The sequence below is a fragment of the Lissotriton helveticus genome, chromosome 1_1 (assembly GCF_964261635.1).
Source record: "Lissotriton helveticus chromosome 1_1, aLisHel1.1, whole genome shotgun sequence".
Taxonomy (NCBI): domain Eukaryota; kingdom Metazoa; phylum Chordata; class Amphibia; order Caudata; family Salamandridae; genus Lissotriton; species Lissotriton helveticus.
The window spans coordinates 226,311,779-226,383,867 of record NC_136057.1 but is presented as its reverse complement, the minus strand read 5'-3'; positions in this window follow the sequence as shown (position 1 = coordinate 226,383,867).

The following is a 72,089-nucleotide window of genomic DNA, read 5'->3' as shown; positions in this document are numbered from 1 at the left end:
CTAAACCCCTGCTAGAAAAACTCCACTGGCTATCTGTCCGCCAAAGAGTTAAGTTCAAGATATGTTGTGTAGTACACAAGGGACTACATGACTTAGGACCCTCTTATCTGGCAGAGAAATTTGTTCCATATGTCCCCACACGCACCCTAAGGTCAAGTAATCAGCTCCTTTTGAGGGTGCCCATGATTAAAAGGGCCAGACAGGGAGGTAAAGCACTGTCAGTGGTGGGCCCAATATTATGGAACAAACTTCCTCTTCTGCTTAGACAGTGCTCGGACCACTTTGCCCTTAGAAAAAAACTGAAAACCCTCTTGTTTCAGGCCTAACCGGCTAGGCCGAGATTTATCAAATATGAATCTTTGTTTAGAATTAACTGCCCCTCTTTTGCCACTGGTTTTTCTGGAGCGCGGAGATACTCCTTCGGGAGTTTATTCAAGCGTGTTATAAACCTGCAAATAAATAAATAAATTAAGGGGATGGTGCAGCTCTTGGTGTAATAGCAGCAATAAGCTAGGAGAGTTTGGACATCCTGTAGATATAGCCCTGTCAGTGACAATAATTAGTCCTCATCACACTCTTGAGCATTGAAACATTCCAACAGAGTATCCCATTCCAACACTCTATGGGCCTTATTTATGAAGGCCTTGCGCCGCCGGTGCGTCACTTATAACTTTTAAAAAGTGACGCACCGGTGGCGCAAGGCTTTCATAAATGAGGCCCTAAGTCTCTTCCGCAAGCACCTATACTCCATACGCAAGGCATCACTTTCCCCAGTGCGCCACCTCTGATTGCCACTGGAAGACCATGGGCTTCAGTGAAGACTTTCAGAACCGTATCAATACCAATTTTTCCAAATAAAGTGCTAGAGCTGCAAAGTGTGCCAGTGCGCTGGCACCATTTGATCTTGGATATAAGCCTAGGATACTCTGTTTTACTATTTGCCAGTGATCTCGGTCAGCTAGTTTTGATAACGTAACATGGATGTCTGTCCAGTAAGAGGATAGTGAGGGAATGAGGGCTCCTGGGGATGGCATTTATAGAATTACCTCCCCCGGGCCGCTTTGGGTGGTAGCACAGTCCAGGACAGTTAGGTTGTCCTGATTAGCTGGCTACCAGCACGAGCCGCGCTGTGTGCGGAAATTGCAGGTGCGCAGTTAGCTGAGCCAGCAGCGAGGTAGGACCCATTTCTCATGGCTCTTTTTATACTCTGAGGTGCTTTCCGTAAATTCGAGGCCAGCAAATAGCACATAGGCACAATGGCGGAAGCGGCGGCTTCAGTATTGGAAGCCTTGCATATTTTATGGGAAGCCGGGAGGGAAGATTTAATCTTCGGTGGGCTTGGAAAAGCAAAAGAGAACTGCGGCAAGCAGTGTGAACTTTGCCGTTGCTGCATGCGTGTCAAGTGAGGGCTCACCAGTTGAAGGCAGGAAAGCTTTCAAGGAATTCATTGTACATGACGACATTTCTAACAGGCAGGCACCTCATTCCTCTGCCACACCAGGGCTCTTCTCTTTCACAAAGAGAAGGAGGGGCAGTGCTCGCACAACCCAGTGCAGAGCTCCACTCTCTGTGAGAAAAGGCTCCTTAATGGGGCATTGCTATTTAAAAAAATAAATAGCACAAATGCTCCATCTAGTGTCAATTTAGAGCATTTTGAATACTTATCTGGCAGGCAGTGATCCAGCGGCCTATAGAAAATATATCATAAACAACGCTACCCAACTTCATAACCTATAAACAAAATTCTATACTAAATATGGACCCATTAATAAACCTGACATAATTTGGGCCTACTGAATCAGGTGGTCAGGTTGAATCTATATACACATTATCTACAAACTATATACATTTTTATACATCTGCGAAAAGAATATTGTCATTAGAATAAAACTTATCCATTTAAATGACCACTATTGGCGACGTGATCTAGCTAATAGTAACCTACACTCCTGAATAACCAAGACCAGCTTGTTTGTCAAAAGTAAGATTTTATTTACTAAATTATGGTATATAAGTTGATAGTTTTATAAATGAATTTTATTTGCAATAAAGCAAGCATGATTGTAAGAGATATGAGAAAAATACAATTTAAGCAAGTAAATCAAAATCAAAGTGAATATTTAAAGTTTAGCATTTCTAAAACCTAATTCCTTAACTGAGCTAAATAGATAGAAATTAAAGAAAAGTTCTTTGAGGATTCTTACGTGCTCCACGCAAAGTCCGACAGCACATCACCCTCATCGGAAAGTCAGAAAGCAGCAGCCAACCCATCCCTAGGGGCATGACTTTTTATACCTTTCTATGCTAACTAAACTACGCAAAAGAAAGTTTTCAGAAATCTTCGACGTCCCATTGGCTGAGAGTGACAAGTGACATGTCACCCACTTTTCAAAAGTTCCATTAGATCATGTTTCATAAAGACCATTGTCTCTTCCACGTGAAACCAGGAGCTTCCTGAGTTTGCAACAAATGTTCAAATTTGTTCTCACTACGTCCAAGCAACTTCCGCGGATGCCAAGTTAAGGCTGACAAAATGTTCACTTTCGACCTTGGCCATGTCCGACAGAATGATGACAGCACATCAGTTTTTGGTTTGTGAATGCAGCTTTGATAAACGCTTTAATTCAGAATGGGCGTCTCGTGACTCTTGCAGAATTACAAGTCAGCTCTTTTCTGCGACTCAAGTGACTAGGCCCAAAAGCAGGCAATTTAAGCTTTCTAGTATAAAACAAACACAAGAAAAGTATTAATGTAAGAAATAATGTAGATTCTGTATCCACCCCAAGATTTACTAATTAATTAACCCACCCGATTAATCAAAATGTTATCTAGCCATTGCAAACAAATAAAGCAGCGTTTATATCTACCAGTCTCCGTTATTCCATGAGACTTATATGCACCTAGAATAGTAGAAATGACATCACACAGACAAGGAAAAGCAAAACAAGCACATGCTTCTTTTAAGTTTGCCGCAGTTAGTAATGACAAAAACGAAAACAATAAATTATTTTATTATTTTGCACGAACAAAAAGATGCAACAATTATGCACGTTTATGAGCACACATGTTAGTCCCCCCATGTGTAAAGTTTAATCTAAGTTGTATTAACACGACATATCACAAATCATTAATATTATTATTCATGTTATGGAAATGTGACTTCACGAGATTAAACAAAATTTTGTTTTCTATCTCGCTCCATCAACTCCCTCATCTGGTGATTAACAAATCACCACACCAGCACTCAAAATGTTGATAATTTAAATTTCTAAGAAATCGATTCAAATTCATTTGTATCAGTAAACCGAAAAGTCTGTTTCTGCATAATCTTTGGAATTAACATAACGCTCTCTATGTAACTCCTGTAATTCGATCTCTCTTTCTTCTTCTTTTCTGAGTTTATAGATTCTTTTCTTTTCTTTCAACTGTTTCTTTCTTTTATGTAACAAACAACCTATTTTGGTCAAAATAAAAATGAATACTATTATAATCAAAGGTGCCAGAATCTTGCCAAGAATTGAACTTCCAATATCATGAAACCAGTTTTTAATTGCTTGAAACCTTTTTGAAAGTTTCCCTGTAAAATCATCTTCTTCTAAAGGAATTATCTCTGAATGCATTTGTGTAATGTTCTTAATATACATTTCAATATTCTTACTTTCATCAGGTATATATGTACAACAATGTTGTACATGTAAAATGCCACAGACTCCTCCCTCTTTTGCTAGGAGTATGTCTAAAGCAAGGCGGTCTTGTATTACCATAGATCTAATTGCAATAACTTCAACATTCACTAATTGAAATCCATCAGCTGTGTCAGTTGATAATCTATCAACTATAGTGGACAGTTTTCTGATTCTCCCTGCATTTAGGGTTATACCAACAAAAGGTATTACAGCTTGAAAAATATCTCCCAGAACTTCAGTAAAAGTTTCTCTTTTAACTCTATTTACATAATTATGAATTTTAAACAATCCTTCTGAATCTCTGTCAACATGAAACACTTTAGGAAAAACAATCCCCACATAACAAGTTCCATACCAGTGGTCTGGAAGGTTGTAGTAGGCTTTGTCACCACAAACAAAATAAATCCCAGGAAAGATAGGATCTTTTCCACCTTTAAATCCCCAACCTCCCAAAATCTGATAAGTATCTTCACAGTTACTTGCACCTACAAAGTAATTATCAAAAAGTGTATTATCTCTTCTAATGCAAAGTTTTCCACTAACTGGTTTGTCTATGTGAATTGCAATATTTTCAAGCATTTTGCCATTTAATTTCTCATCCTCTTTCTGCCAGAAACTTGACTTAGTCTGCTTGACTAATTCCTTCCTCTTATAAATTGCTCTTCTCTCCTCAACCATGTTCAAAAATGTCTTTCCTTCAGCACTTAATTTACATGTTAGATTATTCTTGTAAGCATACTCGTAAGTGAGTTCGTTAGTAACAAGGAAAAATTCTCTTATTTGTTTTGCTTTCTTATGCTTATTTAAAGCATTATCAATTTTAATATTTGCAAAAATTTCATCATAATTTGAATAGTAATATTCTAAACGTCCAGTTTGATAAAATAAACTAGTTAATACACTACATGTTACAGCATAAGTGAGAGGAAGCATATTATATGTTACTCCCTCAGAAACAGAAGCAGGTAACTTAACGCAGACGTAGCAGTCTTTTGCATCCATTACCTTAACATATTCACTCAATAGCTTTGTGAATGTATTACTTGAGAAATCACCAATTGATTTATCTTGATGAATGTTAGGCTGATGATCAATAACTTTTGTAGACGCACTATGTTTAGTTTGGCTAACCAGAGCTTTACTTGTTATGTTAACTTTGTGTAATTCTCTATTCATTTCCAAAGGGATAATCACAGCTAGAACCAACCAGAGCAGAACTAAAATGAGCAGACACACCAGAGTCATCTTACAGCATCTTTTAAAAACAGAACACTTTGAAGTGCTCTCCTTAACATAAGGCATTCTTGGTTAATTTTAGCCTCAAAAAATTAAAAATAAATTTTAAAATTCTAAATTTATATTTACACCCCCCCTTTAAAATATATATATATATATATTTTTTTTTTTTAAAACCCTAAACAAGATTTCTTCGACCTTATGTCATACATAAGTTTTCTTCAACTAAACAGTTTTTCTTCGACCTTATGTCAACTAACAAATTTTCTTCAGCCTTTTGCCAATTTAATATTTCTGTACTTCAATCATTGTCACTAATTTCTTGGATTTCGTTTTCTTCTTCACTACTATCATATATGTCAATAACAGGTGGAATTACTAAGTAAGTCCACTCAGGAGACTTGTATTTTTGGTTTGGTCTTATTATTCTCTTCCCTTTTCTCGATATCACTTCAATTTTTCTTCCAACTCCAACTTCTTTTCCAGGACTCTTTTGACTACTGATTTCCTCAACTTGTTCTTTTGGCTTTTTGATCAATCTGACTCTCAATCTTCCACCTGGCCAGTAGTCTGCTTTTCTCACGTACTTCTTCTTTGGTTCAGAATTATTTGATTCTGACTTCCAAGTCCTTTTCTTTCTGTTTTCACTTTCACCTTCCACGTCACTTTCTTCAGTTTCGTAGTCTGAAATTTCAATTGACTCAGGAACTTCTCTATTCGGCAATTTCACTCCTTCAGGAACTTCACTTTGTCTTCCATCACTGGTACTTGGTAATTCGTTTTCCTCCTCTTCCTCAATTACTTCCAACTTCCCAGATTTCGGATTTTTGTTCCTTACTTCAGAGTTTATTCTCTGCCTTTCGATACTCTCCTGGTCTGAAACTTCTTTTTGTTCTGCTTCTTTGTCTTCAATGGAGACAACCGAATCCTCAGTTATCTTTCCTTTTAACAGATTCTCTTCACCTTCAGAATCTATTTCAATTATTTCCAAGTCTTTTCTTGTCAAATTTCCATTCACTGGCACAGTTTCCAGATGTCGACTTTCTTGTCGATCTTCAGAATCTGGAATTATTTCACCTTTTGTTTCGCCTTCTGCTTCAGAATCAGAATCGTCTGTAGTATCACTTTCAACATCAGAACTCTCAGGAGTTGGTACTGGAATAGTATGACTAGGATGAATCCAACGTTTCAATCCTCTGCACTTTACAGCATTAGTAGTGATTAAAATTATCTGCCTAGGTTTCTGCCATCTAGGAGCTAGACAATTCCTTCTCCGATGTACTTTCGTTCTGACCCAATCGCCAGGTCTCAGATCATGTGTCAAAACCTTTTCATCTGATTGAGCTTCAGTTCCCACCTGATTAGACACAGAAGTTACCATATCAGATAACCTTTTACAGTAATCCAAAATAGCACTGTCATTTATGCTCAACAGTTTACCTACAGGTACAAAAGCTTGTCTCATAACTCTTCCCATTAAAATTTCATGAGGACTCAAACCTGTCTTTTTATCTGGTGTACTTCTTAATGACATCAAAACAAGTGGAAGAGCATCAGTCCATTTTATACCTGTTTCAAGACACAATTTTCCAATTCTGTTTTTAATTGTTCCATTTATTTGTTCAACTACTCCTGATGCCTCTGGTCTGTATGCACAGTGTATTTTCTGCTCAATGCTCAAAGCTTCGCAAATTAACTTCATCAGTTTGTTATCAAAATGGCTTCCCCCATCACTCTCAATAGTGACTGGAAAACCGTACCTTGGGATGATTTCTCTGAGCATTAGTTTTGCCACTGTAATTGAATCACAATGTCGTGTAGGGAAAGCCTCTACCCATCTTGAAAATAAGCATACAATTACAAGCACATATTTCAAACAATTGTGTAAGGGCATTTCAATGAAATCCATTTGTAACCTGGTAAAGGGACCACCTTCTCGACCAATTATTCCTGTCCCCACCACTGATTTTCTGTTTGGATTCATTTGTTGGCATGACAAACACCTTTGACAAAAGGATTCTGCAATAGTTCTAAACTTGGTATTGAACCATGTTTCTCTGAAAAGTCTAACCATAGAATCTCTTCCTAGATGTGCTGGACCATGATATAATCTGGCCATGTCAGCAATCAAACAATTTGGTAAGACTACTCTGCCATCTTTGTAAACCCACACTCCATCTTCTTCACGTGGTCTACAGTCTGATCTTAACCATAAGTCTTTTTCTTCATCTTCTGCTTCATTTTGTAAATCTCTAATCTCATGCCATGTTTCTACAACAGTTGTTAGCATTAATGAATTTGAATCAGTTTCTTTACTCCTCTCCCGATTGTATGAATAATTTTTCCTTGCGCAGTATTTAGCTGTTTCATCTGCGAAGGCATTTCCCTTGGAAATATAATCAGTTCCTCTAGTGTGCGCTGCACACTTAACAATGGCGATTTCTTTTGGCAATTGTATTGCTTCAATTAATCTCCTAATGAAAACTGCATTTTTAATTGGTGATCCTGCTGATGTCATGTATCCTCTCTGTGACCAGAGTTGTCCATAATCATGCACAACTCCGTACCCATACTGACTATCAGTAATGATGGTAACTCTTATATCCTTTGATATTTCACATGCACGAATTAAAGCAATCAATTCAGCCACCTGTGCTGAACGAACTCCTTCAAGACATGATGCTTCTTCAACATCTACGACTGTACAAACTGAATATGAAGCTTTTAAGACACCTCCTTCGGATCTTAAACATGACCCATCTACAAAGTAGACAAAATCCGATTCAGACAAAGGTCTGTCTTTGATGTCTTTTCTTGGTTTAGTGCAGAATTCCATGACATCTAAACATTCATGTTCTGTTTCAATGTCATCAACAATTTCAGAATCAGGCAGTAATGTAGAAGGATTCAGATTTAAACATCTTGAAATCGAAACGTTATCTGCTCCTAATATGATTTTCTCATACTTTGTCAATCTACTACTTGTTAGATGTTGAGTCTTACCTCTTGTCAGTAATATTTCAACTGAATGAGGCACAAAAACTTTCACAGGAAATCCCATAATGATCCCCTCACTTTGTTCGAGGCTGATACTTGTAGCTGCAACTGCTTTCAAACAACCTGGTAATGCTTTAGCAATTGGATCAAGAACTGCAGAGAAGTATGCAATAGGTTTCTTTAAATTTCCGTGTCTCTGAATTAACACAGATAATGCACATCCTTCTCTCTCACTGCAATACAGTTCAAAATCTTTCTCATAATTTGGCATGCCTAAAGCAGGAGCTTGGCATAAACTCTTTTTCAGGTTCTCAAAAGAGTCCATCTCAGCATCATTGAGAATAATTGTATCTTTTACATCTGACTTTGTCAGTCTTTGTAGTGGTTTTGCAATTACTGAAAATCCACTTATCCATTGTCGACAGTAACCAACCATTCCCAAGAACATTCTGACCTGTCTTTGTGTTCTTGGTGGTAACATTGCTTGAATCATTTTTATTCTTTCTATTGTTACTTGTCTTTTTCCCTTTGCAATTCTGTGACCAAGATATTTTACTTCTTGTTTGCAAAACTGTAGTTTTGCTGGGGACACTTTATGTCCTTCTTCTGCAAGGCGATTTAACAGAATTATTGTGTCTGTTACACAATTTTCTCTTGTTTTTGCAGCTATTAACAAATCATCAATATACTGTACTAGTGTAGACCTACCAGGTAAGTCTAGATCTTCTAATGATCTTTTTAACAGTTCGTTAAAAATTGAAGGACTTTCTGTATAGCCCTGAGGGATTCTTGACCATCCGAGGGTCTTACCTTGGAATCTGAAAGCAAAGATTTCATAACTGTCTGGATGTAAGGGAACAGTAAAGAATGCATTGCAAAGGTCAATGACTGTATACCATTCAGCATCATGTGGAATCTGAAATAGAATTACTGCTGGATTTGGAACCACAGGACAACATGGAACGACAATTTGATTAACCTTTCTCAAATCTTGTACGATTCTAAATGTTCCGTTAGACTTTTTAACTCCCATAATTGGTGAATTACAAGAGCTACTCTCCATTTCTTTTAATACACCTTGCTTGATTAATTTTTCAATTATAGGTGTAATACCTTCAATTGTTTCTGTTTTCATTTTATATTGTGGAGTGTTTGGAAATTCTATTCCCTGTTTCAATGTAATTTTTACTGGATCTACGTTTTTCATTAGACCCATCTCATTTCCAGTAAAATCCCATATTTCAGATTTCACTGTTTCTTTGAGTTCTTCAGGTAAATCTTTTTCTTCAAATGCAGGAAACAATTTTGTTTCTTCTGCTTCCATCATCATCATTGTCATTCTGTATAAACCATCTTCCTCCATTGTTTGTAACTCAACTCCATCAGGAGAACAATATATTCTACAATTCATTTTACATAGGATGTCTCTGCCCAATAGATTTACTGGACTACTATTACAAACCACAAATCTGTGTTTATCTTTGTAGTTTCCAATTTCAACTGGTACTGGATCAGTTAAGTCAGTTTTAATTTGTTGATTACTTACTCCGACAACTTGGATGGTATCCCCAGAGAGAGGTAGGTTTTCAATTTCCACTGATCTAACAGTAGAACGGGTAGCACCAGTGTCCACTAGAAAAGTGATGTCTACATCATTAACTTTCCCGTTTACAAAAGGACCAGACTGGTCAACCTCAAGAGTGGCTCCAACAACACACTCTTCCTCCTCTCTCGGGCACCGTCAACAATAATCATCAGAATCGCTATCTTGACTTTCTGCTAATAAAAATTGTTGTGAAGCATTTTGCATTTGAACCCTTTGCTGCTTTTGCTGTTTTTGTGGTTTTATTACCTGTTCACTTCCCTGAAATCCCACGTTTGGATTATATTTTTGAACTCCCCCACAATTCGGAAAAGGTGGTTGTGGCAATTGGTCTTGACGATTATTCACCTGTTGTTGTTGCTGTTGCTGTAACTGTCGTTGAATATTTAATTCGTTTAACCCCTGTTGCATCTGTAGCTGTCGCTGCAGGTCAACACCATTCTGCATCTGTGGATTCAATAAGGGATTCTTTAAGTTTTTAGGAGGATGAGGACACTCGTCTCTCCAATGTCCAATTTCGCCACAATTAAAACAAGGTAATCTTTGTTTCAACTCCTCAATCTTTGGGCTAAATTTCTTTGGGAAATTATTACTTTTAAACTTTCCTTGTATCTGGTTTGTATTTCCAGTTTGAACAAAATTAGTGTTCTTATTTCCCATGCTGGCAATCTGTTGCTCAGCCACCTTTACCTGAGCCCACATGGCTTTCTCCTACAGCTTCTTCTGTTTTACTTCTATTTCATCACTGCAATACTTAGCCTTTCTTAGAATATCATCTACAGATAGTGATTGCCATCCGACAATACTATTTCTGATCATTTCTCCAATTTCAGGTTTTAGTCCATAAACAAATCTATAGACAAAATGGCTCATGTCTTTTTCATCTAATTTTTCATAACCACTGTATTGTTTAAAAATTAACAGTAGTCTTTCATAAAAAGAATGAACTGATTCTTTTGTTTCCTGTTCTGTTCTTTCTATTTTAACCCAATCGACTTCTTTGGGTGGAATTTTGTTTTTCATCCAAACAATTACTTTTTCATAAAAATCCATAACAAGTGGATTTGGAGCACCTGTTTCTTTGATTCGCTCAGGTTCTGTTTTTGGCCAACTAATCGATATCTTGCATTCTGTCCAAAGATCTGATGGAACGACAATATCAAAAAATCCATCTAAATCAATCCACAGAACTTTTGATACTTTGATAAATCTATCGACTTGCCTGTACCACTCAACTGGTTTCTCCCTCAATTTTGGAAAGTCATTTGTAAATAACAGAATGTCCTGTCTCGACCAAGGGACATGAACATATCCTCCACCTGCAATTTCTCTCATTGGAAATTGTTTTGACAATTTTTCCAATCTTTCATCTTCCTTCTTTTTCGTCCATTTTACTCTCCATTTGTTCAGTTCTCCTAGCTTTTTGATATAGACAATCAAATCTTTAATATGAACTATTCTTCCCATTGAGTTTAAACTCTCAATGTCACTTTCTGAAAAGTCTAATCTGTAATGTTTCGCAAAATTCTTTTGTTTACTCACATCGATTTCAAGTTCTGCTGCTAGATCCTCTAGTTGATCATATTTGTTTTTCGTTTTCCACTGTATGCTTTTACAAATGAACAGTAGTTCATCATCTCGATAGTAATTTAAACTATCTGGACCAATTGTTCCAATTATTAATTCTTCGATATTCGCTTTTAATTTGGCCACATCTAGTTTTGGTGTGGTTACCCTGACTTCAGGACTCCCTATATCTGATATAGCACCCATTGGTGTTTTTGGAGATAAATCCTCATTAAAGGTTAAATCAGGCATTCTCGATTTAGAAGAGTTTATTTCAGATAAGTCTGAATAAAATTTTTCAGCAGCCTTTTGAATTTCTGTATTTAAAGGAATAGTTAATCCAGTTTTGTTTGTTTCCTTTTGATCAAATACGGGTTGAACAGGACCAATTGTTACTGGAACTGTCACAGCTTCCATGCCTTTTGTCATTCTTTTTATTAATTCTTCTTTAGATCTTAAATATTCATTATAATCAACATCTTCAATATTTCTTGTCTCTCTTGTATAATCTTTTGGAGGTTCTCTTGCTCTTGGAGCCATTGTAAAATGTCTACCTTCATTTCGAGCATTCTCGAATTCTGGTCTTCTAGGAGTTTCAATGATTTCACAATTATTTGGATAAAGTTTAGGAGCTTCATTAATTGGAGGTGCACTCGGTGAAGTTTCAGTAGAAACCACCGGAGTAGACCATGATCTAGGAGGTCTCAAAGGCTGATTCTTTCTAGCAGTTGTATATATTTCTTCCATAACTGCATCCTCAGATTCACTTTCCATAGATTTCCCTGTAGGAGTACCCATTACCATTTCATGAATTAAATACAATCCTTCACTCATGTTTCCCTGTCTCCACATTCGCAATCTATCTTCATGAGTTTCTCTTCTCCAAGGTGGATTTTTAGAAGGTCTTTTAATTCCACTAGCTTCTCTTTGTAACTGATACATTTCGTCTTCCCACTCAACTAAAGCTTCAAATTGAGTTGGTCTCGGTTTCGGAACAAGAGCATTCATTTTCTCTCGTAAATTTCTTAAGACTTTTACATTAAATGAACCATCATCAGGCCAAGTTAAAACACCGTCGTTCTTAGTATAGCGTTTCCAACTATCGAACCATAAGACAGTATGATATCCATATTCACCTTCCATATACGCTGCAGGTGTTTTATACTTATGAAGTAGTTTACCACCTCGCGTTTCGATTTTCTTGTCAGGTGAAAATAAATTCTTAAACTTCTGAAATAATGTTGGCTTTTTCTCAACATGTTTAAAATGATAACTCATTTTTAGGAGTTAAATCTAATTCACAAAATCGTTCGTAAAATATTTCCGGGATGTTCCGAAAAACAACCAATCCGTGCGCGAAACACACCAACAAGCCAATGACAGTTGAGCTACGTCACTTTTCTGCTCAACTAATAAATTTGGAGTTTTTCCGAAGGACCAATCAGCTCACAGGCCGTCAGAGACTCAAGAGCCAATCAGAATATAGCTTGTGACGTAGGTCACCCAATCCCAGCGCGGCTCTGTGACGTACACAGCAGCTGCGGTTTCTCGTTTCTCACTACTGGCGCTTACCCCTCCTTCACAAAATCTTTTCACAGCGCCATTTTAAGAACACTTTTCAGTGTAAATTAATTTTTAACAATGACTATAAAGACAACATCTGTTCGTTTCACTATTTAGGATAGTTTACATACATTCAAGTATCCACACTTCGGAATAGACGGCGCTATTCACACTAAGGATAATATTCAATTGTTAGTAGAGTAACCTTACCCCACCCTTCTAACACGTATAATTATGAACTCGCTTTGCTCTGAACTCACCGCGAAGTGAAAGTTCTAAGAGTTCCACTTGAATCATAAAATACAATTCAAACTCGCACTTTCACACTGAAATTTCCCTAATTTCAAACACACATGAAATCCGTACAGGACTCTCACCTGTTTATAGAAATCATGCACCGTTAGCAAAATAACGACGTTATCCGTACAGGGCTCTCACCTGTTTATAGATATGAAACATGTACCCGTACAGGACTCTAACCTGTTTATAGATAATCATGCACCGACGCTAATTTACCCTTCACTCAAGCTCGGATATAACTAATACTCTCATCACAGTGAGTTTTATGGAAGGCGCTTTGTCCCTATTCTCATGCTGCTTTAATTTCTTAGAAAACCCTCACTATACAAGATTCAGACCTAGCCCTAAAACTGTGTTGCTCGGCGACAACATTATGGTACACGGCGATACCTCTTGTGATACTCGGCGATATCACTACAAACAGAACAGATGGCTTGCGTGACTAATTTCTCGCCACACAATCTATACCGGTATAGCTTACAGATAGCACGAAAAACGAACTCAACATGTGTTAAAACATCGATCCTATTTCCATACCATAATACTTTAGTAACCCTTAGCAACCACCATATTACCTTGGTTACTCTTAGCAACCATCCTCTGCTACCAGAGAATTGATCCAGCGGCCTATAGAAAATATATCATAAACAACGCTACCCAACTTCATAACCTATAAACAAAATTCTATACTAAATATGGACCCATTAATAAACCTGACATAATTTGGGCCTACTGAATCAGGTGGTCAGGTTGAATCTATATACACATTATCTACAAACTATATACATTTTTATACATCTGCGAAAAGAATATTGTCATTAGAATAAAACTTATCCATTTAAATGACCACTATTGGCGACGTGATCTAGCTAATAGTAACCTACACTCCTGAATAACCAAGACCAGCTTGTTTGTCAAAAGTAAGATTTTATTTACTAAATTATGGTATATAAGTTGATAGTTTTATAAATGAATTTTATTTGCAATAAAGCAAGCATGATTGTAAGAGATATGAGAAAAATACAATTTAAGCAAGTAAATCAAAATCAAAGTGAATATTTAAAGTTTAGCATTTCTAAAACCTAATTCCTTAACTGAGCTAAATAGATAGAAATTAAAGAAAAGTTCTTTGAGGATTCTTACGTGCTCCACGCAAAGTCCGACAGCACATCACCCTCATCGGAAAGTCAGAAAACAGCAGCCAACCCATCCCTAGGGGCATGACTTTTTATACCTTTCTATGCTAACTAAACTACGCAAAAGAAAGTTTTCAGAAATCTTCGACGTCCCATTGGCTGAGAGTGACAAGTGACATGTCACCCACTTTTCAAAAGTTCCATTAGATCATGTTTCATAAAGACCATTGTCTCTTCCACGTGAAACCAGGAGCTTCCTGAGTTTGCAACAAATGTTCAAATTTGTTCTCACTACGTCCAAGCAACTTCCGCGGATGCCAAGTTAAGGCTGACAAAATGTTCACTTTCGACCTTGGCCATGTCCGACAGAATGATGACAGCACATCAGTTTTTGCTTTGTGAATGCAGCTTTGATAAACGCTTTAATTCAGAATGGGCGTCTCGTGACTCTTGCAGAATTACAAGTCAGCTCTTTTCTGCGACTCAAGTGACTAGGCCCAAAAGCAGGCAATTTAAGCTTTCTAGTATAAAACAAACACAAGAAAAGTATTAATGTAAGAAATAATGTAGATTCTGTATCCACCCCAAGATTTACTAATTAATTAACCCACCCGATTAATCAAAATGTTATCTAGCCATTGCAAACAAATAAAGCAGCGTTTATATCTACCAGTCTCCGTTATTCCATGAGACTTATATGCACCTAGAATAGTAGAAATGACATCACACAGACAAGGAAAAGCAAAACAAGCACATGCTTCTTTTAAGTTTGCCGCAGTTAGTAATGACAAAAACGAAAACAATAAATTATTTTATTATTTTGCACGAACAAAAAGATGCAACAATTATGCACGTTTATGAGCACACATGTTAGTCCCCCCATGTGTAAAGTTTAATCTAAGTTGTATTAACACGACATATCACAAATCATTAATATTATTATTCATGTTATGGAAATGTGACTTCACGAGATTAAACAAAATTTTGTTTTCTATCTCGCTCCATCAGCAGTTAACGAGAAAGCTGAAATGAAGAAAGACATAAATATTTATGACAGAAAACATCATAATACAGGTAATATGAATATGTCTTTTTCAGCAGAAAGGAGTCTGTCGCCAATACTTTCTAGTGAAACTGGTGACACACTATTGAAGCCAGTACTTATGCCTAATAAATAAGCAAAACCTGGATTAATTACAAAAAAAAGGATTTTACTCCAGCTAGAGGTTTGGAGCATGGAGATTGTGATATAGACAAAGAAGTTTCAGGCAAGAAAGCCACAAATAAAAGTGCAGTTATTGATCATTCGGAAAGCGAGCCAGAATTGGAGGGTAATTGGAACTGGGTCCATAATGAAATTAATAATGAGGGCAGATTATCTAAATTGACGAACAGAAGAGTTCCTGAGATTGTAGGCTCAAGCAGCTCACAGTACTTTAGGGGAGAAATACTGCCAAACAAAAAAAGGGCAGTAAAGAAGTTTTTGACAAGTCTCCAGCATCCTGCAACAAAACCAACAAAGAGGGGAAGAATTTTCAAGCGAATGGTTCCACACCGATGGAGTCAAAGAGAGCGGCATACTATGCTAGAGCGATACATTGGATGGTATATGATGGGTGGATTGGGGAATGTTCGGGAGGCAGTCCGAAGGGTAAGAAAGGGCAGAGTAAAGGGGTGGTAGGAAATGAGTGGGATGATGACGAATTTGAGTCGTTGGCAGAGGGCAAGATTGATGATGATTGGGAAAATGTTATACTGGCAACAAAACCAATTTGGGTTCAGTGAGGGATATTAAAAATTTCTCCAGAGACTATTTTTCACAGGATAAAGAAAATGAAAGGTTCATGAGCAAGGAAAATGCAAAGTATAGTCGTCAGGATGATAGGAAGAAGAAAAGAACAGCATTTGAAGAAAACACTTGTTTAAGAACAGGTGAGGTTCACAAAAGGGGGTTTAATAAAAAGTTATGTGTTGACAAAAACGTGGGGACTGAAGAGAAATCTTAAAATGAGCATTCGTCGAAGGATGCATCAAATCAGGTGGATACAGTAAGTGTGGCTAATGACTGTAAGATTAATGTTGAAGAAAGCAATGAAAAGATTTACAAAATTGAATGTGAGAACACAAATTCATTGAGTGTAAGACGTTTACCTTATATGGGGTTATCAGTGCCATTAGACTCTCATTTAAACAAAAGAAAACATTTGGTAAGGGAAATTTGTAGATGTTTTCAAATTACTTCATAGAGAAATTCAGTCAAAAGTAGGGTTGAGAGGAGAAGCTTGGGAGTTAGCCAAGAGACCAAGGGTACCTACTAATATTGATTCATGGGCATCCGCCTTTCTCATTGTTGCTAGCATACACTGTGAAAAGTTAGTTCCCTGATAGATCTGTGGCAATATTTAAATATTTAGACACAATAAGAAAAGCTTATACATAATTTAGAGGTTACGCTTGGCTCCATTACGATGAGAAGTTCTGAGCTTGATTAGTACTAATTCCAGATAAACCATGAGGAGAAGTAGACTGTGTTTAGTGGATGTACCCACAGAGGCCTCCACCTTCTATGCATATTGCAAGTGGTCTGGCTGTGGTTCATCTGCCTTTTCAAAGCAGGGTGTTGGGTAACTGGAACAAACCTCAATCATTCATGTCAGGTGACTGCTGGAAGTTTAACAGGGGCTACTGCCAGAAGACCCCTTCCAAATAATAAACATGAATGCTCCAGGTGTGGCGGAAGGCATGCAATATTGCAATGCTTTGGCAATCAGTCCAGCCGGGGAGGTTTTAGCCAGAACAGAGGGGGAGGATATGCATTTCAACCTGGGAACAAGGGCTTTACACCAATTAACTTGGAGGTTTTGTACTTTTGGTTAAAATGTTACCCTGAGATAAGTGAGGCAACAATTCTATAATGGGGGTTCAAAGAAGTATTTACGTTAGGTTATCAAGGGCCTAGATGCTGCAGGTTTCACAGAAACTTAAAATCTGTAATCAAATTCCCTCAGCTGGTGAGAAAGAAATTAATGGTGGAAGTGAGGGAAGGGAGGATGGTAGGCCCGTGTGATTCATGGCCATTACAAGACCTCATTGTTTCTCCCCTAGGTGTAATTCCTAAAAAACCGAAGGGAATTCAGAATGATACAGCATTTATCCTGGCCTCAAGGTATCTTTGTGAAAGATTCCATTGCTAAGGAAGATACCATGGTCTAAGCATGGGCGGAATTTGCGGATTTGCAATCCGCGAATTTGCGTATTTGCGTATTGCAAAAATTCGCAAAATCCGCGAATTCTCGCGGATTTGCGTATTTTTTGGGGGGGGGGGTGTTCGCACGGGTTTCTGCAAGTTCGGGAGGGTTTTGTACAATTTCGCAAATTGCAAACTTACTTGTCGGGTCGCCAGTTTTGCAAACTTGTTGTTTCTACGTGCCCAGCCTGTTTGCAAGGCTTTCTTCATCACTGCCACCCTCTGTCACCACTGGCACTCTCTTTGGTCACCCATGCCACCCTCTGGCTCACCCATGTCACCCTCTGTGTCATCACAGCACCCTCTGGTTCACCAGTGTACATTATTGGGGCAAAGCAAAGCACTGCCATCCTCTGTCAACACTGGCACTCTGGTTCACCCATGCCACCCTCTGGCTGGCACACCCATGCCACCCTCGGTGTCATCACAGCACCCTCTGATTGACTAGTGAGTGTACATTATTGTGGCAAAGCCAAGCACACCTGCACTAAGTTTTGCAAACAACAACACCTGCCCTGCCCCAACTAACATTAATGAAGGCTGGCACCTGCTTGTCTGCTCCCTTTCCTTTTTGTTGCAATAACAGGATGCAATGGCATACTTGTAACTATTCTGTGACTGTCAGAGCAGGGTCACACAATAGTTGCAAGTAGGCAACCGGATTCTGGAGGGCCCCTTCAGGAAGCACTACAGGTAAATGGTTACAAATGATGAGCTCGAACTTTTGCACCTGCTTGTTGGTTTTGCTTTTGCAAAACTCGTTTTTCGGTAATTTCGCCCTATTCGCGAGGCGCGGCGTCGTGCGAACTCGACCGTGGAAGCCGCGAACTCGTGCGAGTTACCCCAAGGTTGAGTATGGGCGCCGCCATTTTGTTTGCGTGACGTATTTCCGTTTCCGCCCACTATGTGTAATCTCGCACAATGAGCGCCTTGCGAATGCAAGTTCGCACGAGTTCGCGAGAGAAATCGCATGCGAACTTACTTACGCGCACGTGATCGGGCCGCCATCTTGTTTTTCATTCATTCCTATGTGTCTGGGTATGGTGTTTCTATCCTCTGTATATCTCTGCCATCCTTTGCTTGTTTTAATATTTTTTTGATCTATTTAACTTATTTTCTATCCCTCTATTTTTCTAGATCTATATTTTTGTGTTTTAGGCTACTTTTGTTTACTTTTCAACTACTTTTTTAAACTTTTATTTCCTTCTTCCCTACTCTTATTCTTTTTCATTTTGTCTCTTCTTTACTGCTAACACCTGCCCAGAACATGGTCAAGACAGCTGTCAAGCTGCCCAAGACGGGCACCGCAGCCCGTGCCCGGCTCCCGTGTGGTCGCTTGAGGGCGGAAATGGTGGTGCCCCGGGAGATCTTCAGCCCTGAGGAGGTGGGCGCACTTGTTTTTTATGTGCAGCGCCGTCTCCCCAGGACCATCGCGGCAGGCGGCAGGATCGCTGCTGGTTACACCAACAGCCAGGAGCGACGGAAGCGGTGGGGGCAGGTGTGCCGGGCCCTTTTTAAGATCACGGGGGTCCAGCGCACCTACAATCAAGTCACCCACCGCTGGACCGATATCCTGGACCGAGAGCGTGACCTGCTAGACGTGCTGGGAGTGGAGGTCCCCGGGCTTGGTGAGTAGTAGTAGCAATTTTTTCATCACTCACTACTCTGTTTTTTCTCCTGCTCTGTGTGACTGTGTTATATTGCAAATGTTTGCTTTAATTTTTTTACAAAGAGCAATAATGCTGCTGATTACATTGATAAGAGAGGTAAATTAATATTTCAAAATCTTCTGTGCATTTCAGGTGCACTGTTCTCCTTCTCTGTGGCGGTGCCACTGCTTATTTGTTTTCTATTTTGTGTTCATTTAATTGGGCTGAGTAATGTATGAGTGTATTTTACAGAACTGCGTAATGCTAGACACAAAGGGGCAGATTTACAAGCCCCTTGTTCCACGTTTACGCTGCCTTACCTGACGCACAGCGACGTAAACGTGGCGCATCCCTGCGAGTCATGTACAACGTGATCCATCTAAGGAGATGCGCCACGTTAAGGCCTGGGCCTGCGCCACAATGGGTGCGTTCCCACGCAAGGGGGGGCATGGGGGGGTGGCGGTCAGGCAGCTGTGCGCCTCACAAAAGTGCCTGCGTGAAATCTACAAGATTTAACGCAGGCACTTCCGCGACGCTGCTATGTCAATTCTTTATGCCTGCTTGCTTGAAGCAGGCGTAAGGACTGATGCGGTATGTTGAGTATTGGGCAGCCCTGAGCATTGCTATAGTTGCATCGCGCCCGCGACGCGACTCTAGAGATGCGCCCCTCTTTCATCACGAGATGCGTCACGCATCTGCCTACCCTTGCGCCAGGGTTTGCCGCATTGTAATAGCGGCGCATCTGCCGTGACGCAAGGTTAGTTTTGCGTTATGCATTTGTTCTGGTGCACATCTGGAGGTGTCCAGCTCAGAACTCGTAAGTATGCCCCTAAGTGTCAGATTAGCAATTACCTGCGCATCCCTGCAAAGTGTGTGGCACGCCGGCACCACCCATGGTGCGCCGTATTTACAATGCGGCACACCATTGTCCCAAAACGTCACCGAAGCGTTACGCATCGGTGCCGTAAAGGCGGCTCATTGATGGAGTTGCGTTGCAACGATGGCGCAGCTCCAGCAATGCTGCGTCAAGCCGTAAGTCTGCTTCATGCAGGCGCAGGGTTTCAGTGACGCATCATTGTCCTAAATGACTGATTGAAATTTTATATATTCCCCATAGCCACTTTTAGCATGCGTTCCTGCGCAGGAACGCCCTCCCTTGCGCTGGAACGCTCCCTAATGGCGCAGGGCTTTAGAATGGGATGCATCTCCCATATGCGTCACGTTGTTAATATACGCCACACCATGGCGCCTCTCTTGTTGTGGCGCTGCGTCACAAAATTGACGCAAGAATGGAGCAAAAGAGCTGCAAGGGGCTTGTAAATCTGCCCCTAGAGTAGAGGCTCAGGTGCAGTCCTTCCTTTGTAGCCCTCATTTTGGATGAAATAGTTGGTTCTTGTTCTTTCTAAATGTTTGATTTGGTTGACAAGGACATCAGCAAGCAGCAATCATCAATGTTTTCTGTTCATTCTTTCATGTTGTACGTCAGGTCCGCCCAGGGGCAAGCGGACCGAAAAATCGGATGCAGTGGCTCCAAAGGAGGAGGATGCAGGCCAGGGCGGCGAGTGCTCCTTTGCTGGCCCCAGTAAGTTTTCATTTAAATATAGAGGACCTATTGTTGTCCAAGCGTTCCTAATTTAATTGTTTCGAAATAGTGTTTAGATAGGAGCAAAATCAATAATCCTACTGTTGCAGGGACAATTCTCCACAAACCGAATTATGGACACCAAAGACCAGAGTAATAATATTTCAGAGTGGCGTGTTTGGCACACTGTATAAACCTGGTAGTGTCAGCGGCACGGACTCATCCTTGCAAAAATTGCAAAACTTTTCGCTCAGTCACTCTAGTCTGGAGGATCAAAAACCACAGAGTCTATTCAAGTTTAAAAGCTTTATTAAAAGTTTAAGTAAACACATATATTAAAATAAAGTTAGTTGGAAATGGAAAAGTGCTTGGTGCTGAGTTGATGAGTAATGGAACACATTTCTTGTGGTCGAGCCGAGCTTTCACCTGGTTTGAAGTTGATGTTGCTCTTGTCCTTAGAAGTCCAGTTTCTGTCTGTTCAGAGAAAAATGGTGTGTGTTAAAATTAAGCAAGCATTCAACAATTGTGACAAAAAAGTGAAGCAAGACAACAGCCTTCCCTGGAAGGAGGGACATTTTTACTTTAGACTAGAGTAGACAGTCAATTAATTTTTCTGTTGTTTTCACATTTTTTCATTCATAGACCAAATACTAGTGAGTGGTGTAATCTAACATTCTTAAATCTACTTTGTAGGTGGAACATCTGGTGGCCGGGCCAGCTCGGATGTGGTGGTGATCATTGACTCTGAGTCCGAGGATCAATCTGGGGAGGAGGCGGCGCTAGAGGAGTCGGACCAAGAAGTACAGACTGTGAGGAAGGAGACAGTGGCGGTGGCGAGTACAGGTAAGCTGGATCATGGTACTATCTGACTCTTAGATAGGATATGATGTGTATCCAGTGGTGGCCCAGTGACAAATTACAATATGGTAATTACAGCAGGCTGGGACCGACAGACAGATAGAGGCAGAGACAGAGAGAGAGGAAGACAGAAGGAGAGAGAGAGAGGGAGGGAGCCAGAGGGAGGGTGAGGGAGGGAGACAGAGAGAGAGAGACAGCGAGGTAGAGGGAGACACAGGGAGACATAAAGAGGGAGACAGAGAGAGAGAGAGAGAGAGGGAAACAGACATATCGCCTGGGCTTCTGCCAGATCTCTTTCATATGAAAGAGCATCAAACCAAGGATACAAGTGAGTTGTGGGAAGGGAAATGGTGATTCAAGCGCCCCCCCTTGCCCCTCCCTGCGGACGCCCATGATACTGGCCTGAATAGTTTTGTACTGCGCTGGCTAGTTGCTAGTTGTACTGTGACACAACTTCCTGCTGAATTATTTTGTGTTAATCATATTCTTAAAGAGCATTGGTTACATATTATGTCTTTCTTTCTTCATATAGTTGGCAATACTAAAACCTCAAAACCGACGAGGAGTATGCTGGCTGTACTGGCCCGGCAACGGAGGCTGGAAGCAACTGTTGCCGAATATCGGCGGCTGGTGGAACTGGAGGGGGACGACACGCACTCCAGTGCATCAAATCTAACATCTACATCCTCCTCCGTGACCCCATGTTCTGCCGGTAAGCGCAGTGCTCCAGTGAACCGGAGCCGTGCTGGAAGACGCCACCGCCGAGCAGCAAAGGCTGCACCTCACAGTACTGTTAAGGTTCGCTTGCGCCGTGCACTCCGCAGAGTGTCCGACCTAGAGGCGGAGGTCTAGACATGGAACGAGTATCAGAATGTGGTGGAGGGCCTCCGCTTAGATCACGCCACCCTCCAGGAGAAGTATGATGCCCTGGCCCTAAGGCATGATGCCCTGGAGGCCAAACTCAACACCTTGCATCCCTAGAGTGTCCCTTGCCCCTTTTTTAGAGACTTTTGGGGGGTGGGAATTGGGAGTTGGGTTTTTTGGGGACTTTTGAAGAACTATTTATTTGTTGGGGTTAGGGAGGGTCTTGCGGGAGATTATTTTGTTAGGGATATAAATATACTTTTTCAAACTTTATCTGAGCATACCTGTTTTTTTACTACTTTTGAGCTTGGTGGGTGGTGGTTTTGCAGTAAGTTCATTTAACTGAACATTGTCATCGTGTTGGTTCACGTGCAATAGGCCAAATGTTTTCCAAAGTAAATGCCTGTCACAGAGTTTGTTAATTCAAGAGCCCTAGGACTTTACTACTAGTACCACTGTCACTCTCTCGCCTCTCCAAACACTCCATTATACTACCTCCCATCCAAACGCTTATCTTACCTGTAATTTGTGTTTGAGGGCTGGCTCCACCTGGAATTCACAGAGTCCTAAAGCGTTCTGCAGCAGGGCCACAACTGGAGTTTCCCGCCGTGGATTTTCTGCAAAACAAAAGCAATCAACATTAGAAATGTGGCAGCGGTGCTCACACACCACAAAAACCTAGAAGCCCCACAGACAGCACCCCTAAGACAGGCAAGCGAGCAATAATAACGCCTAAACGTTCACGTGCAATAGGCCAAATGTTTTCCAAAGTAAATGCCTGTCACAGAGTTTGTTAATTCAACAGCCCTAGGACTTTACTACTAGTACCACTGTCACTCTCTCGCCTCTCCGAACACTCCATTATACTACCACCCATCCAAACGCTTATCTTACCTGTAATTTGTGTTTGAGGGCTGGCTCCACCTGGAATTCACAGAGTCCTAAAGCGTTCTGCAGCAGGGCCACAACTGGCCAATTTCATCCCTTAATAGACCATGCCAGCAATGGCCCAGCCAAGACCCGTAAACCCGAGCGCAAACAAGTTTGACAGTTGACACCCCCAAACAGCCAAAAATGCAAATCGGGGAAAAAAAGTCACACTTAGCAAAATGTATTTAAATAAGGACTCACTACTTCCAGTCCCTCTTTAGGGGACTCAACGTAAGTTTCTTCATTGTGCAGAATCCAGGCATCAGCATTACGGGAAATGGATAGGATGAGTGGAGGAGGAGGATAGACGACCAGGACTGAGTTCTTGTCAACTAACTGTTGTGAACATGAGGAATGCTGCGGCATCAAAATCAAGACAGTTCTGCTGATGGGCTTGTTGTTGCTTGTGATGGGGTGATTACAGTTTTGTTGTGAATGTGATGAAGCACTTGCTAAACAAAGAAAGACAGACACACAGGAATAAAAGTGAATAAGGAGGACTAAATTTACAGTTAATGAGTCATTGACTCATTTTCAGAACTCGCTGTCAGGGAAGCAGAACTCGTCCTCATACTCTGCTAATTCATCACTCGGTTGTACTTCTGGTAACTGAGGAGAACTTTCCTCAGGTAGGTCGGTGTCCTCTTCTTCCTGCGTGCCTTCTCGTACTTTGTAATCTGGTGGTATGAAGTGCTGGTTCATCTTTATCACGGTGAGCCGCTCCACATTTGCGGGCAAGAGGCGGGACCTTTTGCAAGTCACAATGCCACCAGCAGAACTAAAAACACGTTCTGAAGACACGCTTGCGGGTGGGCAAGACAAGTAATTGATAGCCAGGTTGGTAAGCTCTCGCCATATTTTTCTTTTCCCATGCCAATACGCCAATGGGTCCTCAGTAATATTGACCGCTGTGGAGTCATCCAGATAGGCCTGCACCATTGAAATAATGTCCTCCCGCATTCCTGTACTTTGCACTTCTGTGTCCTTTCTGGGACAAGGAAACCCTAGCTCACTTAGCCAATCCGCTTCAGACATATCGCCTGGGCCTGGTGCAGAATCTGATACGGTTGCTGGTGTGGTTAACGGCTTAGTGGAAAAGTCACTCACTTCTGCCAGAGGCACAGATGCAGAAGTGCTTTTTTGGGACGCCTGATGGCCTGCTGATTCACTAGTAGTACTGTCTTCTCGTACAGTTTCCTTCCACTCTCTTTCAAAACGAATGGCTGACTGAGCTAGCCAACCTTTGTACTCTGTAACATCTGATGTTTCAAAAGGAATTATTACTTTGCCAAACAATGGCTTTTTGTAACGTGGATCCAGAATAGTAGCACAAATGTAGTGCTGTTGTTTCTTGATATTTACAAGCCGTTTATTGCTAACTAGGCGTTGTAATAATCTCTGCGCCAACTCATATGCTTCATTCTTTCCAGCATCTTTTAATTGTGAAGACACCACCTTGACTTGGTGCTCGAGCTTCAGCAACAATGGGATAGCTTTGCTCAAAGAACAGTCCTCCCTGCTGACGTCACGTGTGAAGACCTCAAAAGGACGAAGCATGTCTGTCAGGCTTTTAACTAGCTGCCATTGCTCCACCGCTAGCATCATTTCTGTCGTATCACCACCCAGGTTGTAGAAATACTCATTGAGTACTGGAAACAGCTCATGCAGACGCTCAAGCATGTAGAAGGTTGAGTTCCAAATGTAAATGTAAAATGTAAATGTAAATGTAAATGTGCTGGACTTGTAAAGCGCACAGCTGCCCGTAAGCGTCCCGGCGCTTGCTTAGGGAACCCGTCCTGGTATTCCCCTGTGAGAAACCCCGGCAGGGTGTCCACAAGGTGAAAGCCAGGCATCCCGCCGCGAGGGGCCGTAGTGGAGATTAAGCAAGCTATTGCCCAGAGTCGCAGAGTGTGACCCCGTGAGTTGAGTAGGCACCAGAGCGAGAATTGTCGAGTCCGTGGAATTTTGAGCCCGAGACCCGCCGAGGCGGGGAATCGAAATCTGGTCAACGGTCGATCTCAGCTTCCGGGTCTGCCGCCTCTAACCACTGAGCCACGCTTCTCCACAACGTGTTGCCACCTCCTGGATAAGTGCTTTCACTGGCATACTACGTTCACTTTGCTTGCGCCTCAGCTCCTTCCGGGCCTTAAACGAATGGTTAAAATGTGTGCATATTCTTCTGCAGATGGTCAGTATTTTGTCGACTGCAAGTTCTTTTTTCAAGAACTTTTGCACGACAAGGTTCATACAGTGCGCCAAACACGGCACTCTGAAATAGAAACCGTCCTCCATGGCCCTAACTACATTGCTGCCATTATCAGTAGAAACATAACCAACCTTGCATTTTCTTGGGGGCAGCCATTGCGAGACCTTTTTGTTAAAGTCATCCAAAATGTTGGCTGCAGTATGACTTTTCTCCATGCCAAACATGGCTAATGTTGCATGTTTACGAGCACCCTTAAAAATCTCGACCAAGTCACCACCTGCATTTATCTGTTTTATAACCCCTGAAAAAGAGACCCAGTGTGCAGTGATGCACATGTAATCAAGGGCTTGGCAACTGGTCCACATGTCGGTTGTCAGGTGTATAGTGTGAACAGCACTCTTCTGCAAAGCAGCCCCAACCAACTCAAGCACCTCTTTATATAGTGCTGGAACAGCAACCCTGGCAAAATAGAACCGGCTAGGAACCCTCCATTTAGGGGCCAGTGTTGCCTCGAGTTCAAGGAAACCCACACCTTCGACAAACGAAAAAGGGAGAAGGTCCACCGCTAGCATTTTAGCCAGCTTAGTGTTATACAGGCGTACAATTGGGTGGTTGCGTTGAAATTGCACATCTGAGGAGAACATGGCTGAAATGGTGTGCTGGACAAATTTACGGGATGATGCTGATGCCTTCTTCGACCCACTTCTGATCAGTGTTGACATTTTCCGCATTGGTGTGTCTCCCAGACTCTCAGTGTGCCTCCTATGTGTTCCGGAGGGTGTGGTGCTGCCAGGGGTACTGGGTGCAACCGGACACATGTCTGACACTTCTTCTACCTCCCCGTCATCTTCAGATGAAACACCTAGTATGGGTATATTTTGGCCACTTGCCCTTTGGGATTGCTTTCCCTTGATGTTTGCTAGGTGCGCAAACCATTCGACAGCGTGCCTTCTTTCAAGATGACCTATCTGGCCTCCGGTTCCATAGTTGGTACCAGTCTTACCACGGCTAACGCTAGTCTTACAAATGCAACAAACGGCTATGTTATCATACTTTGCATGGACACTAAAAAAGTTCCAAACTGGGGACTTGAAACCTCTGGTTTTGGCGCACAAGATGATACTGCCAATGCCAGATGAAGCAGTGGTGGATGAGCCTTGCAGACATCTACTGGGTTGTGCAATTATTTCAGCAACCCTACTTGAGGGAGTCGAGCTGGATGGAGTCCCCCTCTGGGGAGAAAATATGGGAGCTGGAGGTTTTGTTGAACTTGTTGTACTACTTGACTGCATTGGTGGTGCTACCAGTGGCACGTCGCCAGGGTCACGCTCAGCCTGACGTCGGGATAGGGTATAAATGTCTGTCTGCTGCATGGCCGGTGTGGCTGGAATGACGTGTGTGATGACTAGGTCATTGCTGTCATCCTGTTCATCAACATCAGAATGAACCACTTCATCAAGTCCGACGTTCGGATCCATAAGTATGAGCTTTCCGGGGCCCTTCCTTTTAACATTTGATACCTTTCGCAGCTCATGGTGTGCCTCTCTCTCAGACGTCGGAGATGGGTGCCAATCTAGATCCAGATCATCATCTGATGGAGCGGGGCTTGAAAAGGAACTTCTACACACACTCCTTGATCTTTTCTTTGGTGGGGAGCTGGGAGAAAATGAATCATCAGGAGGAGTGCCTTTGTCTTCCTGACATGATACCCCGGCTCCAAAGTCAATTTCCTCCTGTGCCCCTACTTCTGGAAGAACAACCATTGTGGGCACTTGCACCGCTCCATGCACCGCTACATGGGCCTCTTCACTGATCGCTACTTGCAACTCTCCATGGACCTCTCCTTATCGGCCTTCTCCTTCTCGGCCAGCTCCTTCTCGGCCAGCTCCTTCTCGGACAGCTCCTTCTCGGACAGCTCCTTCTGGGACAGCTCCTTCTCGGACAGCTCCTTCTCGGACAGCTCCTTGCGCATGTACTTGTTCTTGTACTAGTAACCCATACAGTTGTTGTTGCGGCTTTGGTTGTTGAATAGTACTTGTGAGATGAGTTACGACCTGTGTTGATGGTGTGCTGCTACTTTCTTGCGATGAGCCAACATCACTGGTCGTTGGTGATGTAACCACTAAACAGGCTACCTGTCCAGCACTCATGGTGGGCCTTTGTTTTCCCCACAAAAATTTAGTGGTGGTGCCACCAGTCTCCTTGGTAAGTGGTGCCACTTGCTTCTTCTTCTCCTTAGTAGAGACATCTTTCTTGCTAGAGGACCTACGGGCACCTCTTTTTGGAGCCACCTTCTTCAGATGTCAGAACAACAGGCCGCAGCAGGACTTCTTCCTGGCACTGATGCTCAACGATGATGCGGATTTATTGACTTTATGCACCTACAAGCAAACGAAGACAGAGGAACATCAGTAAATATATGTTGCATATGTAGCACTTCAATAAATAGTTTGCAAGTAGGCATTTATGAATACACTCGTGCACACCACACAATATGGAAATTTCAAAATTAAGAATTGCTAAATTTTTGGGAAACAGGAATTTAACATTGATCCAAGAGAGCACACACAGAGAGGGTTATAGTTTCATGTACCACTGACTCCCCCTGGGCACACTGGGTGAAAGCAAGGCAAAATGGGTGCAGGCCTATGGCACAAAGCTCACTGCCTGCCTTCAAAATGGCCGCTTGACCCCCATCCACATGGCCAGGACCATGCCTCAAAATGGCCACCACCAACATAGCCAGCCCCCAACCCCTACTCCAAAAAGTAAAAAAACACAACACAAATCAAATCACCACAATCCAATGCCATCCATGAAGTTTCAGAAGGCTTATGCTGCCTGCTGGTGGTTTTCTGGTGCAAAATTGCAATTTTTACAATTTCGCGAGTGCGAGATTGTTGCTTCACGGCGCGAACGTGCCGAAAAACCAGCAAAATCCGCGAACAGACCGATTCTGGGCCCCCTGGCCATAATGGATGAAATCAGAGCACACTGGGTGCAGGCCTATGGCACAAAGCACACAAACTGGCTTAAAAATGGCCCATAGACCCCCACCCACACGGGACCAGGCAATAAAATGGCCCCCACCCACATAACAAGCCCCCAACACCACCCCAAAAAGTCGTAAAACACACAAAAATCACCACAATCCAATGCCATCCATGCCCTGGCCAGAATCATGTTAAAAATAAATTTCAACAAAACAGTTGTATCATGCATGCACCCATAACTAAGCCTGGTGGTTTTCAATTCATGTGCAGAATTTTAATTTTTACAATTTCGCGAGTGCGAGATTGTTGCTGTGCGGGACGCGAGCAGTGCGAACACAAGCAAAAAAATCCTCAGCTCCCGAACTTGCAGATTTTCCCCCCAAAAAGTCGAAAAACAAGCAACACACACAAAAATCACCACAAACAAACAACATCAACTTACTTCCTTGTGAAATAAAATTTCGAATCCAAAAGTAATCCAAAAGGCCTCAAATCCAAATATCCAGCAGCATCCACAAAAAGTAATCCTTCCCAGTCAAGATCGAAATCAAACTGGCCAGGAATTGGACTAAGCAATGGGAGGAGCTTGCTGGACAGGAACAGGAAGTTGGAGACTGGGGCACTTCCTTCACCCCACCCCTATGGGAGGAGCTTGCTGGACAGGAACAGGAAGTTGGAGACTGGGCCACTTCCTTCACCCCTCCCCAATTGTAATTTTTGTACTTTCGCGAGTGCGAGATTGTTGCTGCCCGCGCCGCGGACCGCGAGCAGTGCGAACACAAGCAAAAAATCCGCTTCGCACGGATTTGCGTATTTTCGCCACATCCGCGAGAGTTCGCGGATTGCGGATTTGCCGAAAATCCGAAAAATCCGCGAGCGGAACGGATTCTGCGCCCATGCTTACCATGGTCAAGTTTGCTTTAGTTAAGACAGCCTTGAGTAGGAGAAAGAAAATGAGTGCCAATAATGAGCTTGCAAAATGTGACATCAAATGTGCTTTTGGCTATTGCCGTTGCACACATCCGACTTTTCATTACTGGGTATCCATTTTGAAGGACAATTTTTGTGGATACTCCCAATGGGGTGTGCAAACTCCTGGTAACTGTTTGAGACTTTTTGCACTTTCTAACAGTGGTGTTTTTCATACTGAACAGGACATATAGATGTGACACATTATCTAGATTACTTTTTATTTATGGGAGCAGCCAGCTCTCAACAGTGTGAAAAGCTTTAGGAGATTTTGAAATGGTTGCAAAAAGAGTTAGGAGTACCACTGACAGAAGAAAAAACGGAAGGCCCAAAATGTTGCCTAACTTATCTTGGTATTGAAATAGATACAGAAAAAATGGAAGCTAGGCTTCTGAACAAGAAGGTAATTGAAATGACAAATATGCTAGAGCATGCAAGAGAATCTAACAAGTTGACGTTGTCTGAAGTTCAATGCATGCTGGGTCATCTGAATTTCGTTTGTAATGTTGTGAGGGGAGGTAGAACTTTCTGTAGAAGACTTGGTTTTTCTATGTCAGGTGTCAAGTTGCCCCATCACAGGATAAGGATATCTACAGGTATAAGAGCCTACTTTGACGTTTGACTGATGTTTGTCCAAGCATTTAATGGTGTGATGATTTGGTCAACAGATTGATGATTTTGTTTGGCAAATGCAACTATTTTCTGATGCTTCTGGTGCAAATGGACTTGGTTTATTTTGGAATGGATAATGGTGTGCGGATCAGTGGCCATCAAAATGGGTAATAGAAAAGAAAATTATTGCCTTTATGGAGTGCTTTCCATTGATAGTTGCATTGGCCATTTGGGGGGAGAATCTAGCAAACAGGATAGTGTTGTTTAATGTGGATAATAGAACAGTAGTGGATTTGGCGAATGGCAAATGACATTTATTGAAGCTTCTACAAAGAATCATGTTGGGTTGCTTAATGTTTAACATAGTGTTCAAAGTAAAGCACATCCCTTGAGCGGAGAATAAAATTGCACATGCGCTATCTCGTTTTCAGTGGCATAGAGTCCGTGTTTTGGTGCACGGAGAGGATCTGCAGAAGGCACAGGTTCCCAAGGAGGTATGGGATTTAGCAAATTGAAAGTTAAGCAGCTTATTGAGAACTCTTTGACAAAAAGCATCAAGTTGGCTTACGGGAGAGCTTGGTTAGACTTTTTGGATTCAGGTGCTTCTTATAGAACTTGTAGCCCCAAAGGGATGGAAGAACACAGGAATGACATAACTAAATTCATAATGTCTAACATAGAAAGGAATATTTCTTCAACAACAATCCCGGGTAAATTAGCAGGCGTGTTCTTCTATGGGAAGTTCTTTTGGGGATACGCACCATCAGCGGGTGAAATGGGAAAAATATACTTCAAGGATGGGCAATAATAAAAAAGAGAGGACATTTGCGTTGAGAGTCAATTTCTCTGAAACTGTTATACAATATAACAAGATGTTTGCAATGTGTCTGTTTTTCTGAATTTGAATGTCATTTATTCAAGTTATGTATGATCTGATTATTTTTTGGAGCATTCAGAATATCTGAATTGCTTGGCGATACAAAAAACGAAGGTCTTAAAGTTAAAAAAAAATTCTGTTTAAAAATTCTGCAGGTATTTTTCTTGAAAGTTCCAAAACAGATCAAGTTGGTAAAGGTTCAGAACTCATTTTGCAAAGCCTAGGAGGTCCTTTGTGCCCTATGAAAGCTTGGTTAGAATTTGTAGAGGTGGGAGAAGCTGCTTTTCAATTTGTATTTCAACACCACAATGACTCTCCTTTAACGGCTCCCCAAATGCTAACAGTTTTGAGAAAGAATAAAAAATGTAGGCAGAAATCCTTTTGATTTTGGTGCCCACTCATTTAGAATCGGACCGGCATCAGAAGCCGCAAGGTGTGGATTCTGAATCAAAGATGTTAAAAAATTGGGGCAATGGTCTTCAGACTGTTGCTTAAGATACATTAGATATTTAGATGCATAAATATTTTCTAAGCATGTTAATTGTTATTTCTTTTCAGGTGTGACAGTGGGTCCCTCAATTCCGCAAAAACCAGTCTGCATAGTTTGACATTCTTTTGTTAAGTTGGCTGCAAAGCCAGCTGAAAGGAGATATTTTGGGAAAAATTAGGGTTTTTGTCCAGATGAGTTTTCATCTTTTTGTTTCGGGAAAAGTGGCTCGAAATGGGGTCAGCTGATGCCTTTGTTGAGTGAACTGTCATCTAAGAACCACCCTGAAATTATATTGATTCACCTGGGGGAAAATGATCTTGTGCAGCTATCAGGCCTGGGGTTGCTTATAGAAATAAAGGCTGATTTGGAATTGATAGCAAAATTATGGGCCAATATGAAAGTTATCATGACAACACTGATGCCGAGAATAGTTTGGAGGGGTGCAGAGAGATTCACTGCTATAGAAAGAGCAAGGAGAAAAGTGAACAGGGATCTACACCATTTTTGTTCCATTAATGTCAGTTATTGGTTGGCACACATCGACATTACAAAAGAAGATTATTAATTTTTTCGTCACAGTGGGGTGCACCTTTCTTTTATAGGTAATGAGATTTATATTTTGAATAAAAAAGAGATGATTGCAAATATCCTTGTATTAAAAGCTTGGTGTTAACAAAAGCTGTTGGGCAACAGCTTTGTTCTTGTTTGTATCTCCAATTTTCTCTTCTCCCCCACCCACCCCTATTTTTTCTCCTCCCTCCTATCCCCCCTATGCTTTGATCATATTCTTTTTGAACTGCTTTTTGCATCAATCAGAAGATTGTTTTACATAGCTTGTTTAGCCAATTTAATAAAGAGTTCTTACCTATTTTGGTGACAGTGTGTTTTTCAACAAAAAAAATAAAAATAAACAATTTTGGGGTTCATGGTGAAAGGGGACAGGAAAAACACCTATGTCAGTGTTTTTCCTGGTGGCAGAATTGGAAGAGATTAAGACAGGCAGGAAAGGTTGGGAGCATTCAAACTAGCTTCAGACAGAGAGAAATAAGGGACCAAGGAATGAGGCAATCGGTAGGCAGGTGGCGGAGTTGGGGCGGGGTTGTGATAGAATTTGAATATGTATTAGTGAGGTCGTATTTGCATATTTGTATTAATTATAAACTGCTTACTACTTGTTGGCATGTGGATGTGCTTATTGACCGATGAGGGCTCCTGGAGTTGGCATTCATAGAATGTCCACCCAAGGGTAGATGTAGGTTGTCCTGATAGGCTGGCTACCAGTGCGAGCCGCGCTAAAGGTGAAAATTGCAGGTGCGCAGTTAGTCGAGCCAGGAGCGAGGTAGGAGCCATTTCTTGTGGCCCCGCCCACCCATCCTTAGAGGCTGTGTTAATCTGTGTGGGTATTTGTTTGCAAAGACATGGAGTTTAGGTTCTTAATGTCGCTTGGACAGGTGGCAGAATTGGAAGACATCAAGACTGACAGTAAGGGTTGGGGGCATTCAGACTAGCTTCGGACAGAGGGAAATAGGTGAGCGAGGAATGAGGCAAGAAGTAGGCAGGTGACGGAGATAGGGGTTGGGAAGGAGGATTAGTTAAGAACAATGGGCCTGATTCACAGAACTAACTTAAGCCAAAATCCTAAACTTACTACTTTTGGTATTCACAGAAGTTAGGATTTTGTCTTAAGACAGACTTAAGACAGACGTAAGACAGACTTAAGTTAGGATTTTGTCTTAAGTCTGTCTTAAGTCTGTCTTAAGACAAACTTAGGACAAAATCCTAACTTCTGTGAATACCAAAAGTAGTAAGTTTAGGATTTTGTCTTAAGTTAGTTCTGTGAATCGGGCCCAAGGTTGGGGTAGTATGTAGTGGGGAATTGTTTAGGGGTGGGGGTGCTAGAATTTGAATATGTATTAGTGAGGTCTTATTTTCATATTTGTATTAATTGTAAACTGCTTACCTGTCCAATAAAGTGGCCTTTTACCCCATTTCTGGCCTGTCGACGTGCTTATTGCCTAAAGGCCCACAGCATATGCAGGAGATCAGCGTCTGGATCCCAACAGAGGGGGCATGCCAAGGATACTGCAGGGAACATCTAGTTGAATCTGCCTGGTGTAAGGTAGGCTGGATGGAGAATGCAAAACAGGATGAATTTAAAGCGGTTGTTACTGGAGAATTGTTTGGGGTAACCAAGGAGTAAGGACAGGTCCTTGTCTTGGAGATTTCGGGCTGGGCCACGTCCCATTTAGCTCAAAGGTAAGTGAAGGGAATCATCAGGTGTGAATGGAGCCCTCAGAATAACCAGCAAACCAGTAGGCTGCTGGATCCCAACTTGTGTACTGCCTGCACCAATTAGTGCATGGCTGGTTCGGCACCATCTAGCACCCAGTGTTGTCGAATGGTGTCATGTAAGTGGCTTATATAGAGTGCGGTTTGTGGCGTGGAACCAATTTGCATGTATCCATGTGTAGGAGTTGTGAAAGTGAGGGAAGGAGCCTGCACATCAGTTTTTTGGGTGGAAGTGTTCCTTCTTCCAGAGAGGACGTATAGTGCTGTTCCAGTTATGGAACCACTCATTTAGTGTAGATGGCATACAATTCAATGGGAAGGTCCCAAAATCTGGTGTTCTCTATTTGCACACAAGTTCTTTAAGGGCACCATGGAATTAATCAGGGGTGATAGAGGTGCCTGAGGCTTCCCTCTCCATAGCTGATACTTTGGACAGTACTAACCTAAAGGAGTGTATAGCCAGCCAGCCTGCAGGATGGGCCTCATACAGGGTGGTATAAAATCATGAAATGCGATGTTGATTTCCACCTGTTTCTTGACAGTGGCACTCTGCAGCCTGTTCATAGTGAGGATAGGTGTGGGAATGGGGATGGGCTGAATCATGTGAGCCAGCAGAGCACTAGACCTGTCAGCTTTGGAATGGGTCTTCTGCATATAGGACTTATAATCAATAATTTGCATGTGCTCAAGAAGCTCAGTATATTCGATCCTGACCTCTTGCAGCTTTGGTACATGTACAGCATCTGCCTCTGAAGCCTGTTCAAGAGGGCCCAGACTGTTCTCAACTCTGGTGTTATTGAGAAGAATTGTTTTTCATGCACCTACAATGACATTATTGGAAGTCCTCCGCACTATCATTTTAAAATCTCTTATTTCACCAATGAAAAAGAGGCAGAATTAATCAATTATCCTGGCTATGGTCACTTGTAAAACATTGGAACTTCATCCTCTAGAAGCTCTAAGCACCAGGTGGGCTTTGGAGTGGCCATTCTGCCCAATGATATAATAAGTTCCAAGGGGTTGTGGTCAGATAGTTGGTTCCCTAGATAGGTAGCAGGAGCAACATTAGCCTCGAGTGAGGTAGTGCAAAGTATTCTATCAAGGCATGCATGTAGTAGGTTTGGGCTACATCATACATGAGAGAGAGAGTCCCCTCCTGTGACCAAAGGGTAATGTGTCCAGTACGCTATGGCCATGGACAGGTGCATTAGAAATATGTCCTGTTCCGAGTGGGGGTCATAAATGCTGTTGTGTACTGCTGGCATACCATTTAGTGTACCACTGGGGAGCACATATGGACCAGGTATGTCAATTCAATCAATAAATCAGTCAGAGGTTTATAAAGTGCACTACTCACCTGTGAGAGTTTTAAGACGCTGGGGGGGGCAGCTCTAGGTCAGCTGATCGGCCAGGTATTGAGGCTCTTCCTGAAGGTGTGCAGGGTGGGGGAACATCTGATAAGACTAAAAAGGGAACTCCTGGGCCCTGCACCCAATGCAAATGCAGAATGTGAGATGTGGAACAGCTGATCCCATATCTCCTACACAGTTTAAAGGCCTCCAGAAAGTGAAGAGGGCTTCTTACAGGTATACAATGTGTGACAGTGTCCTATATCTTTTTTGCACAGACAACATTCCACAAACCTGCCAAGTGATCACTTTATATTTACATAAATATTCCTGCATCTTGCAAAAAGAGTGAGCGATGGGATCCACATATGCCCAAACATACAAGTGTACCATAAGCAACAAAAACAATGGGGAATATTTACAATCCCCTATCGCGAAAGGAACATCACTTTTAAAGACGTTCCTCTGCAGATCGGGGCTTCTCCTTATTTACAAGGTGGCGTTACGCCACTTACCGTGGCTTAACACTGCCTTGTAAATAAGGCACTCTTTCATGCTATGCTTAACGTGAAAGGGGAGGGGAATGAGTGCTGCTCTGGGCGTTCTGCTGCAACACCCATCGATTTTCATGCTTTCCCCAATTTACCATTGATGGCGTATATAGTAGGCAGCATCAAAACTAAAACCAGGAAAAACCTGGTCTAAACATGACAAAACGAGGAGAAATGCTTTAATTCTTCTCATTTTCACTCTTTTTATGTGTGCTGCTTTGTGCAGCGTACACAGAAACAGCAAATTGCCATGAATGATTATTTGTGTGCAGGAATGTGTACCTTCCTGCATGTAAACAATCACTAAACAACGCTGATGGGACGAGCAGTGTGCGACCACATTCGGATTTACTATTTATACAGGCTCCCTTGAGCCGGTGGAGGTGACGACCTCGAGATAACGCACCTGTGCGCCTTAAGAGGTATCTGGACCTATGAATATTTTCGGCAGCCCACGCAGCAACCCCGTGCACACGCCTAATCCCTGCTGATGAGCGTTAATGAACGCGAAACACGTGTCCAGGGATGGCAAGCACACCAGTGAACACCCTCAAGATTCAACACTCGGGTAAAAAGGGCACCCGCTGATACCGACTACATCGACCATCATGCTCCGGGGTCACACGCTGATGGGACGAGCAGTGTGCGACCTCATTCGGACTTACTATTTATACAGGCTCCCTTGAGCCGGTGGAGGTGACGACCTCGAGATAACGCACCTGCGCGCCTTAAGAGGTATCTGGACCTATGAATATTTTCGGCAGCCCACGCAGCAACCCCGTGCACATGCCTAATCCCTGCTGATGAGTGTTAATGAACGCGAAACACGTGTCCAGGGATGGCAAGCACACCAGAGAACACCCTCAAGATTCAAAACTCGGGTAGAAGCGCACCCGCTGATACCGACTACATCGACCATCATGCTCCGGGGTCACACGCTGATGGGACGAGCAGTGTGTGACCTCATTCGGACTTACTATTTATACAGGCTCCCTTGAGCCGGTGGAGGTGACGACCTCGAGATAACGCACCTGCACGCCTTAAGAGGTATCTGGACCTATGAATATTTTCGGCAGCCCATGCAGCAACCCCGTGCACACGCCTAATCCCTGCTGATGAGCATTAATGAACGCGAAACACGTGTCCAGGGATGGCAAGCACACCAGTGAACACCCTCAAGATTCAACACTCGGGTAGAAGCGCACCCGCTGATACCGACTACATCGACCATCATGCTCCCGGGTCACACGCTGATGGGACGAGCAGTGTGCGACCTCATTCAGACTTACTATTTATACAGGCTCCCTTGAGCCGGTGGAGGTGACGACCTCGAGATAACGCACCTGCGCGCCTTAAGAGGAATCTGGACCTATGAATATTTTTGGCAGCCCACGCAGCAACCCCATGCACACGCCTAATCCCTGCTGATGAGCGTTAATGAACGCTAAACACGCTTCCAGGGATGGCAAGCACACCAGTGAACACCCTCAAGATTCAACACTCAGGTAGAAGCGCATCCGCTGATACCGACTACATCGACCATCATGCTCCGGGGTCACACGCTGATGGGACGAGCAGTGTGCGACCTCATTCGGACTTACTATTTATACAGGCTCCCTTGAGCAGGTGGAGGTGACGACCTCGAGATAACGCACCTGCGTGCCTTAAGAGGTATCTGGACCTATGAATATTTTCGGGTAGCCCACGCAGCAACCCCGTGCACACGCCTAATCCCTGCTGATGAGCGTTAATGAACACGAAACATGTGTCCAGGGATGGCAAGCACACCAGAGAACACCCTCAAGATTCAAAACTCGGGTAGAAGCGCACCCGCTGATACCGACTACATCGACCATCATGCTCCGGGGTCACACGCTGATGGGACGAGCAGTGTGCGACCTCATTGTCATGGTTCTGCTTACCCATAACGTGAGACACATATCCCGAAGTCATGTGCAGAGTTTTCCCTTATTAAAACCCACCCCTGTCCCGTGCTCCCCGCACGCATCAAAGTCAGTGTGATTGGGTGTGTTAATACCTTTTTAATTCATGCCTCTCACCACATAGGTTATATTGTATTCAACTTGCTTAGACTTGTACCTTTTCACTTTTGTATTGTTTTGCGTTGGTTTTAGGGCTTGTGAGCTCAGTGTATCTGAGTTTTATCCTTCGCGTATGGCTCGGTAAGACAATGCCCCCAGTGAAGGTCTCATGCTTCCTGTCCCCGCATCCCTGCACGCTCCTTTTTGGTGCGCGTCCAAGGAGAATTGCAGGCAACGTCTTCGCGCACGTTCTAAAGTGCGTAACTGGGAGCGGCTGGGTGCGGTCCTGTATTTAAACCGCACCCAGCCTTCTGGAAGGCGCTTTGCCTTCAGATTTCTTTAGGAGAAGGTCGCGTCAGCTGGAGGAACTCACCGGAAGAAACATTCGATCCTGGCAGGTCTTCACGGCGGCTCTTCTCATTTCCCGGAGCAAGCATCTGGAACTCTAGTTTGAAAGCTAAGTACTTTATTTGATTTAAGGCGCCCTTCGCAAGAAAGGTCAACAGAATTTTTGGAACTTTTATTTGCAGAAGATATGCAAAGAAAGAGACTTGGGACATTTTTTATGCATCATAGTTTTTGGAAGAACATTTGTCTATTCATTTATATGAGTGTTAAATTGTGAATAGATGTTACAATAATTGTGGTTTTTGATTTCTGCTTAAACAAGGTGTTAGAACAAAGACGTATAGGATTTTGGTGTTCTCTTGGTCTATGTTTATCTTTAGTAGTTCTAGTGGAAAAGACACGAACCCCCAGACCAAGAAGCAAGAAGTAAAAATCAAACAAGCCAGCCGACATCTCACCAGCTGACCACTAATCCTAGAGGACGTCTGACGACTTCATCACCTCAATCAATCAAAGACATACTGGACGAAGGCCAACAACTTGCTGATCGCAGGTAGGGGAACCTCAAAAGTTCGCCACTCTGATTAGGGTATTCTCACTAAACAGACTGAGTTTAGCAAAAGGCCTTAGAATAGTTAGGAGGGAAAACTTTCTGACCTGAATACTAAAGTCTTGGGTGCTTGTTGCTTCGCAGGTCGACAGCAAGAACCAAAGTCTTCTCTTCTACGTCCAGTACCGGCCCTCCTCCCTAGTTCCTAGTTTAAACCTTGCTGTATACTTCTGAATCAGTAAGTTTTGATTAGAGATTAGGGAAGTTGGTCCCTTGCGTCTCTGCGAAATCATCCACGTCTTCCAAGAGGGCTTCAGTCAAGACAAGGTAAGGGACGACGTGGTTTGCTTTGACAGAAGGCAAAGCCCACGTAGATAATTTCGCCCGGACGCAATGGACCAAGTAAATATGCAGGATTTGGCCGCAGTTTTAGAGGCAATTAGACAGGATAACGCAGCCTTACGTAGGGATGTGTCCTCTCTCCAAGACTCGATTCAGCAGAAGTCAGTCTTGAAACCGACCACTTTTCAGAGTTCATCTTCTAGTTCTGATTCCACGACACAAATTCAAGTGGTAACTCCGTTCCCCACCCCCTTAGCCCCTCCTGAGAGGTTTTATGGGGATTGTAACAAATTCTCGGTGTTTTTACAACAATGCCACTTACATTTTATAGCTAAGACTACAGCTTTTCCAGATGATTCCTCCAGAGTAGCATTTATGTTATCCTATATGGGTGGAGATGCAGCTCTATGGTCAGTTCCTTTAGTTGAATATGATGATCGAATTTTGTATAATTTCAAAGATTTCGAGAGGGCTTTAAAGAAGATGTTTGCAAAACATCTTTTTGTGCAATCGGCAGACAATGAGCTTTTAGGTTTAAAGCAAGGATCTTCTGATCTGTTACATTATATATCTACCTTCAACCGATTGGTTTTAGAGGCCGATTGGCCATATGACAAAAGAGTCTCTATCTTTTACAGAGGTTTAAGGGAGGAATTAAAGGACATGATAACTCAGATTCTAGAGCCCCCAGAGGACATAAGTGCTTTCATTGACTTAGTGGTTAAGCTTAATCATCGCATTTCAGAGAGGAGAGGAGAAAGAGGGAAGTCAGAGCATAAGGTAGTTTTCTTTAAGGAAAGATCTGCTTCAAATCGAGAAACCGGTGCAAAACCAGATTCGGTTGAACCCATGCAAATAGGTTCAATCCGAGGTCCTTTATCAAAGGAGGAGAAGGAAAAGAGGCGACGATTAAATCAGTGCCTATATTGTAGGAAGACAGGACACTTTGTAAAGGAATGCCCCACACGTCCAAATAAATTTAAGACCACATCTTCTGATTTAGCCAGTACACAGGAAAAGTCGGAAAACTAGAAAACTCGGTAAAAGGAGAGGTCAGTTTATCGGGTAGTTTTTCTAGTTTGGCCTCAACTCTTCCTCCCATAGGTTTTAGACACTTTTCTATCTTAGTTGAACTCCGAGGTCTGCTTCCTGATTCTCACACAAGAAAAGTTGAAGCCATTATAGATTCCGGGGCTACAGGAAACTTTATAGATTCCCAATTCTTTCTACAGTTAGGTTTCACATCGGTGTTTAAGGATCACCCAGAAACTGTCAGAGCTGTTGATGGTAAAGAGTTGACTTCAGGGCTTGTAAATAGACAGACCGAACCTTTAGAAATGGATTGTTCTCCTATACATCGAGAAAGGATACAATTTGACATAATTGATGCTCCCCAATTTAAGATGATTCTAGGCATACCTTGGTTAATAAAACATAACCCAAGCATAGATTGGGTAACCAAGTTGATTACCTTTAAGTCATCCACTTGTACTGAACAATGCTTCCTCATAGATAGATCTAAGGATGTGGTTCAAGGTTTTGATTTTGGACTAGAATCACCCAATGTACTGCTTTTGGATGGGGTTCCATCAGAATATAACGACTTATCTGATGTGTTTGACAAGAAAAGAGCCAATACTCTTCCCCCACATAGAGATTTCGACTGTAGAATTGATCTAATGCCTGGAGCAACCTTGCCCTGCAGTCGCATTTACGCTCTTACCGAAGCTGAAAACACTCATCTGAGAGAATACCTTGATGAGTACCTTGCAAAGGGCTTCATTAGACACTCTAAATCTCCAGTGTCTTCAGCTCTTTTTTTCATTCCAAAAAAAGGAGGGGAATTGCGCTCGTGCATAGATTATAGGGCAATAAACAATGTCACAATTAAGAACAGGTACCCCTTACCTTTGATTCCTACACTTTTGGACCAAATTAAGAAGGCTAAGATTTATACTAAACTGGACTTGCGAGGAGCTTACCATTTAGTTAGTTTACAACAAGGGGTGGTGATGGACAGAGTCTCTGAATTAAGCAGAGTACTCTCACCCAGTCAAGAGATCAGGGCTAGATCCAACACCGTTTTTAGCTCATTGCACCATCCCAGTTTCAGAACCTGGCTGTATGCAAATTAGTCTGTCCCTGGCCCAGTGCATCATGGGAACAGGGCAGACCAGACTACAAAAGCCAATTCTTACACTGGGAAGAAAACAAGCTTCCGGGGACCGGTTTCTGCCATTTCAGGCGTCTTCGGCCCGGCTTGCTTGAATCCTGATGGTGCAATGAGCAAGGGACTCACATCTGAGTATACCCTTCCACGCTTAGGGTGGACAAAATAATTTACAACAAGGGGTGGTGATGGACAGAGTCTCTGAATTAAGCAGAGTACTCTCACCCAGTCAAGAGATCAGGGCTAGATCCAACACCGTTTTTTAGCTCATTGCACCATCCCAGTTTCAGAACCTGGCTGTATGCAAATTAGTCTGTCCCTGGCCCAGTGCATCATGGGAACAGGGCAGACCAGACTACAAAAGCCAATTCTTACACTGGGAAGAAAACAAGCTTCCGGGGACCGGTTTCTGCCATTTCAGGCGTCTTCGGCCCGGCTTGCTTGAATCCTGATGGTGCAATGAGCAAGGGACTCACATCTGAGTATACCCTTCCACGCTTAGGGTGGACAAAATAATTTACAACAAGGAGTGGTGATGGACAGAGTCTCTGAATTAAGCAGAGTACTCTCACCCAGTCAAGAGATCAGGGCTAGATCCAACACCGTTTTTTAGCTCATTGCACCATCCCAGTTTCAGAACCTGGCTGTATGCAAATTAGTCTGTCCCTGGCCCAGTGCATCATGGGAACAGGGCAGACCAGACTACAAAAGCCAATTCTTACACTGGGAAGAAAACAAGCTTCCGGGGACCGGTTTCTGCCATTTCAGGCGTCTTCGGCCCGGCTTGCTTGAATCCTGATGGTGCAATGAGCAAGGGACTCACATCTGAGTATACCCTTCCACGCTTAGGGTGGACAAAATAATTTACAACAAGGGGTGGTGATGGACAGAGTCTCTGCATTAAGCAGAGTACTCTCACCCAGTCAAGAGATCAGGGCTAGATCCAACACCGTTTTTTAGCTCATTGCACCATCCCAGTTTCAGAACCTGGCTGTATGCAAATTAGTCTGTCCCTGGCCCAGTGCATCATGGGAACATGGCAGACCAGACTACAAAAGCCAATTCTTACACTGGGAAGAAAACAAGCTTCCGGGGACCGGTTTCTGCCATTTCAGGCGTCTTCGGCCCGGCTTGCTTGAATCCTGATGGAGCAATGAGCAAGGGACTCACATCTGAGTATACCCTTCCACGCTTAGGGTGGACAAAATAATTTACAACAAGGGGTGGTGATGGACAGAGTCTCTGAATTAAGCAGAGTACTCTCACCCAGTCAAGAGATCAGGGCTAGATCCAACACCGTTTTTTAGCTCATTGCACCATCCCAGTTTCAGAACCTGGCTGTATGCAAATTAGTCTGTCCCTGGCCCAGTGCATCATGGGAACAGGGCAGACCAGACTGCAAAAGCCAATTCTTACACTGGGAAGAAAACAAGCTTCCGGGGACCTGTTTCTGCCATTTCAGGCGTCTTCGGCCCGGCTTGCTTGAATCCTGATGGTGCAATGAGCAAGGGACTCACATCTGAGTATACCCTTCCACGCTTAGGGTGGACAAAATAATTTACAACAAGGGGTGGTGATGGACAGAGTCTCTGAATTAAGCAGAGTACTCTCACCCAGTCAAGAGATCAGGGCTAGATCCAACACCGTTTTTTAGCTCATTGCACCATCCCAGTTTCAGAACCTGGCTGTATGCAAATTAGTCTGTCCCTGGCCCAGTGCATCATGGGAACAGGGCAGACCAGACTACAAAAGCCAATTCTTACACTGGGAAGAAAACAAGCTTCCGGGGACCGGTTTCTGCCATTTCAGGCGTCTTCGGCCCGGCTTGCTTGAATCCTGATGGTGCAATGAGCAAGGGACTCACATCTGAGTATACCCTTCCACGCTTAGGGTGGACAAAATAATTTACAACAAGGGGTGGTGATGGACAGAGTCTCTGAATTAAGCAGAGTACTCTCACCCAGTCAAGAGATCAGGGCTAGATCCAACACCGTTTTTTAGCTCATTGCACCATCCCAGTTTCAGAACCTGGCTGTATGCAAATTAGTCTGTCCCTGGCCCAGTGCATCATGGGAACAGGGCAGACCAGACTAAAAAAGCCAATTCTTACACTGGGAAGAAAACAAGCTTCCGGGGACCGGTTTCTGCCATTTCAGGCGTCTTCGGCTCGGCTTGCTTGAATCCTGATGGTGCAATGAGCAAGGGACTCACATCTGAGTATACCCTTCCACGCTTAGGGTAGACAAAATAATTTACAACAAGGGGTGGTGATGGACAGAGTCTCTGAATTAAGCAGAGTACTCTCACCCAGTCAAGATATCAGGGCTAGATCCAACACCGTTTTTTAGCTCATTGCACCATCCCAGTTTCAGAACCTGGCTGTATGCAAATTAGTCTGTCCCTGGCCCAGTGCATCATGGGAACAGGGCAGACCAGAGTACAAAAGCCAATTCTTACACTGGGAAGAAAACAAGCTTCCGGGGACCGGTTTCTGCCATTTCAGGCGTCTTCGGCCCGGCTTGCTTGAATCCTGATGGTGCAATGAGCAAGGGACTCACATCTGAGTATACCCTTCCACACTTAGGGTGGACAAAATAATTTACAACAAGGGGTGGTGATGGACAGAGTCTCTGAATTAAGCAGAGTACTCTCACCCAGTCAAGAGATCAGGGCTAGATCCAACACCGTTTTTTAGCTCATTGCACCATCCCAGTTTCAGAACCTGGCTGTATGCAAATTAGTCTGTCCCTGGCCCAGTGCATCATGGGAACAGGGCAGACCAGACTACAAAAGCCAATTCTTACACTGGGAAGAAAACAAGCTTCCGGGGACCGGTTTCTGCCATTTCAGGCGTCTTCGGCCCGGCTTGCTTGAATCCTGATGGTGCAATGAGCAAGGGACTCACATCTGAGTATACCCTTCCACGCTTAGGGTGGACAAAATAATTTACAACAAGGGGTGATGATGGACAGAGTCTCTGAATTAAGCAGAGTACTCTCACCCAGTCAAGAGATCAGGGCTAGATCCAACACCGTTTTTTAGCTCATTGCACCATCCCAGTTTCAGAACCTGGCTGTATGCAAATTAGTCTGTCCCTGGCCCAGTGCATCATGGGAACAGGGCAGACCAGACTACAAAAGCCAATTCTTACACTGGGAAGAAAACAAGCTTCCGGGGACCGGTTTCTGCCATTTCAGGCGTCTTCGGCCCGGCTTGCTTGAATCCTGATGGTGCAATGAGCAAGGGACTCACATCTGAGTATACCCTTCCACGCTTAGGGTGGACAAAATAATTTACAACAAGGGGTGGTGATGGACGGAGTCTCTGAATTAAGCAGAGTACTCTCACCCAGTCAAGAGATCAGGGCTAGATCCAACACCGTTTTTTAGCTCATTGCACTATCCCAGTTTCAGAACCTGGCTGTATGCAAATTAGTCTGTCCCTGGCCCAGTGCATCATGGGAACAGGGCAGACCAGACTACAAAAGCCAATTCTTACACTGGGAAGAAAACAAGCTTCCGGGGACCGGTTTCTGCCATTTCAGGCGTCTTCGGCCCGGCTTGCTTGAATCCTGATGGTGCAATGAGCAAGGGACTCACATCTGAGTATACCCTTCCACGCTTAGGGTGGACAAAATAATTTACAACAAGGGGTGGTGATGGACAGAGTCTCTGAATTAAGCAGAGTACTCTCACCCAGTCAAGAGATCAGGGCTAGATCCAACACCGTTTTTTAGCTCATTGCACCATCCCAGTTTCAGAACCTGGCTGTATGCAAATTAGTCTGTCCCTGGCCCAGTGCATCATGGGAACAGGGCAGACCAGACTACAAAAGCCAATTCTTACACTGGGAAGAAAACAAGCTTCCGGGGACCGGTTTCTGCCATTTCAGGCGTCTTCGGCCCGGCTTGCTTGAATCCTGATGGTGCAATGAGCAAGGGACTCACATCTGAGTATACCCTTCCACGCTTAGGGTGGACAGAATAATTTACAACAAGGGGTGGTGATGGACAGAGTCTCTGAATTAAGCAGAGTACTCTCACCCAGTCAAGAGATCAGGGCTAGATCCAACACCGTTTTTTAGCTCATTGCACCATCCCAGTTTCAGAACCTGGCTGTATGCAAATTAGTCTGTCCCTGGCCCAGTGCATCATGGGAACAGGGCAGACCAGACTACAAAAGCCAATTCTTACACTGGGAAGAAAACAAGCTTCCGGGGACCGGTTTCTGCCATTTCAGGCATCTTCGGCCCGGCTTGCTTGAATCCTGATGGTGCAACGAGCAAGGGACTCTTATCTGAGTATACCCTTCCACGCTTAGGGTGGACAAAATAATTTACAACAAGGGGTGGTGATGAACAGAGTCTCTGAATTAAGCAGAGTACTCTCACCCAGTCAAGAGATCAGGGCTAGATCCAACACCGTTTTTTAGCTCATTGCACCATCCCAGTTTCAGAACCTGGCTGTATGCAAATTAGTCTGTTCCTGGCCCAGTGCATCATGGGAACAGGGCAGACCAGACTACAAAAGCCAATTCTTACACTGGGAAGAAAACAAGCTTCCGGGGACCTGTTTCTGCCATTTCAGGCGTCTTCGGCCCGGCTTGCTTGAATCCTGATGGTGCAATGAGCAAGGGACTCACATCTGAGTATACCCTTCCACGCTTAGGGTGGACAAAATAATTTACAACAAGGGGTGGTGATGGACAGAGTCTCTGAATTAAGCAGAGTACTCTCACCCAGTCAAGAGATCAGGGCTAGATCCAACACCGTTTTTTAGCTCATTGCACCATCCCAGTTTCAGAACCTGGCTGTATGCAAATTAGTCTGTCCCTGGCCCAGTGCATCATGGGAACAGGGCAGACCAGACTACAAAAGCCAATTCTTACACTGGGAAGAAAACAAGCTTCCGGGGACCGGTTTCTGCCATTTCAGGCGTCTTCGGCCCGGCTTGCTTGAATCCTGATGGTGCAATGAGCAAGGGACTCACATCTGAGTATACCCTTCCACGCTTAGGGTGGACAAAATAGTTTACAACAAGGGGTGGTGATGGACAGAGTCTCTGAATTAAGCAGAGTACTCTCACCCAGTCAAGAGATCAGGGCTAGATCCAACACCGTTTTTTAGCTCATTGCACCATCCCAGTTTCAGAACCTGGCTGTATGCAAATTAGTCTGTCCCTGGCCCAGTGCATCATGGGAACAGGGCAGACCAGACTAAAAAAGCCAATTCTTACACTGGGAAGAAAACAAGCTTCCGGGGACCGGTTTCTGCCATTTCAGGCGTCTTCGGCCCGGCTTGCTTGAATCCTGATGGTGCAATGAGCAAGGGACTCACATCTGAGTATACCCTTCCACGCTTAGGGTGGACAAAATAATTTACAACAAGGGGTGGTGATGGACAGAGTCTCTGAATTAAGCAGAGTACTCTCACCCAGTCAAGATATCAGGGCTAGATCCAACACCGTTTTTTAGCTCATTGCACCATCCCAGTTTCAGAACCTGGCTGTATGCAAATTAGTCTGTCCCTGGCCCAGTGCATCATGGGAACAGGGCAGACCAGACTACAAAAGCCAATTCTTACACTGGGAAGAAAACAAGCTTCCGGGGACCGGTTTCTGCCATTTCAGGCGTCTTCGGCCCGGCTTGCTTGAATCCTGATGGTGCAATGAGCAAGGGACTCACATCTGAGTATACCCTTCCACACTTAGGGTGGACAAAATAATTTACAACAAGGGGTGGTGATGGACAGAGTCTCTGAATTAAGCAGAGTACTCTCACCCAGTCAAGAGATCAGGGCTAGATCCAACACCGTTTTTTAGCTCATTGCACCATCCCAGTTTCAGAACCTGGCTGTATGCAAATTAGTCTGTCCCTGGCCCAGTGCATCATGGGAACAGGGCAGACCAGACTACAAAAGCCAATTCTTACACTGGGAAGAAAACAAGCTTCCGGGGACCGGTTTCTGCCATTTCAGGCGTCTTCGGCCCGGCTTGCTTGAATCCTGATGGTGCAATGAGCAAGGGACTCACATCTGAGTATACCCTTCCACGCTTAGGGTGGACAAAATAATTTACAACAAGGGGTGGTGATGGACAGAGTCTCTGAATTAAGCAGAGTACTCTCACCCAGTCAAGAGATCAGGGCTAGATCCAACACCGTTTTTTAGCTCATTGCACCATCCCAGTTTCAGAACCTGGCTGTATGCAAATTAGTCTGTCCCTGGCCCAGTGCATCATGGGAACAGGGCAGACCAGACTACAAAAGCCAATTCTTACACTGGGAAGAAAACAAGCTTCCGGGGACCGGTTTCTGCCATTTCAGGCGTCTTCGGCCCGGCTTGCTTGAATCCTGATGGTGCAATGAGCAAGGGACTCACATCTGAGTATACCCTTCCACGCTTAGGGTGGACAAAATAATTTACAACAAGGGGTGGTGATGGACGGAGTCTCTGAATTAAGCAGAGTACTCTCACCCAGTCAAGAGATCAGGGCTAGATCCAACACCGTTTTTTAGCTCATTGCACCATCCCAGTTTCAGAACCTGGCTGTATGCAAATTAGTCTGTCCCTGGCCCAGTGCATCATGGGAACAGGGCAGACCAGACTACAAAAGCCAATTCTTACACTGGGAAGAAAACAAGCTTCCGGGGACCGGTTTCTGCCATTTCAGGCGTCTTCGGCCCGGCTTGCTTGAATCCTGATGGTGCAATGAGCAAGGGACTCACATCTGAGTATACCCTTCCACGCTTAGGGTGGACAAAATAATTTACAACAAGGGGTGGTGATGGACAGAGTCTCTGAATTAAGCAGAGTACTCTCACCCAGTCAAGAGATCAGGGCTAGATCCAACACCGTTTTTTAGCTCATTGCACCATCCCAGTTTCAGAACCTGGCTGTATGCAAATTAGTCTGTCCCTGGCCCAGTGCATCATGGGAACAGGGCAGACCAGACTACAAAAGCCAATTCTTACACTGGGAAGAAAACAAGCTTCCGGGGACCGGTTTCTGCCATTTCAGGCGTCTTCGGCCCGGCTTGCTTGAATCCTGATGGTGCAATGAGCAAGGGACTCACATCTGAGTATACCCTTCCACGCTTAGGGTGGACAAAATAATTTACAACAAGGGGTGGTGATGGACAGAGTCTCTGAATTAAGCAGAGTACTCTCACCCAGTCAAGAGATCAGGGCTAGATCCAACACCGTTTTTTAGCTCATTGCACCATCCCAGTTTCAGAACCTGGCTGTATGCAAATTAGTCTGTCCCTGGCCCAGTGCATCATGGGAACAGGGCAGACCAGACTACAAAAGCCAATTCTTACACTGGGAAGAAAACAAGCTTCCGGGGACCGGTTTCTGCCATTTCAGGCATCTTCGGCCCGGCTTGCTTGAATCCTGATGGTGCAACGAGCAAGGGACTCTTATCTGAGTATACCCTTCCACGCTTAGGGTGGACAAAATAATTTACAACAAGGGGTGGTGATGGACAGAGTGTCTGAATTAAGCAGAGTACTCTCACCCAGTCAAGAGATCAGGGCTAGATCCAACACCGTTTTTTAGCTCATTGCACCATCCCAGTTTCAGAACCTGGCTGTATGCAAATTAGTCTGTTCCTGGCCCAGTGCATCATGGGAACAGGGCAGACCAGACTACAAAAGCCAATTCTTACACTGGGAAGAAAACAAGCTTCCGGGGACCTGTTTCTGCCATTTCAGGCGTCTTCGGCCCGGCTTGCTTGAATCCTGATGGTGCAATGAGCAAGGGACTCACATCTGAGTATACCCTTCCACGCTTAGGGTGGACAAAATAATTTACAACAAGGGGTGGTGATGGACAGAGTCTCTGAATTAAGCAGAGTACTCTCACCCAGTCAAGAGATCAGGGCTAGATCCAACACCGTTTTTTAGCTCATTGCACCATCCCAGTTTCAGAACCTGGCTGTATGCAAATTAGTCTGTCCCTGGCCCAGTGCATCATGGGAACAGGGCAGACCAGACTACAAAAGCCAATTCTTACACTGGGAAGAAAACAAGCTTCCGGGGACCGGTTTCTGCCATTTCAGGCGTCTTCGGCCCGGCTTGCTTGAATCCTGATGGTGCAATGAGCAAGGGACTCACATCTGAGTATACCCTTCCACGCTTAGGGTGGACAAAATAATTTACAACAAGGGGTGGTGATGGACAGAGTCTCTGAATTAAGCAGAGTACTCTCACCCAGTCAAGAGATCAGGGCTAGATCCAACACCGTTTTTTAGCTCATTGCACCATCCCAGTTTCAGAACCTGGCTGTATGCAAATTAGTCTGTCCCTGGCCCAGTGCATCATGGGAACAGGGCAGACCAGACTAAAAAAGCCAATTCTCACACTGGGAAGAAAACAAGCTTCCGGGGACCGGTTTCTGCCATTTCAGGCGTCTTCGGCCCGGCTTGCTTGAATCCTGATGGTGCAATGAGCAAGGGACTCACATCTGAGTATACCCTTCCACGCTTAGGGTGGACAAAATAATTTACAACAAGGGGTGGTGATGGACAGAGTCTCTGAATTAAGCAGAGTACTCTCACCCAGTCAAGATATCAGGGCTAGATCCAACACCGTTTTTTAGCTCATTGCACCATCCCAGTTTCAGAACCTGGCTGTATGCAAATTAGTCTGTCCCTGGCCCAGTGCATCATGGGAACAGGGCAGACCAGACTAAAAAAGCCAATTCTTACACTGGGAAGAAAACAAGCTTCCGGGGACCGGTTTCTGCCATTTCAGGCGTCTTCGGCCCGGCTTGCTTGAATCCTGATGGTGCAATGAGCAAGGGACTCACATCTGAGTATACCCTTCCACGCTTAGGGTGGACAAAATAATTTACAACAAGGGGTGGTGATGGACAGAGTCTCTGAATTAAGCAGAGTACTCTCACCCAGTCAAGAGATCAGGGCTAGATCCAACACCGTTTTTTAGCTCATTGCACCATCCCAGTTTCAGAACCTGGCTGTATGCAAATTAGTCTGTCCCTGGCCCAGTGCATCATGGGAACAGGGCAGACCAGACTACAAAAGCCAATTCTTACACTGGGAAGAAAACAAGCTTCCGGGGACCGGTTTCTGCCATTTCAGGCATCTTCGGCCCGGCTTGCTTGAATCCTGATGGTGCAACGAGCAAGGGACTCTTATCTGAGTATACCCTTCCACGCTTAGGGTGGACAAAATAATTTACAACAAGGGGTGGTGATGGACAGAGTGTCTGAATTAAGCAGAGTACTCTCACCCAGTCAAGAGATCAGGGCTAGATCCAACACCGTTTTTTAGCTCATTGCACCATCCCAGTTTCAGAACCTGGCTGTATGCAAATTAGTCTGTTCCTGGCCCAGTGCATCATGGGAACAGGGCAGACCAGACTACAAAAGCCAATTCTTACACTGGGAAGAAAACAAGCTTCCGGGGACCTGTTTCTGCCATTTCAGGCGTCTTCGGCCCGGCTTGCTTGAATCCTGATGGTGCAATGAGCAAGGGACTCACATCTGAGTATACCCTTCCACGCTTAGGGTGGACAAAATAATTTACAACAAGGGGTGGTGATGGACAGAGTCTCTGAATTAAGCAGAGTACTCTCACCCAGTCAAGAGATCAGGGCTAGATCCAACACCGTTTTTTAGCTCATTGCACCATCCCAGTTTCAGAACCTGGCTGTATGCAAATTAGTCTGTCCCTGGCCCAGTGCATCATGGGAACAGGGCAGACCAGACTACAAAAGCCAATTCTTACACTGGGAAGAAAACAAGCTTCCGGGGACCGGTTTCTGCCATTTCAGGCGTCTTCGGCCCGGCTTGCTTGAATCCTGATGGTGCAATGAGCAAGGGACTCACATCTGAGTATACCCTTCCACGCTTAGGGTGGACAAAATAATTTACAACAAGGGGTGGTGATGGACAGAGTCTCTGAATTAAGCAGAGTACTCTCACCCAGTCAAGAGATCAGGGCTAGATCCAACACCGTTTTTTAGCTCATTGCACCATCCCAGTTTCAGAACCTGGCTGTATGCAAATTAGTCTGTCCCTGGCCCAGTGCATCAAGGGAACAGGGCAGACCAGACTAAAAAAGCCAATTCTTACACTGGGAAGAAAACAAGCTTCCGGGGACCGGTTTCTGCCATTTCAGGCGTCTTCGGCCCGGCTTGCTTGAATCCTGATGGTGCAATGAGCAAGGGACTCACATCTGAGTATACCCTTCCACGCTTAGGGTGGACAAAATAATTTACAACAAGGGGTGGTGATGGACAGAGTCTCTGAATTAAGCAGAGTACTCTCACCCAGTCAAGATATCAGGGCTAGATCCAACACCGTTTTTTAGCTCATTGCACCATCCCAGTTTCAGAACCTGGCTGTATGCAAATTAGTCTGTCCCTGGCCCAGTGCATCATGGGAACAGGGCAGACCAGACTACAAAAGCCAATTCTTACACTGGGAAGAAAACAAGCTTCCGGGGACCGGTTTCTGCCATTTCAGGCGTCTTCGGCCCGGCTTGCTTGAATCCTGATGGTGCAATGAGCAAGGGACTCACATCTGAGTATACCCTTCCACACTTAGGGTGGACAAAATAATTTACAACAAGGGGTGGTGATGGACAGAGTCTCTGAATTAAGCAGAGTACTCTCACCCAGTCAAGAGATCAGGGCTAGATCCAACACCGTTTTTTAGCTCATTGCACCATCCCAGTTTCAGAACCTGGCTGTATGCAAATTAGTCTGTCCCTGGCCCAGTGCATCATGGGAACAGGGCAGACCAGACTACAAAAGCCAATTCTTACACTGGGAAGAAAACAAGCTTCCGGGGACCGGTTTCTGCCATTTCAGGCGTCTTCGGCTCGGCTTGCTTGAATCCTGATGGTGCAATGAGCAAGGGACTCACATCTGAGTATACCCTTCCACGCTTAGGGTGGACAAAATAATTTACAACAAGGGGTGGTGATGGACAGAGTCTCTGAATTAAGCAGAGTACTCTCACCCAGTCAAGAGATCAGGGCTAGATCCAACACCGTTTTTTAGCTCATTGCACCATCCCAGTTTCAGAACCTGGCTGTATGCAAATTAGTCTGTCCCTGGCCCAGTGCATCATGGGAACAGGGCAGACCAGACTACAAAAGCCAATTCTTACACTGGGAAGAAAACAAGCTTCCGGGGACCGGTTTCTGCCATTTCAGGCGTCTTCGGCCCGGCTTGCTTGAATCCTGATGGTGCAATGAGCAAGGGACTCACATCTGAGTATACCCTTCCACGCTTAGGGTGGACAAAATAATTTACAACAAGGGGTGGTGATGGACGGAGTCTCTGAATTAAGCAGAGTACTCTCACCCAGTCAAGAGATCAGGGCTAGATCCAACACCGTTTTTTAGCTCATTGCACCATCCCAGTTTCAGAACCTGGCTGTATGCAAATTAGTCTGTCCCTGGCCCAGTGCATCATGGGAACAGGGCAGACCAGACTACAAAAGCCAATTCTTACACTGGGAAGAAAACAAGCTTCCGGGGACCGGTTTCTGCCATTTCAGGCGTCTTCGGCCCGGCTTGCTTGAATCCTGATGGTGCAATGAGCAAGGGACTCACATCTGAGTATACCCTTCCACGCTTAGGGTGGACAAAATAATTTACAACAAGGGGTGGTGATGGACAGAGTCTCTGAATTAAGCAGAGTACTCTCACCCAGTCAAGAGATCAGGGCTAGATCCAACACCGTTTTTTAGCTCATTGCACCATCCCAGTTTCAGAACCTGGCTGTATGCAAATTAGTCTGTCCCTGGCCCAGTGCATCATGGGAACAGGGCAGACCAGACTACAAAAGCCAATTCTTACACTGGGAAGAAAACAAGCTTCCGGGGACCGGTTTCTGCCATTTCAGGCGTCTTCGGCCCGGCTTGCTTGAATCCTGATGGTGCAATGAGCAAGGGACTCACATCTGAGTATACCCTTCCACGCTTAGGGTGGACAAAATAATTTACAACAAGGGGTGGTGATGGACAGAGTCTCTGAATTAAGCAGAGTACTCTCACCCAGTCAAGAGATCAGGGCTAGATCCAACACCGTTTTTTAGCTCATTGCACCATCCCAGTTTCAGAACCTGGCTGTATGCAAATTAGTCTGTCCCTGGCCCAGTGCATCATGGGAACAGGGCAGACCAGACTACAAAAGCCAATTCTTACACTGGGAAGAAAACAAGCTTCCGGGGACCGGTTTCTGCCATTTCAGGCGTCTTCGGCCCGGCTTGCTTGAATCCTGATGGTGCAATGAGCAAGGGACTCACATCTGAGTATACCCTTCCACGCTTAGGGTGGACAAAATAATTTACAACAAGGGGTGGTGATGGACAGAGTCTCTGAATTAAGCAGAGTACTCTCACCCAGTCAAGAGATCAGGGCTAGATCCAACACCGTTTTTTAGCTCATTGCACCATCCCAGTTTCAGAACCTGGCTGTATGCAAATTAGTCTGTCCCTGGCCCAGTGCATCATGGGAACAGGGCAGACCAGACTACAAAAGCCAATTCTTACACTGGGAAGAAAACAAGCTTCCGGGGACCGGTTTCTGCCATTTCAGGCATCTTCGGCCCGGCTTGCTTGAATCCTGATGGTGCAACGAGCAAGGGACTCTTATCTGAGTATACCCTTCCACGCTTAGGGTGGACAAAATAATTTACAACAAGGGGTGGTGATGGACAGAGTCTCTGAATTAAGCAGAGTACTCTCACCCAGTCAAGAGATCAGGGCTAGATCCAACACCGTTTTTTAGCTCATTGCACCATCCCAGTTTCAGAACCTGGCTGTATGCAAATTAGTCTGTTCCTGGCCCAGTGCATCATGGGAACAGGGCAGACCAGACTACAAAAGCCAATTCTTACACTGGGAAGAAAACAAGCTTCCGGGGACCATTTAGTTAGAGTAAGAAAAGGAGACGAATGGAAGACGGCCTTCCGCACTAAGTTCGGTCTCTTTGAATACCAAGTTATGCCTTTTGGTCTTTGCAACGCTCCTGCCGCCTTCCAGTTTTTTATAAACGAAGTTTTACATGAATTTATTGACATCTGTTGCGTAGTCTACATAGATGATATTCTCATCTATTCAGATTCTGAGAAAGAACATGTACAACAGGTCCGCGCCATTCTTCAAAAACTGCTCTCGAACTCGCTTTATGTGAAATTGGAGAAAAGTCTATTTCATGTTTCCAAGGTTGACTTCCTGGGTTACATTATTAGTCCCGAAGGAATAGAAATGGACCCAAAAAAGGTAGAAGCAGTAACAACTTGGCCAAGCCCCACTACTGTGAAACAAATTCAAAGTTTCCTAGGGTTTGCAAACTTTTACCGCAGATTTATTCAAAACTTTTCTCAAATTATTACACCCATAACCAAGTTGTTGAGAAAAGGAGTAAAATTTTTATGGACCTCAGATGCTGATGAAGCCTTTCAAATCCTAAAGAAGAGGTTTACCATGGCCCCAATCTTATGTCATCCAGACCCCAACCAACCGTTTATCGTAGAAGCAGACGCATCTCAATACGCGTTGGGAGGAATTCTTTCACAACGAAATTCTGATACCGGTCAAATGCACCCGATAGCTTACTTCTCTAGAAAATTATCAGAAGCTGAACAGAATTATGCAATCGCCGATAAGGAATTATTGGCAATAAAGGCTGTGTTTGAAGAATGGCGCCACTACCTGTTAGGGGCTCGTCATCCAGTAACTATCTATACGGACCACAGAAACCTTCAAGCTCTAAGATCTGTGAAGGCTCTGACTGCTAGACAGTTACGTTGGTCTATGTTCTTCAATGACTACAATTTTGTAATAACTTATCGTCCAGGGAAAGAGAACTTGAAAGCGGATGCTTTGTCTAGAATTGGAGACAAAGGCCCAGAACTACCTGAAATTGTCCATCCTGTAATCCCAACTTCTTGTTTTCAGGGAAGTATATCCATGAGTGATATTGTCGACAACATCAAAGAGGCTTTGAAAGAAAAGGATGTTGAGATTTGGAAAAAAGACTATCCTTATCTATATGAGAAAGATAATTTGATGATGGTACAAGATTTGATTTTCGTTCCTACTGAAAAGATTCAAAAATCCATAATCCATCTTCACCATGACACTATGTTATCCGCTCACCCCAGTATTTTGAAAACTATGGAACTTATTAAACGAACCTTTTGGTGGCCTTTTATGGTCAAAGACATTCAGCAATTTGTAGAAACTTGCAGTATTTGCATTCAACACAAGACTTCTCATCAACCTCCTAGTGGGTTGTTAATGCCTCTGCCAATTCCACCTCAACCCTGGCATACTATTTCGTTAGATTTTATTGTCGAACTACCTGAAACCAAGAAGGGATTTAATACAATTCTAACTGTTGTAGATCAGTTCACGCGAATGGCCCATTTTATTCCTTTAAAAAAGCTTCCCACTGCCTTAGAACTTGCTCATGTAATCATGACACATGTGATAAGATTACACGGTATTCCTTCAGTGGTTATTTCAGACAGGGGTTCCCAATTTATTTCAAAGGTTTGGCAAAAACTGGGTTCATTGTTACATATGGATGTTCGTTTATCTTCTAGTTATCATCCCCAAACTGATGGTTTAACCGAACGAACTAATCAAACAATCGAACAGTATCTCCGTTGTATGTTGCCTAGTGTTCCTGAAGAATGGTCAGATCTTTTAAGCCCCTTAGAGTTCGCCTATAATAATTCCGAACATTCATCTATCAAAATGTCTCCGTTCTTTTGTAATTTTGGATTTCATCCAAAAAGTATTCCCGAAACTTCTAATAACCATGATTCTGTACCTGCAATTTCTGACTATGTATCCAAGGTATTCACCATCCAGGAAGAAGCTAAATTCAACTTGGCTAAAGCAAGGGAATCTCAAAAGGAAGCCAAGGATAAACATCGATCTGAACAACCTCAGTATACAGTTGGTGATAAAGTGTGGTTGAGTACTAAAAATTTGAAACTAAAGGGAAACAGGAAATTCAATCCAAAGTTTATTGGCCCCTTTCCTATTGAGAAGGTAATTAACCCAGTTTGCGTAAAACTGACTCTTCCTCACAAATACTTGATACACCCGGTTTTTCATGTCTCTCTGGTCAAACCATTCCATCCCCAGACTCGTATTCCTAAATCTCCGCCTTCCATCATGATTGAAGATCACCCTGAATTTGAGGTCAAGACGATCTTAGATTCCAAAAGAGTTAGAGGAAAACTTTTTTACCTCATTGATTGGAAAGGTTATGGCCCAGAGGAAAGATCATGGGAACCTTTGGAACATCTAAAAAACTCTCCTAGATTGGTCCGATCCTTCCATTTAAGACACCCTGAGAAACCTAGGCCCATTTCCACTGTTCTTGGGGGGATCTCGAGGAGGGAGTACTGTCATGGTTCTGCTTACCCATAACGTGAGACACATATCCCGAAGTCATGTGCAGAGTTTTCACTTAGTAAAACCCACCCCTGTCCCGTGCTCCCCGCACGCATCAAAGTCAGTGTGATTGGGTGTGTTAATACCTTTTTAATTCATGCCTCTCACCACATAGGTTATATTGTATTCAACTTGCTTAGACTTGTACCTTTTCACTTTTGTATTGTTTTGCGTTGGTTTTAGGGCTTGTGAGCTCAGTGTATCTGAGTTTTATCCTTCGCGTATGGCTCGGTAAGACAATGCCCCCAGTGAAGGTCTCATGCTTCCTGTCCCCGCATCCCTGCACGCTCCTTTTTGGTGCGCGTCCAAGGAGAATTGCAGGCAACGTCTTCGCGCACGTTCTAAAGTGCGTAACTGGGAGCGGCTGGGTGCGGTCCTGTATTTAAACCGCACCTAGCCTTCTGGAAGGCGCTTTGCCTTCAGATTTCTTTAGGAGAAGGTCGCGTCAGCTGGAGGAACTCACCGGAAGGAACATTCGATCCTGGCAGGTCTTCACGGCGGCTCTTCTCATTTCCCGGAGCAAGCATCTGGAACTCTAGTTTGAAAGCTAAGTACTTTATTTGATTTAAGGCGCCCTTCGCAAGAAAGGTCAACAGAATTTTTGGAACTTTTATTTGCAGAAGATATGCAAAGAAAGAGACTTGGGACATTTTTTATGCATCATAGTTTTTGGAAGAACATTTGTCTATTCATTTATATGAGTGTTAAATTGTGAATAGATGTTACAATAATTGTGGTTTTTGATTTCTGCTTAAACAAGGTGTTAGAACAAAGACGTATAGGATTTTGGTGTTCTCTTGGTCTATGTTTATCTTTAGTAGTTCTAGTGGAAAAGACACGAACCCCCAGACCAAGAAGCAAGAAGTAAAAATCAAACAAGCCAGCCGACATCTCACCAGCTGACCACTAATCCTAGAGGACGTCTGACGACTTCATCACCTCAATCAATCAAAGACATACTGGACGAAGGCCAACAACTTGCTGATCGCAGGTAGGGGAACCTCAAAAGTTCGCCACTCTGATTAGGGTATTCTCACTAAACAGACTGAGTTTAGCAAAAGGCCTTAGAATAGTTAGGAGGGAAAACTTTCTGACCTGAATACTAAAGTCTTGGGTGCTTGTTGCTTCGCAGGTCGACAGCAAGAACCAAAGTCTTCTCTTCTACGTCCAGTACCGGCCCTCCTCCCTAGTTCCTACTTTAAACCTTGCTGTATACTTCTGAATCAGTAAGTTTTGATTAGAGATTAGGGAAGTTGGTCCCTTGCGTCTATGCGAAATCATCCACGTCTTCCAAGAGGGCTTCAGTCAAGACAAGGTAAGGGACGACGTGGTTTGCTTTGACACTCATTCGGACTTACTATTTAGACAGGCTCCCTTGAGCCGGTGGAGGTGACGACCTCGAGATAACGCAGCTGCGCGCCTTAAGAGGTATCTGGACCTATGAATATTTTCGGCAGCCCACGCAGCAACCTCGTGCACACGCCTAATCCCTGCTGATGAGCGTTAATGAACGCGAAACACGTGTCCAGGGATGGCAAGCACACCAGTGAACACCCTCAAGATTCAACACTTGGGTAGAAGCGCACCCGCTGATACCGACTACATCGACCATCATGCTCCGGGGTCACATGCTGATGGGACGAGCAGTGTGCGACCTCATTCAGACTTACTATTTATACAGGCTCCCTTGAGCCGGTGGAGGTGACGACCTCGAGATAACGCACCTGCGCGCCTTAAGAGGAATCTGGACCTATGAATATTTTTGGCAGCCCACGCAGCAACCCCATGCACACGCCTAATCCCTGCTGATGAGCGTTAATGAACGCTAAACACCTTTCCAGGGATGGCAAGCACACCAGTGAACACCCTCAAGATTCAACACTCAGGTAGAAGCGCATCCGCTGATACCGACTACATCGACCATCATGCTCCGGGGTCACACGCTGATGGGACGAGCAGTGTGCGACCTCATTCGGACTTACTATTTATACAGGCTCCCATGAGCAGGTGGAGGTGACGACCTCGAGATAACGCACCTGCGTGCCTTAAGAGGTATCTGGACCTATGAATATTTTCGGGCAGCCCACGCAGCAACCCCGTGCACACGCCTAATCCCTGCTGATGAGCGTTATTGAACGTGAAACACGTGTCCAGGAATGGCAAGCACACCAGTGAACACCCTCAAGATTCAACATTTGGGTAGAAGCGCACCCGCTGATACCGACTACATCGACCATCATGCTCCGGGGTCACACGCTGATGGGACGAGCAGTGTGCGACCTCATTTGGACTTACTATTTATACAGGCTCCCTTGAGCCGGTGGAGGTGACAACCTCGAGATAACGCACCTGCGCGCCTTAAGAGGTTTCTGGACCTATGAATATTTTTGGCAGCCCACGCAGCAACCCCGTGCACACGCCTAATCCCTGCTGATGAGCGTTAATGAACGCGAAACACATGTCCAGGGATGGCAAGCACACCAGTGAACACCCTCAAGATTCAACACTCGGGTAGAAGCGCACCGCGCTTATACCGACTACATCGACCATCATGCTCCGGGGTCACACACTGATGGGATGAGCAGTGTGCGACCTCATTCAGACTTACCAATCATTAAACAATGACAATTTGCAGAGTTATGTATACTGCATAATGTAGTACACATAGAAGTTACAAAATGCCATTCTAGCTTGTTTATGCGCAGGAAGAGACAACTTCCTGCATTGAACAATCATTCCCTCAAAGCAGCTTAATTTAGCACCTGTGCAGGGGTGTGCCGTAATTTTGTAAATACGGCACATCCCTATGTTTATAAAGTGATGGAGCCCCGCGTTAGCAAATTGAGGGCTAACCCACGCTCCACCACTTAAATATGTCACAATGTCTTTTGCAAAATTACTAACCCCGAACACAGCGATGAACATTCATTTGACTAAAACTGTAAGAATTGTATATAAACAATATTATAAAATGATGTCATAGAACATGCCATGAGTGATGATCTATGTTAAGTAATAAGCAGTGTATGGCATGGACATAAGTTATAGTTAGCACTGCTAGCTATAACTGCTGAATTTCTTAGTTTCTTAGATAAAAACGTTAATGATGTCACTGAGAAATGTATTAAACTATACAGTTACTCTAACCTTTGTTTTTATTTGAGTGAATTTGTAAGTTTTTTGAAAAATGCAAACATCTTTTCATCACACCGAAGTATAACATTACTTGAAACTTTTCAAGTGAATATATGTATAGTTAGGGACTGACACGAAGAAGGAAGGAAGCAACATGGATCATGAGTCTCAAAAGTATTAAATCAGGTCTCCACACGGATCATGAGTTACAATACTCCCTTAGCAATTGAATAAATGTAATATCTCATGAATGCACAATTATTCAATGTACAAGCTACTCAAGAACATTCCATCTGAATGATTGTTTGAGTTGTGTTGGATATATTAGATATTTTAGGATTACACTTTGTCACATCATGACAATATAACTGTCATATTGCATGCTACGATTTATATAATGTTATGCCAGTTTTATTTTCAAGGTAGTCCGGTGAGATACTTGGGGTTTGCATGCATCACGTTTGCATTATGATAGATATCTTAGGACGTGATTGAAGTACTTTACTCTGTGATGTAGTTAGAACTATCTTTAATAATTTTTCTGTAACTTCAACATCTAAAATGTTTATATGATGTATTTTGAGTGAACCAGGAACATGAATTTTCATCACACATCTGATATTACACATTTTGCTAACCATAAGACTTGGGTTTACTGTAATGGTCAATACGTACTTAGTAGACTATAAAAAATATACATGTCTGACTTGGCTAGTTAGAGATCATTTTCCATTCCAAAAAGGTTTTGCAAGCCTTCACTCTGGTTCATTGTATTTGGAGTCTGTTCTTAATTTCACCGGCTCCTGAGTTATGAATAGGGATGTCCGTGATGCTTCCTCACACTCAGTGCACTCGTGGACTTTGGGATTCTATGTCAGGACCAGAGGCTTCGGATTATGCTTATATTTCCTTGCTTTATTTTAACAGCAGCCATTTTAAAACTTTAACTATAGACCACATTTCCCAAACACTCTCCGGATCATGTTGGTCAGAAAAGAAACAAACAAGGGACCACATGCCCCTTAAGTCTATTAGCCAATCACAGTGTCATGAGCCCAATATATCCTCTCCTTCTGTCACTGTCCTTCCTCTTTCTTTGCTGCTCGCAGCCAAGAGATGAGTGTTTCTATGTTTCCTCATATTTGCTTGGGATCTATCAGCCTGATTCATGTAGGTAAATTACACTCGCAAAGGGCCAGATTCTGAGAATCTGGCCCTTTGCGAGTGCGATTTTTGCATTTGGTATTCATGATACCAAATGCAAAAATCGCTATGTAAGAATTCGCATATTTGCGTGGAATGGCATTTAAGGAATCTCTAATAGAGATTCCTCAAATGCTATTCATGACACAAAACAAAATAGCGATTTTGGACTTTTGGGGCCGCTATTTACCGACAGGTCAGACCTGTCGGTAAATAGCAAAAACTTAGAAAAATGCTTTTAAAAGCATTTTTCAAAGTTGCATGTAGCACACACACATGTCCTTTGGACATGTGTGTGCGCAACACCTGTCCAAAAGTGCATTTTAGGGGTGCTACAGGGCGTCCTTTGGACACCCCTGGCACCCTTAAAATCGCTATCTTAGTTGCGAGTAGCAAATTGCTACTCGCAAATCCCCATTCATTCCTATGGGCCTCTTGGCCCATAGGAATGAATGGGGAGTATTTGCGAGTAGCAAATTGCTACTCGCAAATAAAGAACATGTAGGAATCGCTATTTAAGTAGAAATTCCTACATGAATGCCGTTTTGCGTGTCCTCAATAGCGAATCGCTATGATTCGCTATTAGGGACACGCAAAACGGCATGTACATGAATCAGGCTGTTTGTTTCCAGTTTAATGCGATCTCGGGCTGTCGCCAGGCTCCTGTGATCGTGTGTGCTACTTTTGGTTTCTTAAGTTACTTGTTTTCACATGCTTGCTCGTATTTACCTGAGGTATTGCATCCTTCGGGCCGGCACTTCCCACTCTGGCGGCCGTGGTACGGGGTTGTGCGAAGGTTTTTCTTGAGCCTGCAGTTTTGCTGCCTAGGGTTTTCACTGCAGGTGGTGTAGCGTGGCTCTGGCAGTTTCCGCAGGCCTCCCGCTGCCGGCTCGCGGGTTTTTATTGGGGTCTATGCAACACCGTGAAGAGCCTCCGTCAGAACGCGATCAGCCTCCGACCACCAGAGGGCGCTGCAGGACTTGAGTTTCAGTGTTTGTAATCAATACCTGACGCCCTCTGGGTGTATTTTCTGGCCAGCAGCAGGTTAAAGGAACATCTGTGGGACACGGTCCCAGGGTATATTTTGTCCAAAGGCCTGAGTGGTTAATTAGGTGCAGGTGGTGTTCGTGAAGGATGGTTCCCCCTCCTGCTTCCTATTTGGGCTCTACCCTTTACAATACGCTGGTCCCCAGCTTTATTAAGCAGTCCCTGACTGCAGAGGCACTAGATTTGGTGCAAGGTTGTTTTTTGGGGTCTTAGTCACACTTCTTAAACGTGTGGGCATGTCTAACAAGGCCGACATGCAGTGGGAGGAGGATTCCCTAGCCCAACTGCCCTGGGATGATGATTTCTTTAATTCTGTGGACGATTCTGTCTACTGAACAGTTGGGGAGGTAATGGCTCCTATGGAGGAGCACCTGTCACATACACTCGAGCAGCTATGCGCTTGCTGGGCTCTGTTAGCGCCCAGTGCCACATCTTTACCCCCTGGTGCCGTGACTACTACCCCAACCGATCCCCAGGGTGCCCAGGGATCAGAGCTGGTCCTGCTAAATGTCATAGGACGGACGGTGTGGACCCAGACACTTTTGAGCGCTTATGGCATGCTTTTTTAGCTGGCAGCCTTTCTGGTGGTCACTCCAGTGCTTAACACACCCTCCCCAGCCACCACTGCCCCGGTTAGCCTGTCCCAAGGGGATGATGACTACGCTGACACGGATGAGGAGCCGGAAACGTCTAGGCCTTGGCGACTAGCGTCACAAGCAGGACCCTCAGATTTGCAAGGGGTGGGAGAGGCTTCCGATATGTTGGATCCAGAACTCCTCTTGCACCCCAGATCTTCTGAATGTACCCCCTCCTCAAAAGTGGCGAGCTACCTGGCGGGTAGAATCAGGACTCCCGTAGTCGTTTCCAGTCGCAGTGTCCCCGTCCCTCTCTGGATGGCAAGGTGGCTCAAACACCGAGCTAAGTTTATAAAGGATCCTATGAAAGGGTTTGATAGGTTGTGGCGGGCATGCCAGGATAAGTTGTTGGACACCCTGATTCCCCTCACAATGATAATGGAGATGGTGGAAGACGCCAAATCTTCCAGGGCCCTTATTCCTTCAGAGGCCTTCTCCGGATGGGCTCAGCGTGCCGTGGTTTTTCTCAGCAATGCAAACAGAGTGGCGAAGGTCCTTTTTGATAAAGGTTGACCCTAAGCATGGGGACCTAGCCGACTCTGAGGCGGGAGCTGTGCGCAAGGTAGTTGGTTTGGGGAGCCCTTTCTTAAGGAGCTGAGCGAGTTTGTCAACACGTTTACATCATTGGACAAATCCCAGACTTCTATAAAGAAGGTCTTTTCGTCCCAGGTTTTCCAGGGGGCCAGTCAAGGCAGGCGCCGCTCATTCAGCCAACCCCCCCACATGTCCAGGGGCAAGGCTCCAGGCAGGGGCAGGGGCAGTTCCAGAATCAGCAGCGGTACAACAATTTCTACACTTCCCGCAGACGCTGTGGCAGACGTTGTGGATTCAGAGGAGAGGACAACTCCTATGCAGTTGGTAAGTGTAACTCTGGAGTCCCTGATGTGTGTTGGCGGCAGTCTGGCCGACTTTGTGAGTCAATGGGAGCGAATCACATCCGATGCTTTGGTGTAGCAAACTTTTTGGGGTTTTCAGATAGAGTTTTGTGGCGAGCCCAAACAGTTGGTTCCACCCCGGCCTATCCAGTTTTCCCGCAAGGAGGCACTTCTAATAGACGCAGAAGTCTCCGCATTACTAGACAAAAGGGCCATTTGCCGTACCGTGTTGCACTCACAGGGCTTCATAAGCAATATGTTTTTGGTGGGCAAGCCGGATGGGGGCCAGCGGCCGGTTTAGAACCTCTGAGAGTTCAATGAGTGGTTAGTTTACCGCCACTTCAAAATGGAGGGCATACATCTCCTCAGAGATGATTTAAAAGATGCCTATCTGGCCTTTCCTATTTTTCCTCCACACAGGAGGTTTCTTCAGGCTTGGTGGCGAGATCGGGTGTTCCAGTTTACGTATCTTCCTTTCCGGCTCTCTTCCACGCCGTGGTGTTTCACAAAGGTCCGCCAGCTAGTCGTGGAGTATTTCCATACATGAGGAACCCATCTGATTGTGTACTTGTACGATGTGCTGTTACGGGCCCAGGAGCAGTGTTTGCTTTGGGACCAGCTGTAGCAGGCGGTCACTCTCTTACAGAGTTTGGGGTTCGTCAGTAACTCGAAAAAGTCTTTGCTTACCCCAGCACAATCAGTTAAATTTCTTGGGTTTGTGATAAACTCCGTCAACTCCACCCTCAGTCTCCTGGCTCACAAACTGTGCAAGATCCGTCACAAGATGCGACGTGCTCTGGCCAAACAGACGATTCCCCTTCGGCAATTAGCCCGTATAATGGTGCTGTTGTCCGCGCCCATCCCGGTTATTTTTCTGGGCCCGTGTGTCCTGCTAAAAATCGACAATGTCGGCAGTCCTGTATATCAACAACCTTGGAGGCACCCGATCAAAGGTGCTGTAGGACCAAGCAACAAATCTTTGGCAACAAATCTTTGGCAGTTTTACCTGGGCCATCACATTTCGCTGCAGGCGGAATATCTCCCCGGCTGGGAGAATCATGTGGCAGACTGGCAATCGCGTCACTTCAAAGATTCCTGTCTCTGGAAACTGCATCTGGACGTTTTTTCTCTGATACAAGATCGTTGGGGTATTTTTTCAATAAACCTGTTTGCATCCAGGCTGGACCACCAGATTCCTTGGTTTTTCAGTTGGCGTCAGGACACGCTGGCTCTTGCCACGGACGTGTTCCTGCATGACTGGATGTAGGAACAACCCTATGCAATTCCACTATTTGCGATGATCATTCGGGTCTCGGCCCAGGTCAGGAGACAAGAAGCGAACTTGATTCTCATCACACCGATTTGGAGGTCGCAAGTATCGTTTCCAGTTCTGCTGGAACTTTCTTGGGATTTTCCAATCCGACTCCCACACTTTCCAGAACTCCTTCTCAATCCAGATCACCTTCCTCATCAAATGGTGCTCAGCGGAGCCCTGCAGCTCACTGCATGGTAGATGGTCTCTTCTTTACCTTTCGGACTATACTGAATACCTCTTGTCCAATGGCCTGGGCGGATAGCACCATCAAACGATATAAATCCGCTTGGAGACGATGGTGGTGTTGGTGTGTGCAACAGAGTTGTGATCCCATAGGAGCAGACTTAGTGCATGTATTGAACTTCCTAGCGAGTCTGGCCCAGCAGGGTGTAGCCTACTGCTCAGTTTCATACTTTTCGGTCTGCGATTTCAGCGGGATACGTGCCAATCCAGGGTAATCCGGTGGGGGAACATCCTTTTGTGTGTCGGCTCTTGCGGGGGCTTTGTTTGTCCCTTTCCCCGGAACCTCATTATTCAGAGCTATGGGATGTAAACACAGTGCTCAATTTGTTTTGGTCTTGGCAACCTAATGAGTATTTGTCATGGAAGGAATTATCGTCGAAATTAGCCATGCTTCTTTGTCGAGTTTCGGATGTGTGTGTCCTAGATAACACGAGCAGGGGTTTTTCTCCCTCAGGAGTGTCCTTCATGGTCCAGAGAAGGACTAAGTTCCATTCTAGAGTCATTGAATATCCGGCTTTTCCCGATGCCACAAAGTTGCGTGTGATTCTCTGTTTCAAAGCTTATGAGAACATGTCCTCAGAGTTCCGACCTCCAGGTGAACAGCAAGTTTTGATTGCTCTCAGAAAACAACACAAGGTGGTTTCCGCTCCAGTGATCGCACGATGGGTGCGATGCGTCATGCAAGATACAGGCATTAGCCTGCGGCAGTTCAGGGCCCATTCGGCAAAGGGAGCTAAGGCTTCTAAAGCTATTACGTTGGGGGCTCGGTTGGAGGAAATCATAAACGCGACAGATTGGTCTTCCGATTCTACCTTCAAACGGTTTTATTTTAATGCTAGTATAGATATGGCTCAGTTGGTGGTAAGTAAGCTTTGAACTAGCAGAATCCAAAGCCTCCGGTCCTGACATAGAATGAAATATTTCCTAGCTATCGTAACAGAAAGTTTCAATTCTATTAAGGATTTTATGTCCTACTTTGACAGGTGGTTAACTGTTGCTTTCTCATACTGTTTATGTTCCAGTGGTTTGGCAACATTCATATAGCTCATGTCGTTCAATGTCTAGAGTTGAGCTAGCATCTTGTTCTTTGATTTCACACTTGCGTTGTGATAATCGTTGTTTTTCTCTAGCCCTGATATTGTCCTTTCCATTCCAGGAGGTGATTCTGGGAAACAGGAAGGTTGATGGCTGAAGAAGATGTGTATGACTTGCGCTTCGAGATAGGAAGGACAGTGACAGGAGAGGCTATATTGGGCTCATAACACTGTGTTCGGCTAATGGATTTAAGGGGTGTGTGGTTCCTTGTTTGTTTCTTTTCTGACCAACATGTTCCCAAGGGTGTTTGGAAAATGTGGTCTAAAGTTTTAAAATGACTGCTGTTAAAATAAAGCAAGGAAAGATAAGCATAATCCTCACCTCTGAGTCCTTAACATAATTGAAACTTTCGGTTACGATAGCTAGGACATTTTTCATTACATGGAACAACAAAGTGATGGTAAATATTTTTGGGTTTTGGCACTATCCTGAATTGAGTTTCTGCTGATGCACTGAGGCAGTATTTTACTATTCTGACGTCCCCTCATTCTTTACTTTAAGGATCGGGCACAAGGATAAAGCTTTCCACTGAGGTTTATATCAAGATGGCAACCCGGACATTCATCCTGATACTTGGGGGCAATACTTAGATGACATTCGGTTCAGAATTATCACCAAAGAAAAGGTTTCCACGGCCTTAATAATTTGTGGATTGACTTTTTGAACAGGAATTAAAACTTGTAGGGATAACTGTGATATCACAGTGACCTTTATTTCGACCTCAACTTTAGGACTCTAGAAGTTACATTACGTATTGTATTACCATACATCTCTTAATATCATCCTCAGAATGAGGGGAGCACTTCATACTTATTTAGTTTAAACTCACTGTTATCGGCAAAACACAGGGAAGATTCCTCGTCTTTAATCTCCTTGTCTTTTCACATGTTTCTTACACTTTTTTATTATTGAATTAATACATTTGTGGTTCGTGAATGGGTACTGTTTTTCCTTCTACGGGCCCGATTCACAGAACTAACTTAAGACAAAATCCTAAACGTACTACTTTTGGTATTCACAGAAATTAGGATTATGTCTTAAGTTTGTCTTAAGTAAGTCTGTCTTAAGTCGGTCTTAAGACAAACTTAAGACAAAATCCTAACTTCTGTGAATACCAAAAGTAGTAAGTTTAGGATTTTGTCTTAAGTTAGTTCTGCCATCACATTTCGCTGCAGGCGGAATATCTCCCCGGCTGGGAGAATCATGTGGCAGACTGGCAATCGCGTCACTTCAAAGATTCCTGTCTCTGGAAACTGCATCTGGACGTTTTTTCTCTGATACAAGATCGTTGGGGTCTTTTTTCAATAAACCTGTTTGCATCCAGGCTGGACCACCAGATTCCTTGGTTTTTCAGTTGGCGTCCGGACCAGCTGTAGCAGGCGGTCACTCTCTTACAGAGTTTGGGGTTCGTCAGTAACTCGAAAAAGTCTTTGCTTACCCCAGCACAATCAGTTAAATTTCTTGGGTTTGTGATAAACTCCGTCAACTCCACCCTCAGTCTCCTGGCTCACAAACTGTGCAAGATCCGTCACAAGATGTGACGTGCTCTGGCCAAACAGACGATTCCCCTTCGGCAATTAGCCCGTATAATGGTGCTGTTGTCCGCGCCCATCCCGGTTATTTTTCTGGGCCCGTGTGTCCTGCTAAAAATCGACAATGTCGGCAGTCCTGTATATCAACAACCTTGGAGGCACCCGATCAAAGGTGCTGTAGGACCAAGCAACAAATCTTTGGCAACAAATCTTTGGCAGCTTTACCTGGGCCATCACATTTCGCTGCAGGCGGAATATCTCCCCGGCTGGGAGAATCATGTGGCAGACTGGCAATCGCGTCACTTCAAAGATTCCTGTCTCTGGAAACTGCATCTGGACGTTTTTTCTCTGATACAAGATCGTTGGGGTCTTTTTTCAATAAACCTGTTTGCATCCAGGCTGGACCACCAGATTCCTTGGTTTTTCAGTTGGCGTCCGGACACGTTGGCTCTTGCCACGGACGTGTTCCTGCATGACTGGATGTAGGAACAACCCTATGCAATTCCACTATTTGCGATGATCATTCGGGTCTCGGCCCAGGTCAGGAGACAAGAAGTGAACTTGATTCTCATCACACCGATTTGGAGGTCGCAAGTATCGTTTCCAGTTCTGCTGGAACTTTCTTGGTATTTTCCAATCCGACTCCCACACTTTCCAGAACTCCTTCTCAATCCAGATCACCTTCCTCATCAAATGGTGCTCAGCGGAGCCCTGCAGCTCACTGCATGGTAGATGGTCTCTTCTTTACCTTTCGGACTATGCTGAATACCTCTTGTCCAATGGCCTGGGCGGATAGCACCATCAAACTCTAGAAGTTACATTACGTATTGTATTACCATACATCTCTTAATATCATCCTCAGAATGAGGGGAGCACTTCATACTTATTTAGTTTAAACTCACTGTTATCGGCAAAACACAGGGAAGATTCCTCGTCTTTAATCTCCTTGTCTTTTCACATGTTTCTTACACTTTTTTATTATTGAATTAATACATTTGTGGTTCGTGAATGGGTACTGTTTTTCCTTCTACGGGCCCGATTCACAGAACTAACTTAAGACAAAATCCTAAACGTACTACTTTTGGTATTCACAGAAATTAGATTATGTCTTAAGTTTGTCTTAAGTAAGTCTGTCTTAAGTCGGTCTTAAGACAAACTTAAGACAAAATCCTAACTTCTGTGAATACCAAAAGTAGTAAGTTTAGGATTTTGTCTTAAGTTAGTTCTGTGAATCGGGCCCTGTATTCGCATATTTCTCGACGTGTATACATTAAATGTATCATGATCATTACATAGCAACTGGCACTACAATGTATGCTTGGGTTTCCACTAATGCCAGAAAAAAGGAAAAAATTAAATTATAGAAACAAAAAAGATGACTGTTGATTTATATTATTGTCATTTGACTTTACACTTTAAGTGTGTACAGGGGGATCACTGGTGACACATTACTGAACCACAATAATCCTCATTGCCATTGTCCTCCTTCCACTTGTGCTGCAGAGTATTTCTCCTTGTTAAACCTCTGTCTGGAAGGTGCACTATTTTGATGCATTTTCATGTTTTCTATCCATAGTTAAACTGGAAATGTGCCAAAATCTATCGGTGGATGCATGGGATCACTTACACTCTACCCATGCAGTGCCTTCTCAATGGAAAGTAATGCAAGGTAGCAAGTTGTGTCCCCTTGTTTATTCTGGATGTACTAAGCCAAGAGGAGCCACCAAGGTGGCTATCACGTATGTCCCTCTGTTACCTTGCTTTGTTGTGCATGTAAATTAGTAATTCTGGTACTCAGTGTACAATGATTCTTATGTAATATGATGCCTAACAACTCAACCACATGTACGTTGTGAGGTGGATGGATCGAACAGTGCTCCGATTCATAGTGTTACCAACCAGTAGCAGCACTTCATGATGCAGAGCTAAAAAAAATAGCTGCAGCTGGAAACCTTCCCTAATGGGCTGAGAGCCTCCACAAAGTTCAGGAAATCCAGTACTAAAACACATGGAAAAAAAAGAAGGTCAGGCATTAACATTTTAGTTAGCTTCTTATTGTACAGGATTTTCTGAGTTTCAGTGTGGTACAATGACTTCTTGGTAAACATAGCCCTAACAGCTGGCTTCAGGTACGAGGAGCAGATAGGCCTACTTGGGGCTTTGGAGTGGAGGTTGCTGTGTCCTGCTCTGCCTTGTGCAATGCAGAGGCTGCTGCTGATGCAAATTATTTTCAATGAGATATGCTTTGTGTGATGCCACTGATGACATATGTTTCTTCCTCTACTTAGCCCCTGCTTCTTTCACTCAAGCTTCTGATTCTTGCTCTCTACCAGCCGCTTAACATTTTTTTCCCAAATTCTTGTTTTTATTTCCATGGACATAAAAAAAGTATGACAATAAGATATCTTAGAAACCATATACAGTATCATTACCATAATATAGATCAGTATAAAAGAAATGGTTATTTCATTAAATCATAGCCAAATTAACAAACAAAGCTTGTTGTTTTACTGCTTGATACTCATGGAGAAAAATGACAGTTCAAAAAATCTTCTCCCTGCTAACATCCCTACCACAGGTAGATACGTCGAACTGAAACAAAAAACAAAATGATGCAACTTGCATGTATTAAGTACCAACAATATTTGCTAATACATGGAAGGGAGGGTCAGAGAACTTGAAGCACTAACAGTATAAAACCCAAACCATGGGAGTGAGGAAGCGCCCCATAGGGGTAAAATCTGAAACAGATGTATATGGGTGACAAGAGAACAACGGCAGGCCCACTGAGAGAAATCTCACCAGAGGTCCCCATAAATAGTCAAATCTTTTCTGGGAGCCCAGTAGTTTGTCTGTCAGGTCTTCCATGGTAAGGCTATGCCATAGGTGTACTTATCTCTTGGACATGGATGGGGCTATTGTCTTCTATCAGGTGGCCGCCAGTGCCATTTTGGCTGCCCCCAGTCAAAGCCACATAATGAATCTATCTCCCAAAGTTTGGTGTTTGACAGAGCAGGGATATCCCAATATGTCTTTCATCTGGGCTAAAATCCCATTCCAATAGGGTCTAATCATGTGACAGTCCAACCATATGTGACAAATGTCACCCAGTAACCCACCGCCCCTCTAGCACCTATCCAATGTGTCCAGATATATTTTGTGGAGCTTATCAGGGTGTAGATGCCAATTGTAGAGGATCTTATAGTTTGCGTCTCTTAAGCCCAATAATCAATTAAACCTTGGGTTATCATGCCGTATTTTCCGCCACTGCTCTGTGGTTACCACTGTCCCTAACAACTGGTCTCATAGATCCCAATATTGTGGTTCCTGAACACTAGTTGATGAGGTTAGAATGGGTATAGGAATTAAACAGTCCATCTGGAGCTCCCCAGCATACGTACACATTTCTCCCTGGGTAACAACTCTCTCATGGCTGTCTGTCTCATCTTAGACTGCATGTCCCAGTGCTTGAATTGAGTGCAATGGAACAGCTCTGTCTTAGGAAGATTAAATTCCCTGCAGCAGCTGTTGAATATGAGTATGTTCCATCCATGAAACAATACTGAGACAGTGAAACAGTCCCCTTCTCTCCAAAATTCAAAGGGGACCTGGGCAAGTGCCGGAGGGAATGCCTTATTCAAGTGAATAGGGGGAAGATGGTGAGAGAAAGGTTGGAATAACATGCAGATGGGTCACCTCATCAAATGCTTTCCATGTGGTTCTAGGGAGTGTACCTAAATAAGTTTTGGGGTGCGACGTTCCTTAGGTTTCCATGGCACATCCCAAATTGTTCTTCCAGCAATCATCCTGCTCATGTGGAGCCAATGTTTGTTTTATTCCTTCATGGACCACTTGGCAGTCACTCTGAATTGTGCTACTTCGTAATAATGAGAGAAATTCAAAAGTACCAAGTCCCTTTCACTTTTACAGAACATTAAAAGTTCATTTGAAAGGCGAGCTTTGCGATCCTGCCATATGAAGGTTGTAAGGGAGGCAAAGAGCTGTCCTTCCGTTTCCACAGTAGGCCCTTAAAGAGATATAGCACCCGAGGCAGACACACATTGCATGCTAGCCGGAAGGGCTTAGTGGAGGCTATATTCTCCATCTACCCTTTCGAGACAGCCATATTGAGAAGAAAGGATTAGGTCATGTTGACCCTAAATTCTGCCTGGGTCTCAAACTCCCTAAGTTTTGTTTGCAGAGCTACCAATGAGGCTTGAGTGGAGGTGAGGGTCAGGAGGACATTGTTCACAAATAAAGAAATCTTATGAGTGACTGAGCCAAAAGGCATCCCCTGGATAAATAGAGAATCTCAAATTCTCACAGCTATGAGTTCAACTCTTAGGGCAAACAACATGGGGGGAAGAGGACACCCCTGCTGTGTAGCTCACTCTAGCGCAAAGTACTCGGAAACTGTTCAATTGATCATAACTCTTGATCGATGCTGGGCATAGTTAGTTTGAATTTGTGTAATAAATTTGTCCCCAAAACCGAATCGGCGCAAAGAGGAAAAGAGGAATGACCAGTCTACCCAATCAAGCGCCTTCTTGGCTTCCAAGGCC